Raw genomic sequence first — 65,063 nt, forward strand, 5'->3', positions numbered from 1 at the left:
ACACATAGCACCTCCTTCTCCACACGGCTAAGCAGCAGCCTTAAGGGAACACATAGCACCTCCTTCTCCACACGGCTAAGCAGCACAGAACACTTAGGTGAACACATAGCACCTCCTTCTCCACACGGCTAAGCAGCACACTTAGGTGAACACAAAGCACCTCCTTCTCCACACGGCTAAGCAGCAGCCTTAAGGGAACACATAGCACCTCCTTCTTCACACGGCTAAGCAGCAGCCTTAAGGGAACACACAGCACCTCCTTCTCTACACGGCTAAGCGGCAGCCTTAAGGGAACACATAGCACCTCCTTCTCCACACGGCTAAGCGGCAGCCTTAAGGGAACACATAGCACCTCCTTCTCCACACGGCTAAGCAGCAGCCTTAAGGGAACACATAGCACCTCCCTCTCCACACGGCTAAGCAGCAGCCTTAAGGGAACACATAGCACCTCCCTCTCCACACGGCTAAGCAGCAGCCTTAAGGGAACACATAGCACCTCCCTCTCCACACGGCTAAGCAGCAGCCTTAAGGGAACACATAGCACCTCCTTCTCCACACGGCTAAGCAGCAGCCTTAAGGGAACACATAGCACCTCCTTCTCCACACGGCTAAGCAGCAGCCTTAAGGGAACACAAAGCACCTCCTTCTCCACACGGCTAAGCAGCAGCCTTAAGGGAACACTTAGCACCTCCTTCTCCACACGGCTAAGCAGCAGCCTTAAGGGAACACATAGCACCTCCTTCTCCACACGGCTAAGCAGCAGCCTTAAGGGAACACATAGCACCTCCTTCTCCACACGGCTAAGCTGCAGCCTTAAGGGAACACATAGCACCTCCTTCTCCACACGGCTAAGCAGCAGCCTTAAGGGAACACATAGCACCTCCTTCTCCACACGGCTAAGCAGCAGCCTTAAGGGAACACATAGCACCTCCTTCTCCACACGGCTAAGCAGCACAGAACACTTAGGTGAACACATAGCACCTCCTTCTCCACACGGCTAAGCAGCAGCCTTAAGGGAACACATAGCACCTCCTTCTCCACACGGCTAAGCGGCAGCCTTAAGGGAACACATAGCACCTCCTTCTCCACACGGCTAAGCGGCAGCCTTAAGGGAACACACAGCACCTCCTTCTCCACACGGCTAAGCGGCAGCCTTAAGGGAACACACAGCACCTCCTTCTCCACACGGCTAAGCGGCAGCCTTAAGGGAACACACAGCACCTCCTTCTCCACACGGCTAAGCGGCAGCCTTAAGGGAACACACAGCACCTCCTTCTCCACACGGCTAAGCGGCAGCCTTAAGGGAACACACAGCACCTCCTTCTCCACACGGCTAAGCGGCAGCCTTAAGGGAACACACAGCACCTCCTTCTCCACACGGCTAAGCGGCAGCCTTAAGGGAACACACAGCACCTCCTTCTCCACACGGCTAAGCGGCAGCCTTAAGGGAACACACAGCACCTCCTTCTCCACACGGCTAAGCGGCAGCCTTAAGGGAACACACAGCACCTCCTTCTCCACACGGCTAAGCGGCAGCCTTAAGGGAACACACAGCACCTCCTTCTCCACACGGCTAAGCGGCAGCCTTAAGGGAACACACAGCACCTCCTTCTCCACACGGCTAAGCGGCAGCCTTAAGGGAACACACAGCACCTCCTTCTCCACACGGCTAAGCGGCAGCCTTAAGGGAACACACAGCACCTCCTTCTCCACACGGCTAAGCGGCAGCCTTAAGGGAACACACAGCACCTCCTTCTCCACACGGCTAAGCGGCAGCCTTAAGGGAACACACAGCACCTCCTTCTCCACACGGCTAAGCGGCAGCCTTAAGGGAACACACAGCACCTCCTTCTCCACACGGCTAAGCGGCAGCCTTAAGGGAACACACAGCACCTCCTTCTCCACACGGCTAAGCGGCAGCCTTAAGGGAACACACAGCACCTCCTTCTCCACACGGCTAAGCGGCAGCCTTAAGGGAACACACAGCACCTCCTTCTCCACACGGCTAAGCGGCAGCCTTAAGGGAACACACAGCACCTCCTTCTCCACACGGCTAAGCGGCAGCCTTAAGGGAACACACAGCACCTCCCTCTCCACACGGCTAAGCAGCAGCCTTAAGGGAACACATAGCACCTCCTTCTCCACACGGCTAAGCAGCAGCCTTAAGGGAACACATAGCACCTCCTTCTCCACACGGCTAAGCAGCAGCCTTAAGGGAACACAAAGCACCTCCTTCTCCACACGGCTAAGCAGCAGCCTTAAGGGAACACTTAGCACCTCCTTCTCCACACGGCTAAGCAGCAGCCTTAAGGGAACACATAGCACCTCCTTCTCCACACGGCTAAGCAGCAGCCTTAAGGGAACACATAGCACCTCCTTCTCCACACGGCTAAGCTGCAGCCTTAAGGGAACACATAGCACCTCCTTCTCCACACGGCTAAGCAGCAGCCTTAAGGGAACACATAGCACCTCCTTCTCCACACGGCTAAGCAGCAGCCTTAAGGGAACACATAGCACCTCCTTCTCCACACGGCTAAGCAGCACAGAACACTTAGGTGAACACATAGCACCTCCTTCTCCACACGGCTAAGCAGCAGCCTTAAGGGAACACATAGCACCTCCTTCTCCACACGGCTAAGCGGCAGCCTTAAGGGAACACATAGCACCTCCTTCTCCACACGGCTAAGCGGCAGCCTTAAGGGAACACACAGCACCTCCTTCTCCACACGGCTAAGCGGCAGCCTTAAGGGAACACACAGCACCTCCTTCTCCACACGGCTAAGCAGCAGCCTTAAGGGAACACACAGCACCTCCTTCTCCACACGGCTAAGCGGCAGCCTTAAGGGAACACACAGCACCTCCTTCTCCACACGGCTAAGCGGCAGTCTTAAGGGAACACACAGCACCTCCTTCTCCACACGGCTAAGCGGCAGACTTAAGGGAACACACAGCACCTCCTTCTCCACACGGCTAAGCGGCAGCCTTAAGGGAACACACAGCACCTCCTTCTCCACACGGCTAAGCGGCAGCCTTAAGGGAACACACAGCACCTCCTTCTCCACACGGCTAAGCGGCAGCCTTAAGGGAACACATAGCACCTCCTTCTCCACACGGCTAAGCGGCAGCCTTAAGGGAACACACAGCACCTCCTTCTCCACACGGCTAAGCGGCAGCCTTAAGGGAACACACAGCACCTCCTTCTCCACACGGCTAAGCGGCAGCCTTAAGGGAACACACAGCACCTCCTTCTCCACACGGCTAAGCGGCAGCCTTAAGGGAACACACAGCACCTCCTTCTCCACACGGCTAAGCGGCAGCCTTAAGGGAACACACAGCACCTCCTTCTCCACACGGCTAAGCGGCAGCCTTAAGGGAACACACAGCACCTCCTTCTCCACACGGCTAAGCGGCAGCCTTAAGGGAACACACAGCACCTCCTTCTCCACACGGCTAAGCGGCAGCCTTAAGGGAACACACAGCACCTCCTTCTCCACACGGCTAAGCGGCAGCCTTAAGGGAACACACAGCACCTCCTTCTCCACACGGCTAAGCGGCAGCCTTAAGGGAACACACAGCACCTCCTTCTCCACACGGCTAAGCGGCAGCCTTAAGGGAACACACAGCACCTCCTTCTCCACACGGCTAAGCGGCAGCCTTAAGGGAACACACAGCACCTCCTTCTCCACACGGCTAAGCGGCAGCCTTAAGGGAACACACAGCACCTCCTTCTCCACACGGCTAAGCGGCAGCCTTAAGGGAACACACAGCACCTCCTTCTCCACACGGCTAAGCGGCAGCCTTAAGGGAACACACAGCACCTCCTTCTCCACACGGCTAAGCGGCAGCCTTAAGGGAACACACAGCACCTCCTTCTCCACACGGCTAAGCGGCAGCCTTAAGGGAACACACAGCACCTCCTTCTCCACACGGCTAAGCGGCAGCCTTAAGGGAACACACAGCACCTCCTTCTCCACACTGCTAAGCGGCAGCCTTAAGGGAACACACAGCACCTCCTTCTCCACACGGCTAAGCGGCAGCCTTAAGGGAACACACAGCACCTCCTTCTCCACACGGCTAAGCAGCAGCCTTAAGGGAACACACAGCACCTCCTTCTCCACACGGCTAAGCAGCAGCCTTAAGGGAACACACAGCACCTCCTTCTCCACACGGCTAAGCAGCAGCCTTAAGGGAACACACAGCACCTCCTTCTCCACATGGCTAAGCAGCAGCCTTAAGGGAACACATCCTCAGAGCAGTCACGGTGCATTTATATCCATGGCCAAGACTTCCGAATACAAGTATGCTGTCTCTACACGTGTACCCAGAGCTGGTTCTCACATGGAGCAGTGGTTGGTATGTGAGGTCCTGGTCCTGGAAGGCCTGGTCCATGCACTGGTCAAAGGCACAGCCTGCTTCTAAGACCAGCGCCTCCCTGTGGGGTCAGCAGAAACCACACCAGGTGTATTTGGATGTGAGCAGAGACATCATTTGTAAAACCAAACCGTGCTGGTAGCACTCTAGCGGGCTTGCACATTGCTGCGCTGGATGGTAAGATGTGTCGTACCACATCAGACACGATGTCCACACTACGGGCATGACGGCGATGTGCAGGCGTCTGCATGCATCACATCCATGTGCTGTGTGTGCAGTGGATTCTAGGCGTTGTTGTGAATCCTGATGTTTAAACAGGATGTGGATGCGAGGGTCCCAGGTGGATGCGAGGGTCCCAGGTGGACAGGCTGTACTCGGTGGGTAACACCTGCAGTCTGGCTTTGATGGTAGATGTCAGAACATCCTCTCCAACAGCGCGTTCTTAAACACTGAGCGAGACTGAGGGGTCAGCAGACCCCAAACAGGCGTCCCTGCAGTCTGAGACCAGCGCTGCCTGGTCTCAGACTGCTCATGCTGAGCAGAACCCTCCCTGCAGAGTCTCTGTGCAGCTCCACAGTCTCTTCCTGAGGTGAAGAACACACCCCCACACACACACACACACACAGGCACACACACCCCCCCCCACACACACACACACAGGCACACACACCCCCCCACACACACACAGGCACACACACCCCCCCCCACACACACAGGCACACACACACCCCCCCACACACACAGGCACCACACACACACACACACACACACACACACACACACACACACACACACACACACACACACACACACACACACACACACACACACACACACAGGCACACACACCCCCCCCACACACACAGACACACACACAGACACACACACACACACACACACACACACACACACACACACACACACAGTCACACACACCCCCCCACACACACACAGTCACACACACACACACACACACACACACACACACACACACACACACACACACACACACACACACACACACACACACACACACACACACCCTCCCATAGACAGAAACACATACCTCCGCTCAGCCAGATGTCCTATAAATGTCACAGTCCATGATGTTGACAGAAATGGACTTAGACCTCTCCTCCCAGTACTAAGACCAGAGGCCAGTTCATATCGTGTCTCACACACGAGCTCTCAGTCCAGAACCCTTGAAAGAAGTGGTTCTCTTGCTGCATGTTGCTTCTTGGAACGTGCAGAGGACGTGGAAGGGGCTCAAATGCATGAAAGGGCACATTTGCGATCTTTGTTAATAATTTAATAAAAATATGCCTGGACTTTTTTCTCCCTGTCTGTATCTCTCACGCAGATTCATGACAGTTAGTTAGTTAATTCTCCTCACATGACTTCTCAACGTTTACCCAACCCTCAGGCCCGGTTCTACGGGGGTGCATAAGGGTGCATTGCACCCTCCGTTGAGTTGTTATGCACCCTCATTTGAAAAATTTAAAGTGAAAAATAAATAAATAAAAGTGATTTTTTTTTTTTTAATTAAAAGTGAAAAATATTACTTATAATAACAATAACAATAATAATAATAGTCAGAGTCAGCTGAGCCGTATCTGGCCGTGCAACACTCACTGTGTCACAGACTGTATGCAGAAGTATTATTTTAAGCAACACATAAGTTGACGAAACACTCGAGACAAATGTAATGAAAGTCAGATCGTGTGTTAGACGGGCAGTGATATCATGAACCTGTTAATGTACGCATTCCAACACTCGTTCTGTCCCAGCTGTATTCACCTGCAGGTGCAGCTCTGAGGCTTTGATCCTGATCAAGTGTTTGAGTCATGGATGTTTAAAGTTTAACGTCTTCATATGTCTAATATTAGAGTTCACTTTTCATTCAGGAAGTATGACGCTGCGCTGTCAGTACGCTTCTCCATGTTTGTGATTGGTCACAGAGGTTGACTGACTTGAATTTGGACAAAATAACGTGCATAACATGGAAGCACTTGGAGTTTTTGGGCAGTGTGTATTTACCTTATTGTATGCAATGAAAAAACGTTTAACATTATTATAAGCAGACATTATCCACTAGCTAGCAAGTTAACCTCTGGGGTAAGCAATTTAAAATTTGAGCTGACAAATAGGGTATCTGCAAACCAAGAGTCGATAGTCAACAACACATTTAGAAAATATCTTTTTTGCAATAAAGAATTCATGAAAATCAAATCATGCATGGTTTGGTCTGAAAACAGACTGATGTACTTTGCTGTGTTCTACTGACTATAATCATTATCTGAAATAAAAAGCGAACCCTCTCTCCTATCCTCATTGCATTTCCTTCACATTGAGCTGGAAGTTATTTCAAATCATCCTCTGCCTGACATGTACACAACTCTTTTCCAATACTGCCCTTGTTCCCCTCCCACAGGGTAATGGTGCTTGATGCCAGAAAGATTGTGGAATTTGATTGTCCGAGAAACCTGCTTGAAAAACAGGGCAATTTCTATGCCATGGTGAAGGATGCTGGAATAACGCAAGAAGACGTCAAGTCTTTGATTTTGAAATTGGACTTTTAATGTAACTCCATAAATTGCTTATGTTGTTTGATTTTTTTTTCAAAAGCTGGATTGTGCTTTGATATGAAGAAATATTTTATATTTGTATTTAAAGGAAACATCCACTAAAAAACATCAGTTTATCCTTGGTTTAAATTGTGTGCAATGCTTTTGTGTTTTTAACCTTCGATTCGGAGAAACAAATAGTTTTTTCAGAATGTAGACACTACAGAGTTTCCGAAGACACTACCCTACCCAGAATCCCCAGCTATCGTTTGGGACTACAACATCCGCCTTGCTTTACAAACCCCGTGATTAGTCCTCAAGCTCTGTGATTGGATATTGGAGTGGCAGTGCGACAAGGTTACGCCGAGTGTCAACAGCTCTTTGAAATGGAATGGAACCACGCCAGACTATCCAAAACTGGACTTGGACGGGTCCAGCCCGCCCCCCCCCCCCCCCCCCCCCCAGAACTACACATGCTGGCTATTGTGTGTTTCGCAACATGTTCTCTATGGCACGTCTCGACTGGGGATTGTAGTTTTAAAAGACGTTTTCGTATTTCCCACAATTAGAAGTTGCCAGTACTAAACTGTGTACATCCCTGGAGGTTTAGGGGATAGGAAACACTCACATTTAAAACATATAATTAATACAGGGGTGAAAATTGCTTGTGTCCATAATGGGCAGCATTAATACCACATGCCAGCTAAGGTCAGAAGAGCTTTATTTAACAGCTGGTCTTATGTCTGTGACCCCTCCTGTTGTTCATTGATGAGCCTGAAACATGCACTTGTCAAGGTTCAGAGGCACATTGTGCAAATATGGCAGCAGCCATCGATCATCTTAAGTTAAGATACTTTGTTGATCCCAAGTTGGGAAATGTTTTTGTTACAGCAGCATGTACTACTTTGTTCTACTCCACTACAATTCAGAGGTTAACCTGGTATTTTTACTCTACTACATTTATGTTGTTACTTTGCAGATTCTGATTAATGTGAAATATAAACAACCCTTAAATCAGACTTTAGTTACACCTGAGTCAGATTCAGGGAAGGTGATTGTCAAGTGCCAAAATAAACTATGCAATATATTGGACGTTAAGTACTTTTTCAGACTTCATATTTATCTGTGGATAACCCCAACGTTTAATTCTTATTCAAAAGAAGACCTTAACTTAAAGTATTCTTTAATGTTTAAATAAAGCCTTATCAGTTTGTCTGTTTTGCACATCCTCCTGTTAATATCTTTGGACGTCCTGCACTAAACTGTTTTATTGTAGGGATCACTACAGTATCCTCTTGATCTTGTATATTCTATATTTCTATCATGCCTTCTACTTTCCCCCACTTTTGTATGTAGGCTACTCTTAATATTTAAATGTTTTCATCAAATATAACATTCAACAACAACATCATTCAATAACGTGCTTCAACCACTAGGCAGTGCGGGTTAAAAAAACAGTGGTCTAGTTAATAAAACATAATATCAGCTATTGAAATTGTGATTCCATAGATGTGTCTCCCATCACCCAAAACCCCTGACTATTCTCTCAACTCAGTATTTACATTCTGATATTCAAAGAAAATCAGTAATATCTTTAAAAAGTCCTTTTCTATCAGCTGTGCACCGTTATGGTGTAAATACAGCCTATCTACCAATTGGATCAAATATAAAAGTCAGCTGAATTACTATTGATACTATAGGAGACGTATTGTGTGAAGAGAAATGTAAGATGTTGTTTAATTGCTGATATATTTATGGTCCACGTCACGTATTCAGTTTCGGCGGCATCTCTTCCAGTTTGTCAAAAGGTCTTCTGATCAGGGCTCTATAAATAAAGAACTACGGCAGATCTGTAATATTTAATGCATCCGAACCGTGTATTACAATGCCGTTATGTGATGACTTTCAAAGAGAAAAGCAAGAACACTCGGAATAAAGTATTTTATTTTTTAAAAATGTTTTCCGATTTCATATCGCATAAACACCAAATCCCGACGTGCATTGCGGCTAAAACATCCAGGATTATGGGTAATTAATGTTTTAGCCTATCAAAAAGAAATGTGTCTCTCAGAATCGAAAGGGAAAATCCTATGGGAAAAACACAAAAGCATTGTACACAATTTAAACCAATTAATGTTGTATAATTAACTAGGATAAACTGATGTTTTTTAGTTGGTGAGTACTGCAGATATCACTGTTAAATCATTTGATCATTGGTTTTATTATGAAAACGTAGAGACCGGAATCACCGTTTTCACCCCGTGAGGGTTGACGCTAACTTTACATGGAAGCTGCCGCATAGCCGATTCACGTTCTCCTGGCGAGACCTCAAATCATCTCCGTAATATCTATCAAACTATAGATCCTACACATCCACTGGACGTGGATTCTAAAAGTACAATATACACTTCTCGCTAGAAATCTAATCAAAAAGCGTTTTAATGCCAAACTATCCTACAATATAGGATTTTACAGAGAGGGTTATTTGTGAATAAACGACCCTCTGTAACGTTTGCATTCAATGGGAGCACTAGAGGGCGAACACTTTAAAACGTGATTATAGGTCGTATTAAGCGCTTGAACAAACGACCCATTTGGTCGTATGAGTTGGAGGACTTGTTGGTATCAGGATGCCTTTACACACCAGACACTCGGTGTCATGAAGGGAGGAGGAGGACGAGTCAGGAAGACTGACGGACATGTTCTTCCAGCTCTCGTACAAAGATGAGCTTTGAATTGAAAGACCAGATGTTTACAGATATACAATTAATGATTGTTTTTTGAAATTTCCAATTTCCAGACATGTGTTAAATAGTGGTGATTAATATATTTTTGTCAGATCAGATTACACTTTCGCAATAAACAAAATAAATAAATATTTTCAGATGATAAGGTATTGAATAATAAGGTATTTGTTCTATTATCACAGATAATGTTAATATCCTTAATCCTCCAGCAATCAGGCTTAACAACACAACTCTTTAATGCAGGGGTTTTCAAAGTGTGGGAAGGTGAGCCTCCCCTCAGAGAACATAAGAACAGCCGCCCCCCCTCCCAATTATTATTGCTGTTATTATTAGGGTCTGAGACCTAGGTCGGCAAAGACCCTATTGAAATCTAAAAAATCGGTCGCGCGGCGACCGATAAACCTGCCAAAAACACCCAAAGACATGGAAAACGACCGACAAAAGCACAGAAAATGTTCGTAAATAATGACGGCTGATAGGCCGCGTGAGCCCAGTCACGTAGGGGCAAAAGCCCATTAAAGGTGGTCCAGTAGGTAGGCCGGACGGCTTACAGTGAGGTGGTCTCACCCACCTCACTGTTAAATCGAACATGATTGAAACTGGACGGATTATTTGTTATTATTAGGGTCTGAGACCTAGGTCGGCGAAGACCCTATTGAAATTGGAAAAATCGGTCCCCCTACTTTAACTTTCACGTAAACGAACGAAACTCGCCACGCATATCTAGGGTGCGGAGACGAACCAAAAAGCCTCTTGGAGGGGTATAAAATAACGTACAGGAAGTCGGCCATTTTGAATGTTGTGTCGGAAAACGCGATTTTTCGGCCTCCGTACGAAATCTATCTCCTCCTAGGGACTTTATTCGTACGCCTCGAAATTCGTCGGGTAGCTTCGCGAGACATGGGCAATCTTAAGTTATCACAGTTATCGCCAAAGTTCGCGTTCGCTCGATTTTAGGCGGTCCCTCGCCATGGAACACGATGATGTCATAACTCAAACTGACATTCTCAGAACGCCATCAAACTTCAAGTGATGGTTCACACCACAGCCCTGAACAGCTCTAGGTCAAATCTGATGTTACTTAATTTGGCGTTACCATGGCGACAGATCCTTCGCCATAAACAACGGTGTCGCTGTAAATCCAATGGACACGGTCCCATCGTCCCCCAATCTTCACTTTTATATCACTGGTCCATGCCTCAACAGCTCCAAGTGAAATCTGAAATCTCAAGGTATGCCGTTTCCATGGAAACGCATCCCTCGCCAACAAATCCGATGTTGTTGTAAGTCAATGGAAAATTGTCCAAACAGCACCAGACTTCATATGATGGCTAATGGTCCGGCCCTCAACAGCTCTACACCAATAATGGGATGTCATCATATACCGTTGCCATGGTAACGCATCCCTCGCCAAAAAAACGATGTTGTCCTAATTCAATGGAAAATCATCCAAACACCACCAGACTTCAGACTATCATTAATGGTCCGGCCCTCAACAGCTTTACGTAAAATCTGAAATCTCAACGTATGCCGTTTCCATGGCAACGCATCCCCCGCCAAAAAATCCGATGTTGTTGTAAGTCAATGGAACATTGTCCAAACAGCACCAGACTTCAGACTATCAGGCGGGCTCTATAAGGAAGTAGCAGCCTCTAGCAGATTATCTCCGGTTGTGTATTTTCAAATTCTAGCGATCTCGAGCCGGTTTCTCTCAAATGTACCTACCCCACCTTTAATACGCCAAAAATAGAAAACATAATGATTGTTCACGAGTCCCAACACACGAGTCCAAGTCGAGTCTGAAGTATTTTGGTCACGAGTCCAAGTCATGTCTCAAGTCTCTGTGTGTGCGACTTAAGTCCGAGTCGCAGACTCGAGTCCCCATCTCTGCCATGATGACTGTTAGGAGTTAAGGGCAGAGGCTGAGCGTCACCATGATGATGACTGTTAGGAGTTAAGGGGAGAGGCTGAGCATCACCATGATGATGACTGTTAGGAGTTAAGGGGAGAGGCTGAGCGTCACCATGATGACTCTTAGGAGTTAAGGGGAGAGGCTGAGTGTCACCATGATGTGGGAGTTGAAGTTGAGACTAGAGTCCAGAGTGACGTCCAGGCTGCGAACCTCAGGGGAAGGGTGAATGGAGCCGCCATCGACGGTGAGGAGCAGATCTCCAACCTTCCGGAGCAGGGTTTTTTGGGCCACAACCATGAGCTCTGTTTTGTTATTGTTGAGTTTAAGTAGATTTGTTGACATCCAGGCTTGGATGTCGCGGAGGCAGTTGACAAGTGACAGTGGGGGTAGCTGGGATGATGGATTGGTACTGATGTAGAGTTGGGTGTCGTCGGCATAGGAGTGGAAGTTGAGACCATGTCGGCGGATGATTTCACCGAGGGGGAGCATGTAGATGTTGAATAGAAGGGGGCCGAGCACCGAACCTTGCGGCACACCTTGGTTGACAGGGGCTGGGGGAGAGCTGGATTTTCCGATGGTCACAAACTGTTGCCTGTTGGAGAGGTAGGAATGGAACCAGGAGAGGGCTGTACCAGAGAAGCCAAGGTAGACGGATAGGCGGTTGAGTAAGGCAAGGCAAGGCAAGGCAAGGCAAGGCAAGTTTATTTATATAGCCCCTTTCAGCACCAGGCAATTCAAGGTGCTTTGCAAAAATGAAAGACATTCAGACAAAGGCATTTAAAAACAGTAAAAGATAATAAAAGAAACATTAAAGAAAAACAAAAAATGAAAGACATTAAGAAAATGGCATTTAAAATCAGTCATTAAAAAGAAAAGCTAATAAAATAAACATTAAAAGATAAAAGTTACAGTGCAGTCTAAGATATGAATAGTTCAATTATTTCGGTTCCATCCATCCATCCATCTTCTCCCGCTTATCCGTGGTCGGGTCGCGGGGGTAGCAGTTCCAGCAGAGAGCCCCAAACTTTCTTTTCCCTGGCGACATCAACCAGCTCTGACTGGGGGATCCCAAGGCGCTCCCAGGCCAGCGAAGAGATATAATCCCTCCACCTGGTCCTAGGTCTACCCCTTGGTCTCTTCCCTGCTGGACGTGCCTGGAACACCTCCCTAGGGAGGCGCCCAGGTGGCATCCTAACTAGGTGCCCGAACCACCTCAACTGGCTTCTTTCGACGCGAAGGAGGAGCGGCTCAACTCCGAGTCCCTCCCTGATGACCGAACTTCTCACCTTATCTCTAAGGGAGACACCAGCCACCCGGCGGAGGAAACCCATCTCGGCCGCTTGTATCCGCGATCTCGTTCTTTCGGTCATGACCCATCCTTCATGACCATAGGTGAGGGTAGGAACGAAAATGGCCCGGTAGACAGAGAGCTTTGCCTTCTGGCTCAGCTCCCTTTTCGTCCCAACAGTGCGGTAAAGCGACTGCAATACCGCTCCCGCTGCTCCGATTCTCCGGCCCATCTCACGCTCCATTGTTCCCTCACTCGAGAACAAGACCCCGAGATACTTGAACTCCTTCACTTGGGGTAAGGACTCATTCCCTACTTGGAGTGGACAGTCCATCGGTTTCCTGCTGAGAACCATGGCCTCAGATTTGGAGGTGCTGATCCTCATCCCAGCCGCTTCACACTCGGTGGTGAACCGATCCAGTGAGTGCTGAAGGTCGCAGACCGATGAAGCCATCAGAACCACATCATCTGCAAAAAGCAGTGGTGCAATCCTTAGTCCACCGAACTGCAGACCCCCCCCCCCACGACTACGCCTCGAAATCCGATCCATGTATATTACAAACAGGATTGGTGACAAAGCGCAGCCCTGGCGGAGGCCAACCCTCACCGGAAATGGGTCCGACTTACTGCCGAGGACCCGGACACAGCTCTCGCTTTGGGAGTACAGAGATTGGATGGCCCTGAGTAGAGACCCCCTCACCCCATACTCCCGCAGCACCTCCCACAGTAACTCCCTGGGAACCCGGTCATACGCCTTCTCCAAGTCTACAAAACACATGTAGACCGGATAAGCGTACTCCCAGGCCCCCTCCAGGATCCTTGCGAGAGTAAAAAGCTGATCCGTCGTTCCACGACCAGGACGGAATCCGCATTGTTCCTCCTCAATCTGAGGTTCGACAATCGGCCTGACCCTCCTTTCGAGTACCTTGGAGTAAACTTTCCCGGGGAGGCTGAGTAGTGTGATGCCTCTGTAATTGGCACACACCCTCTGATCCCCCTTTTTGAAAAGGGGGACCACCACCCCGGTCTGCCACTCCTTCGGTACTGTTTCCGACTTCCACGCAACGTTGATGAGACGTGTCAACCATGACAGTCCCTCAACACCCAGAGCCTTCAGCACTTCCGGGCGGATCTCATCCACCCCCGGGGCTTTGCCACTGTGGAGTTGTTTGACGACCTCAGTGACCTCCCCCCGGGAGATTGGTGTCGATCCCCCGTCATACTCCAGCTCTGCCTCTAACATAGAGGGCAGAGTTGTCGGGTTCAGGAGTTCCTCAAAGTGTTCCTTCCAACGTCCCAACACTCCATCAGTTGAGGTCAACAACGTCCCATCCTTACTGTACACAGCTTGGATGGTTCCCTGCTTCCCCCTCCTGAGGTGTCGGACAGTTTTCCAGAACAACTTTGGTGCCGCCCGAAAGTCCTTCTCCATGTCTTCTCCGAACTTCTCCCACACCCGCTGCTTTGCCTCGGCCACGGATGAGGCTGCTGCCCTTCGGGCCTGTCGGTACCTTGCAACTGCCTCGGGAGTCCCCTGGGATAACAAATCCCTGAAGGCCTCCTTCTTCAGTCAGTCGGACGGCTTCCCTGACCACCGGTGTCCACCACGAGGTTCGAGGGTTACCGCCCCTTGAGGCACCTAAGACCTTGAGACCACAGCTCCCCACCGCGGCTTCGGCAATAGAGGCTTTGAACACCGACCACTCTGGTTCAATGTCCCCAACCTCCACAGGAATGCCCGAAAAGCTCCGCCGGAGGTGTGAGTTGAAGGCCTCCTGAACTTGGGCCTCCTCCAGACGTTCCCAGTTCACCCGAACTACACGTTTGGGCTTATCAGGTCTATCCAGAGGCTTCCCCCGCCACTCGACCCAACTCACCACCAGATGGTGATCAGTTGACAACTCCGCCCCTCTCTTTACCCGAGTGTCCAAAACATACGGCCTCAGGTCCGATGATACGATAACGAAATCGATCATGGACCTTCTGCCTAGGGTGCTCTGGTACCACGTACACTTATGAGCATCCTTATGTTCGAACATGGTGTTTGTTATGGCCAATCCATGACTAGCACAGAAGTCCAGTAACAAACCACCACTCCGGTTCAGATCAGGGGGGCCGTTCCTCCCAATCACGCCCCTCCAAGTGTCTCCATCATTGCCCACATGTGCGTTGAAGTCTCCCAGCAAGACTAAGGAGTCCCCTTCAGGAGCCCCATACAGGACTCTTTCCAGGGTCTCCAAGAAGGCCGAATACTCTGAACTGCTGTTGGGTGCATAAGCACACACAACAGTCAGAGTTTTCCCCCCCATAACCCGCAGGCGTAGGGAGGCGACCCCGTGGTTCTTGATTTTTAATTTATTCACAGAACCTCCCTTTGGAAATCCGAACATTTCCGTCCCGATTGTTAATTTAGACTGATTGTTTTCACCATGTTATGCTCGCATGACATCCACAATCGGACCCTCAGGAGGGTGTACTAGCCCCCTACTCTGATTTGCGTTCCATAACAAAGTCTTTAAGTGTTACCTGAACACCCCGTGTTACCAAAACACTATTTTTCACCCGTCGGTGCTGTGATACTTGTTCCTCAGTACAACTCACCTAAAAACTGATCGTAAACCCTGGCTATGATGGATATCCCAAATATCCTACTTTCGAGCAGTCCCTCTCTTAAATGTCATGGAGAAATTAATTACGTTTAAATTTAAAACAGTAGAAGGAAAAATACATGGATAAAAGTTACAGTGCAGTTTAAGATGTGAATAGTTCAATTAAAAGCAGCGTCAAAAAGAAAAGTCTTCTTGCTGGATTTAAAAGTAGTCCTGCAGGTTTCTGGGAGTTTGTTCCAGATGTTTGGAGCATAATAACTGAACGCTGCTTCTCCATGTTTAGTTCTGACTCTGGGGACAGAAAGCTGACCAGTCCCTGAAGACCTGAGAGATCTGTCTCTGGGGACAGGAAGCTGACCAGTCCCTGAAGACCTGAGAGATCTGTCTCTGGGGACAGAAAGCTGACCAGTCCCTGAAGACCTGAGAGATCTGTCTCTGGGGACAGGAAGCTGACCAGTCCCTGAAGACCTGAGAGATCTGTCTCTGGGGACAGGAAGCTGACCAGTCCCTGAAGACCTGAGAGATCTGTCTCTGGGGACAGGAAGCTGACCAGTCCCTGAAGACCTGAGAGATCTGTCTCTGGGGACAGGAAGCTGACCAGTCCCTGAAGACCTGAGAGATCTGTCTCTGGGGACAGAAAGCTGACCAGTCCCTGAAGACCTGAGAGATCTGGATGGTTCATCATTTAGCAGGAGGTCAGAAATGTATTTTGGGCCTAAACCATTCAGTGCTTTATAAACCAGCAGCAGTATTTAGAAATCTATTCTTTGACACACAGGAAGCCAGTGTGAAGACTTCAGAGCAGGAGTGATGTGGTCCACTTTCTTAGTGTTAGTGAGGACTCGAGCAGCGGCGTTCTGAATCAGCTGCAGCTTCCTAATGGATGTTTAGTGAGACCTGTGAAGACACCTTTGCAGTAGTCCAGTCTACTGAAGATAAAAGCATGGACAAGTTTTTCCAAATCCTGCTGTGACATTAGTCTTTTAATCCTAGATATGTTCTTTAGGTGATAGTAGGCTGATTTAGTAACTGTTTTAATGTGACTGTTGAAACTCAGGTCAGAGTCCATGACTACACCTAGATTTCTGGCTGTATCTGTTGGTTTGAACATTGCAGACTGAAGCTCAGCGCTTTATACGTTCTGCCTTGGCTCCAAAAACCATGACCTCAGTTTTATCTTTGTTTAATTGGAGAAAGTTCTGACACATCCAGTCATTGATTTGTTCAATGCACTTACTCAGTGTTTGAATTGGAGCATAGTCTCCTGGTGAAATTGTTACGTAAGTGTGTGTGTCATCTGCATCGCTATGGTAACTGATTTTGTTGTTCTTCATTATCTGAGCCAGTGGTAGCATGTAGACGTTAAAGAGAAGAGGCCCCAAGATGGAGCCTTGAGGTTCCCCACATGTCATATTTGTCAACTCAGATGTGTATTTACCTATAGAAACTAAGTTGTTTCTGTCTTGTAGGTAGGATTCAAACCAATTTAGAGCTGTTTCCGAAAGTCCCACCCAGTGTTCCAGTCGGTCTAGTAATATGCTGTGGTCAACAGTGTCAAACGCAGCACTGAGATCTAATAATACTAACACTGAAGTTCTGCCACTGTCTGTGTTTAAGTGGATGTCGTTAAAGACCTTTACAAGAGCAGTCTCAGTGCTGTGGTTTGGACGAAAGCCTGACTGGAACACATCGAAACAGTTATTTAAATGCAAGAAATTACTCAACTGTTGAAAAACAACTTTTTCAATGATCTTACCTAGAAATGGGAGGTTTGATATGGGCCTGTAATTGTTCATTACTGAAGCATCTAGATTATTCTTTTTTAAGAGCGGTTTAATGACTGCAGTTTTCAGGGCCTGTGGAAAAATACCTGAGTGAAGAGATTTGTTTACTATGTGAAGTAGATCTGTCACAATTCACATGTTAGGTCACGTTTGTAGTTTTGTCTGTGTTGGTGTTGTTCTTGTCTTTGGGTTTCCTGTCTTATTGTGTTAAGTGTTCACCCCGTTTCCTGCCTGCCTGCTTTCTGTCTGTTTCCCTCCCTGATTACCCGATTGTGTTCACCTGTTGTCCTTGTGTTTCTCCTCCCCTGCCCGGCTGTTTCTCGTTGTCATGATTACCCCTTCTTGTATTTAGTCTTGTCTCTGTCTGTGTTCAGTGTTGGGTCATTGTTTGTTGGTGACGGAGTTCACCGGAGAGTGTTCTGTTCTTTATTTGTCATTTATCCTTTATCCTTGGAATAAAGGGTTTCTCAAAGGTTATCTGCATTTGGGTCCTGCTTCCTTCACTCATCCGTGACAGAATGACCCAACCCGAAATGGACCCAGCAGACGATCCTTTTGAGGTGGAGCTGCAACATTTCTCTTTTCCTTTGGAATGTTGCCACGATTGGTGGAAGGAAGCGTCCAGTGTTCGGCTGAAGGAGGCCGCCCTGGTAGAGGCGCACCGGTTGGCGATAGAGAAGCCCGACTTGGTGGAATTCTTACCTGACTGGATGTTGGACTTCCTCTGGAGGTGTGATTTCCAGCCTGCTGACTACAGACGTCTCGGAGTGGTCCGTCCATGCTTCTGTCCCAGTTCCTGCTCCTGTTCTGGAGTCATGTGCTGGAAGTCGTCAGGCTTATGGAGGCCCACGGAGTATTCAGGCGGTTGCTAAGAGGAGTCGTCGCAAGGCCAGACAAGGAGCACGGGCCCCAGCAGCCATGGTTCCAGTCCCAGTACGGGCCAGAGTCCTGCACGGGTCTGATTTTCAAGACCCGCTCCCGCCCCGCACCCGCGACGTGCAATACCAAACCCGCCCCGCTACCCGCACATATTGCCAATTAATTCCGCAACCCGACCCGACCCGTCGGCACAAGATCCGCAACCCGACCCGAACCCGCATATATATATGAGCAGTGAAATAATTTACAGAATTCACAGAGCACGATTAAAGGGGAATGGAGCTCCCGAGAGCGCTGCGCTGCCTTAAATACAAGCTGTACAGTAACACTTACTGAACATAAACTATTCATTTGTTGCGTTTCACATAAATGTTCAGCTGGACGATGTATTCGAGCTGCTAATTTATGATGCAGAGAATCATGTAATTATGAATACACGCAGTTGCGTATTTGGCTCAAAAAGCGTTGGATGTTAATAATTACATAATAATAATAATCAAGTAGCCTAACCTACAACGTTTAAAGTGATAATTGTTGTCCATTTCATATGTGAAATTTGGATAGTATATTTTAAAACGAAGGTAGCCTAATCCAGGAAATACAATGCCTAAATGATGCCGTTCACTCCATGTAATTATATTCATGTAGACACATTAGATGGTCCTCCGCCCCTCCCAAAAAACGTGACTTATTAAAAACGGAACGTTATCATATTGTTATGCAACAATCACGTGCATTTATTTCATTTCATAATGTTAGTCATTATGGCTGACGATACAAAACAAATTGAAGCCAACTGAAATCAGTGCAATTGCAACAAGGCGGCCGCGGCAGTCTGACACTTTTAAACTGTTTAGAACAGTCAAGCTGGCTAATGCCAAAACAACAGACGTTTTTTAACAGACGTATAACCTTTTACACAGTCTGTAAAAGGTTATACGGATTATATAATATACGAAATATATACGTACATATAAAACATATAAAACGTACATATATTCCGTATAACACACTTTCTTTAACGCCATGTTCATCTCACAATTCAGTGTTTCTTTAGATTGCTATGCAGAAAAAGAATGTCATCAACTGTCGCTGGTTTCAATTGGCTTCTCCTTTCTGAGACCACAAATCCAGCCGTGGAAAAATCGCGCTCACTCGCGGCGCTTGAAGCTGGAATGGAAAGAATCGAACGAGCAATGTGTGCCACATTCGGAAACCTGGTTGCATGCTCCTTCCACCAGCTGAGAACATCGAAATTCTCCTCCCTCGGTGACTTGAAGTCGATGTATGCGCTCACTTCATCCTCAGTGCACTCATCGCTGGAAGAGGAATCCTCGACGTCGGATAATCCCTCCGATTGTCTAGCTCTCTTCTCGGGCGGTGGCCGCGGTGCTGAACTGACAGTGGCAACACGTTGTGTGGGCGATGCACGCCTCTCTTTTATGTCTAGAGGTGCGAATAGAGGGTACAAGATTAAGCATATGCAATTTTATAAACTTTACATATAGATTTCCTAATATTTTACATTTCATATTTGAAATGATGAAAACAGACAAGCAGGCCAATAAGCATATACAATACAGTAACAGTGGGCTATACTGTAACGTTAGGATAGTAACTTTTTTCCCAATTCTACCTCAATTTAATTTGAACACAGTATGAAATAAACTATGAGATCACTTGTATTTTCCTTCGGCCTTACCGTTCACAAGACGCCGCACTTCGTTGTGCACTGTTTCCATTGAATGTTCCTCCACAAGCAGCTTCAGACTTTTCAGCTTTGGGTGCAAAAACATGGCCAGTTTGTGCAAGAGGTGGATCTCCTACTTTTCAACCAGAATTATGAGACATGTTGCCTTTAGAGAGGAGAATGTCAGGTTGTCAGTGGAGGATGGTTGCAGGTGGCGTTTGAGACGATCGAGCCACACAGCGGTGAGGTGAAGGGTTGGAGTTTTGGATGCCTTAGTAGCCTCCTTGAATCTCTGAAGAAACATCACCATTGCCTTCAAAGTGTCTTCGCTCAAGTCGTTCAGACGACCCTCTTCTCCCTCTCTTTCCAACAGCAGTGCACGAACGTCCTCATATTGACAGCTGATCGACTCGAGCATTGTGTGGACTGAGTTCCAGCGCGTTTCCACTGATGCTTTTAACGTCTTTTTAAGACGATTCTGGAGACTCGTTTGCTTAAAGTAAGTTACGAGTGACTTTGCCCCTGTGACAAGCGTAGTCACTTCCTCTCCGAACGCATCTTCTTGGCTTGGTTTCCCGATCGTAGTGTACAGCACGGTGTTAAGGATGTGTGCAGCACAGCTCAGTCTTGTGACGGAGCGAAGGGCTGCCACTATGTTTGAACCCCTGTCTGTCACATACACCAGTTTGGTGAAGAAATCCTCAATGCTGTATCTCCGCAGGGCTTGGATTATTGCTGGTTTGATATTATCAGACGTTTTACGCAAGGTACTATCCCATTCCGACGTAGAAAGCACCCTTTCGACTAGCTCCCACTTGCTATTGATGTAATGTATCGTGTGACAAAGGTAGCTTATTTTCCGATAATCATCGGTCCACATGTCTAAAGTGACTGCTCCATTGTACTCACTCATCTGTTCTCTCAGCTCAGGAATTATGCTTTGGCGTAGTCTTCTGCATATTTTGTCACTCTGCGAGATATTGTTGTCGGATCTGGTAACAGCTGCATTGCATCGACACGGCCAGCCCGCGCACCAATGTCAATCAATCCCTGTGCTAATCCAGTGAAACCATCGCCACACACCGTTTCGAATGATCTAACATCACTGCAGACAAATTGTACTGCTAATTTGGACACAGTCTCCTTGTCTTCCCTTTTGGGTGCTTTTAAGATCACGGTTATTAGTGAAGTATTGAGTGATTGGTCTTGTACCTGTGGCATTGGCAGCGCAGCTCGACTCCATATGTTTTTTCAATGATGAAGTACCTAGCTTGCGGCTATCATAGGCCAACACTTTTTTGCACTTCTTGCAAGCAGCGAACCCAGCGACCTGGTTATGTTCTCCATCTAGGATGAGTCCAAAAGTCTCCCAGACAATGGATTTGGCTCTTGATGAAGAGTTTTCGGCAATACTGTATTCTCCGCTGGAGAGCTTCGCCTTTACCGGCTCAGTCATTTTGAATGTGGCGCGCTCAGTAGCAGATTGGCGCCGGTGCAGATGTTATGATTGTGCGCGGGGGAGAGTGGTCAGAGGTTATGCGCCGGCCCGCGGGGGAGAGGTCATAGGATTTAAACATTACATTAAATTATCATTTTTATATATTTATTATGCAACACCCGCGATCCGACCCGCATCTTCTTTGTTTTACCCGAACCCGAACCCGCATTTTTTTTTGTTGAAAAAATACCACCTGCGAATCACTGTTTTCGCGGGTCACCCGTCGGGTACCCGCGAGTACCCGACCCGATGCAGGACTCTGGTACGGGCCCCAGCAGCCATGGTTCCAGTCCCAGTACGGGCCCCAGCAGCCATGGTCCCAGTCCCAGTACGGGCCCCAGCAGCCATGGTCCCAGTCCCAGTACGGACCCCAGCAGCCATGGTCCCAGTCCCAGTACGGGCCCCAGCAGCCATGGTCCCAGTCCCAGTACAGGCCCCAGCAGCCATGTTTTCGGCTCCAAGACCGCCCCACACAGTCATTATCCAGGCTCCAGAACTGTATCATACAGCCATGTTTCCAGCTCCAGGGCCGGCCCCAGCGGCCATGGTCCCGGCTCCAAGAGCGCCCTATACAGTCATGTTTCCGACTTCAGAGCTGGATCTTATAGACAGGATTCTGGCTTCAATTCCAGTCCCTGCAGCCATGGTTTCAGCCCCAGTTCTGGCCCCAGCAGCCATGGTCCCGATCCCAGCTGCCACAGTCCCATCTCGGGTTCCCTCCTCTGGTTCCTCCTCGAGTCCCCTCTTTGGTTTCCCTCTCGAGTCCCCTTCTCTGGTTGCTCCTCTAGTCTCTCCTCTAGTCCCCTCTTTAGTCTCTGTTCGAGTCCCCTCTCTGTTTCCATCTCAAGTTCCCTCTTCAGTTCCCCCTCGAGTTCCCTCCTTTAGGCCCTCCTCTAGTCCCTCCTCGAGTCCCCTCTCTAGTTCCCCTCTCGAGTTCCCTTCTCTAGTTACTCCTCTAGTCCCTCCTCTAGTCTCTCCTCTAGTCCCCTCTGTAGTCCCTTCTCGAGTCCCCTCTCTGTTTCCATCTCCAGTTCCCTCTCGAATTCCCTCCTTTAGGCCCTCCTCTAGTCCCTCCTCGAGTCCCCTCTCTAGTTCCCCTCTCGAGTTCCCTTCTCTAGTTACTCCTCTAGTCCCTCCTCTAGTCTCTCCTCTAGTCCCCTCTGTAGTCCCTTCTCGAGTCCCCTCTCTGTTTCCATCTCCAGTTCCCTCTCGAATTCCCTCCTTTAGTCCCTCCTCTAGTCCCTCCTCGAGTCCCCTCTCTAGTTTCCCTCTCGAGTTCCCTTCTCTAGTTACTCCTCTAGTCCCTCCTCTCTCCTCTAGTCCCCTCTTTAGTCTCTGTTCGAGTCCCCTCTCTGTTTCCATCTCCAGTTCCCTCTCGAATTCCCTCCTTTAGTCCCTCCTCTAGTCCCTCCTCGAGTCCCCTCTCTAGTTTCCCTCTCGAGTTCCCTCTCGAGTTCCCTTCTCTAGTTACTCATCTAGTCCCTCCTCTCTCCTCTAGTCCCCTCTTTATTCTCTGTTCGAGTCCCCTCTCTGTTTCCATCTCAAGTTCCCTCTCCAGTTCCCCCTCGAGTCCCCTCTCGAGTTCCCTCCTTTAGGCCCTCCTCTAGTCCCTCCTCGAGTCCCCTCTCTAGTTCCCCTCTCGAGTTCCCTTCCCTAGTTACTCCTCTAGTCCCCTCTGTAGTCCCTTCTCGAGTTCCCTCGCTGTTTCCATCTCGAGTCCCCTCTCCAGTTCCCCCTCGAGTCCCCTCTCGAGTTCCCTCTCGAGTTCCCTCCTCTGGTCCCTCCTCTGGTCCCTCCTCGAGTCCCCTCTCTAGTTCCCCTCTCAAATCCCCTCTCGTGTTCCCTTCTCTAGTCCCCTCTGGAGTCCCCTCTCCAGTCTCCTCTCGAGTCCCCTCTCAAGTCTCCGCTCGAGTTCCCTCTCCATTCCCTATTCAAGCCCCTACGCAAGTGTCGTTGGAGGTCCCGCCGTCTGCTCCCCTGCCGGGGGTCCTGCCAACCCTGTGTCCTGTGCCGTTGGGGGTCCCGCCGTCTGCTCCCCTGCCGGGGGTCCTGCCAGCTCTGTGTCCTTTGCCGTTGGAGGTCCCGCCGTCTACTCCCCTGCCGGGGGTCCTGCCAACCCTGTGTCCTGTGCCGTTGGGGGTCCCGCCGTCTGCTCCCCTGCCGGGGGTCCTGCCAGCTCTGTGTCCTGTGCCGTTGGAGGTCCCGCCGTCTACTCCCCTGCCGGGGGTCCTGCCAGCTCTGTGTCCTGTGCCGTTGGAGGTCCCGCCGTCTGCTCCCCTGCCGGGGGTCCTGCCAACCCTGTGTCCTGTGCCGTTGGAGGTCCCGCCGTCTACTCCCCTGCCGGGGGTCCTGCCAGCTCTGTGTCCTGTGCCGTTGGAGGTCCCGCCGTCTGCTCCCCTGCCGGGGATCCTGCCAGCTCTGTGTCCTGTGCCGTTGGAGGTCCCGCAGAATACTCCCCTGCCGGGGGTCCTGCCAACCCTGTGTCCTGTGCCGTTGGAGGTCCCGCCGTCTACTCCCCTGCCGGGGGTCCTGCCAACCCTGTGTCCTGTGTCGTTGGAGGTCCCGCCGTCTATTCCCCTGCCGGGGGTCCTGCCAACCTTTTCTCCTGTCCCGTTGGAGGTCCCGCAGAAGACTCTTCTGCCGGGGGTCCTGCCAACCCTATATCCCGTGCCGTTGGAGGTGCTACCGGGGGCCCTGCCAGCCCCATGTCCATCACCGGTCTCGCCGGGGTTCCTGCCAACTCCTGGTCCTTTTCCGTGGGGGATCCTGCCGAAGCTTGTCCGACCGGCTCCGGTTTCTGTCCGGCCGACACCGGGTCCTGCCCGATCTCCGGAACTGGCCCATCAGTGCTTTCCTGCCCGGCCTCCTGATCCTGTCCGGTCGACACCGGCTCGAGCCCGGCCCCCTGAGAGCCGCGGTCTTCGCCCTCGAGCTCGGCCCCCTGAGAGCCGCGGTCTTCGCCCTCGAGCCCGGCCCCCTGAGAGCCGCGGTCTTCGCCCTCGATCCCGGCCCCCTGAGAGCCGCGGTCTTCGCCCTCGTGCCCGGCCCCCTGAGAGCTGCGGTCTTCGCCCTCGGGCCCGGCCCCCTGACTCTTCCTGCCGCTGCCTTCGGTCCTCCATGGTCCCCACCTTGGACTCTGTTTTGACCCCGGGTCGTCCGCCCGAGACCCCTTCCTGGTCCTCCGCTGTGTTCCTGGGCTGTCAGCCCAAGACCCGTCCTCCGGACCCCCTCCGCCCACCCTGCTTGGGGTTTTGGACTTTTTTGTTTAGTTTTTTTTTAGGGACGTCTGGAATCCGCCCCTTGAGGGGGGGGTTCTGTCACAATTCACATGTTATGTCACGTTTGTAGTTTTGTCTGTGTTGGTGTTGTTCTTGTCTTTGGGTTTCCTGTCTTATTGTGTTAAGTGTTCACCCCCGTTTCCTGCCTGCTTTCTGTCTGTTTCCCTCCCTGATTACCCGATTGTGTTCACCTGTTGTCCTTGTGTTTCTCCTCCCCTGCCCGGCTGTTTCTCGTTGTCATGATTACCCCTTCTTGTATTTAGTCTTGTCTCTGTCTGTGTTCAGTGTTGGGTCATTGTTTGTTGGTGACGGAGTTCACCGGAGAGTGTTCTGTTCTGTATTTGTCATTTATCCTTCAAATAAAGGGTTTCTCAAAGGTTATCTGCATTTGGGTCCTGCTTCCTTCACTCATCCGTGACAAGTTCTGAGGCCATGCAAGGCAAAACATCTTTGAAAAATCCTGTTGGAATAATATCAAGGCAGCAGGAGGAGGACTTCAGAAGTTGAATAATGTCTTCTAGGTTTTTATCATTAATCTGATGGAACTGTGTCATGGTGTCTGAATTGATGTTAGGTGGACACGGAGACAACACATCTGCTGTTCCTGATGCAGAGGCACTGACTGCTGGTCTGATGTTCTGAATGTTGTCAGTGAAGAAGGCAAAGTCATTGCACGCCCTGGTGGTTAGAAATGCAGAGGCTACTGACACTGGGGGGTTAGTCAGTCTGTCGACGGTAGCAAACAAGGCACGTGCGTTGTTTGTGTTTTTGGTAATGATGTCAGAGAAAAACGATTGTCGTGCGTTTTTCAATTCCAAATTATAAAGGCCAAGTCTCTCTTTATAGATTTCAAAGTGAACCTGGAGATTTGTTTTTCGCCACCTGCGTTCAGCTTTTCGACATTCTCTTTTTTCTGTTCTCACGGTCATGGCCTTTCTCCATGGAGACATGTTCTTCCCAGTCACTTCCTTTACCTTAGTTGGAGCAATGGCATCTATAACATTTTTAATTCTTGAATTAAAATGATCTACCAGCTCATTTACTGAGATGTTAGCAGGGGCAAGTGTGGAAGAAAAATTCTGAGTAAACATTTCCCTAGTGTTTTCAGTTAAATATCGCTTTGTGGTTACCTCTTTCTGAACACTTGTGTGAACAGAAATAGAGCTCTCAAAGAAAACACAGGAATGATCAGAGAGTGCAACATCAGTCACCACGACCTCAGAGATATTCAGACCCTTTGAGATAATGAAGTCCAGAGTGTGCCCCTTATTGTGCGTGGGCTCCGTCACATGCTGAGTCAGTCCATAGCTATCAAGAACACAAAACAGTTCTTTAGCCCCTCTGTCCTGGGGGTTGTCAACATGGATGTTAAAATCACCAACAATGACTAGACGGTCAAAGTCAATACACACTATAGACAGCAGTTCAGTAAAGTCATCACAAAGCTTGCTCAGTATTTGGATGGTCTATAGATATTTAGGAACAGAGCTCGAGAGGAGCGTTTCAGCTGAAGGGCCACATATTCAAAAGAAGCAAAGTTTCCATACGATGTCTTCCTGCATTGAAGGGAATCATTGAACAGAATAGCAGCTCCACCCCCTTTCTTATGCATTCTTTCCTGACTCATAAAACTAAAGTTGGGAGGGGTTGATTGGATAAGAACAGCTGCACTGTTATTTTTGTTCAATCCAAGTTTCTGTTAAAAACATAAAATCCAGATTGTGCTCAGTGATAAAATCATTGATTAAAAATGTTTTTCCTGCCAAAGACCTGACATTTAATAAAGCTAGTTTAAGTTTGTTAAACACACTATCAGTCATGTTTTTTGTAACAAGCTGTGGCTGACATGGAATCACTGCTACATTAGATAAACTCACACAAACGTTTGAGCGCTTCCTGTTTCTAAGATGATTCACCGCTCTCAATCTGTTACCTATCAACACAGATATCGGCAAAGCTCCAGGCAGGCAGGGCCCGGGCATGTCCTGGAAAGAGTTGAGAGTGCCATACGCCCTTGAGCCTGGACCCAGCACATATCAGTAAGAGTTTGTTGCGTTTTGTACACACACATCCCTATCAGGAGACGGGGGAGACGGTGCGGGGGTAGAGGACATGCTGCCAGGGGGGGGAGGTGGTTGACGTAGGCACGGTGATGGAGACGGGGGAGATGGTGCGCGTCTCTGCAGTGATTTTGGTGGGCGTCGTTGAGGAGCGGGGGTAAAGGACATGCTGCCAGCCCTGCGTATCGCCTTAGTTTGGTCTTTGAAATCCAGGAAGGAATCGGTGCCAGCCCTCTGTATCTCCTTTGTGTGTTCAACGATCTCCAGGATGGTGGGCGAGGGTGAAAGGGTGAGCGGAGTATCCTCAAAGGCGTTGACAGGGGGGGGGGGTGACGGGCGGTGGGGGCTCCTCCGTGTGTTTCATAGGTCTCCCATAATCAGAACATTCCTCAGGCGGTGCAGTGATACTTCTTCAGGGTGTTCTGAGCGATGTGTTGTGTCTATCTGCTGTTTTGATTCCTCTTGCCGCTTGTCCTTGGCAGAGGGAACAGATTGATGACGCAGGCAGTTGAATATGTTAGAGATAAACAATTTCACTCCTGACTTGTTCAGCTAAACTCCATTTGCCTTGAAAAGATGTCTGCGGTCCCAAAAAAAGTTAAAGTTGTCAACAAAATGCACAGAATGGTCAGAACAGACAGTTGAAAGCCAGCTGTTCAGTGCAGACAGTCTGCTGAATCTCTCCACTCCTCTTCTGACTGGCGGCAGAGGGCCACTGATGAACACCTCTGCATTTAGAGAGCTGGCCGTTTCCAACAGACATTTAAAGTCTTCTTTCAGCACTTCTGACTGTTGTTTCACAACATCATCTGTTCCAATGTGCAGAACCACATTCTTCACAGTCGGATGTTCAGCCCCAATATGCAGGATCTTCTCAGCCAAGTCAGAGACCGTATCCTTGGGAAAACAGAGTACTTTGATGTTGTTCTTATTACACAGACCTTTTACATCTCTTACAGCAGAGTCACCCACAATCAGAGTTTCAGGCCCAGTCGTTAGCTTTCCCTCTAGCCTTTTACTTTTGGAGTAGCTATTGGTCCTTACCCTGCTGTGTGAAGAGGACGGGTTATCCAGGTCATCAGAAAGAGATCTCCGGCTCTCGGTCAGCGGAGCGTATCTGTTCTGGATTGGCACACTTGGTGGTTTAGGAGGATTTTCTGTAGTTCTCCCTTTAGCAGCTGTCCACGGCTGTTTCCTAGTATGAATAGGGGTTGAAGAGGCGCTCTTCCTGGGTGATAACAATGCAGGCCAGCCGGTCGCATCACAGATTTCTGAGCACTGGGCTCTGCCTGTTATCCGTCCTCCCAAATCCCATGGAAATGATTTACTCTTCAGCTTTGCACCCAGAGAGTTCCAGGGAGGACTACCACTTGTAGATGTATTACCCGGTACACACCCCTCCTGTTCCTTGGAATCCTTGTAGCTGCTAACTAGCTGTGAGTTAGCATACCCTTTTCCACTATTTTGCAACACTGGTAAAGTGGTGTCATTCCCACGACATAGTCCATTCACTTCCACGTTAACTTCCAACCGTTGCATTTTCAATTCCAACACAGCCATCTTCTGTATAAGTTTGTGGAAGTCATCTGTAGAGAACGGAGGCATTTTGCTGCTAACTAGCTTAAGCTAAATAGCATGCAGTAGCCTACCAGGCTTTAGCTGTTGCTAGGCCACGCTACTGTAAGACTGAGGTCGTCGTAAAACTGTTGAAATATGGCTGAAAACCTCCGTCTATTTACGAAGATGAACTGTCCCAGTGATAAGTTAATGTCCAGGAGCCGCTGCTCGAAGTTTTCAGAGAATAAGAGTAGGAAAATCAGCATAAAAAGTAAGCAGAGGCAGGAGCAAGCAGAAACGCGTCTGCACTGTAAGAAAGATAAGGCAAGAGGGAGTAGGATAGTGTGGGAGACTGTGTCGAATGCGGCGGAGATGTCCAGGAGGATGAGGATGCTGACGAGGCCTGAATCGGCGGCTATGAGGAGGTCATTGGTTATTTTAATAAGGGCCGTCTCTGTGCTGTGGTTGGATCTGAAGCCTGGTTGGAAGGGTTCGTAGAGCTCATGGTCGGACATATGATGGTGGAGTTGGGCAGCAACTGCTCTTTCCATGATCTTGCTAAGAAAAGGAAGGTTGGAGATCGGCCGAAAGTTGCTGGGGTCCTCGGGGTCGAGACCAGGTTTTTTGACGATGGGGGTGACAGCTGCTATCTTGAGGACGGCGGGAACCTTGCCTGATTCCAGGGAGGAGTTGATAATTTTAACAATGGTGGAGCAGAGGATGGGTAGGCAAGTTTTGACCAGGGCAGAGGGCATGGGGTCGAGGGAGCAGGTTGTAGCCTTAGATTTTGAGACAAGTTTGGTAACCTGTGTGGCATCCACTGGTGCAAAGGAGGAGAGACAACATTGAGGCAGGTGTTGAGTTGAGCTAACAGTGAGAGGTGGTGTGGCGTGTGGATGGGATGGGGCAGAGGCCTGGAGTTCCTGGTGGATGGAGTTGACTTTGTCCTCAAAGAAGTCAAGGAACCTGGTGCAAAGCTCGGGGGCGTCTGCTGGGTTGGGGGGGTCAATTGGGCGGAGTAGGCGGTTTATGGTGGAGAAGAGCATACGGGGGTGGTGTTGCTGGTCACCGATGAGTGAGGAGTAGTAGTGTGCCTTAGCTTTTGAGAGGGCGTCCTTGTAAGATTTGACATGCTCTCTATACGCCTCCAGATGGACGGTGAGGCCAGATTTTTTGTGGAGCCGCTCCAGTTGGCGGCCAGAGGCTTTCATGGCACGGAGACTGGTGGTGAACCAGGGGGCTGAGTGGGTGAAGGAGACAGTGCGAGTAATGAGGGGGGCAAGTGAGTCGAGACTCAGGGAAAGAGCAGTGTTGTACTGGGCTACCAGTCCGTCAACCGAGGTGTCAGGGGGATCGGAGGCCAGGTGGCTAGCTATGAGGCTGGTTATGGCTGGTGCGCTCACTGATTTTAGGCTCCTGGAGGTGATTGTCCGCAGTACAAGCTCTCTGGGGAGGGCACAGTGAACAGGATGGCATGATGGTCGGAGACAGCCAGGTTGAGGCACTGCAGGTGGGATGCAGTTGTGCCAGAGCTACATACCAAATCCAGGGTGTGGCCTTTGGCATGGGTGGGATCATGGACATACTGTTCAAAATTGAAGCAGTCCAGAAGTGCCAGGAAGTCAGAGGCAAATGTGCAACTGGGTGAGTCCACATGAATGTTAAAGTCTCCAAGAAGGAGCGTAGATGGGGACATGGAGCAGATTGAGGTGAGTAGCTCAGATAGTTCCGACAGGAAGATGGCAGAGGCTTTGGGGGGCGATATATAAGAACAGCCTGGAGCTCCAGATAGAGTGAAGGCAAGACATTCAAGTGAGGTGGTGTTGGGTACAGGAAGCTCTTTGATCGAGATGTCTGCCCTGTATATTACAGCCAGCCCACCGCCCGACCAGTGGAGCGGGGCTTTTGGAGGTAGACATAGCCAGGAGGTGTGGCTTGGGTGAGTAATAGGAAGTCCTGTCCAGTTTGCCATGTTTCGGTTAAGCAGAGGAAGTGAAGTTTATGATCAGTGATAATGTCATTAATTAGAGGTGCTTGTTTGTTCAGTGATCGAACATTCTGCAGCATGAATGTTGCATTGTTGTTTGCAGTTGTTGAGGCAGAGGGGGTGAATGGGCTGATGACGTCGATATAGCTGAGAGGTCTCAGATTACAGCTATGCACGTAGGGTGTGCTCTGATGACGTCGGCGAAGTGCGACGGACCGCCTGTCTGTCTATGTGGTGGGGATGTCATGGTCAGAGTTGACAAACTTGCGACGTGCAGCCCAATGCACATAGCGGGGACGGCGAAGGAGTCCAACTGATTGTATTGTGGTGAGGCAGTTAGGAGTGTTGTGGCAGACAAGATTCCACATTTGCAGAGCGGAGTATTTCCAGAGAGCCATGTCAGCAGCACAGAGGAGCAGCGGCTAGCTACGAGCTGCTAAGCAGGGGCTAGGCGGCAGCTACATTGAGAAGCCAGCAGTGGCTAGCAATGAAATGCTAACAAGAAACTGGGTAGCAGCTGAGTTGAGGGGCAGTGGCGGCCGGCCCATAGGGGCGCTAGGGGCGCCGCCCCACCTCTTCCCACATACAAAAAAACATATTAAAAAAAATATTACATTTAAAAAAAAATATTTAAAAAGAAAATATTTAAAAAATATATATATTTTATACTTTTATTTTTAATGAACAAGGTAAATATCATACAATTGGTATCAGTAAAATGTATAATCTACAATAAAATCCCGTTAAAAAAATTGTGTTACGATGTCTAAAGTTACTGATAAGTCACCTGTTTCCTGCCTGGCCTTGCCCGTGGCATTAGTTTATCATTACGGGGCAGAGCCCCCGAGCGAAACAGCAGCAACCAGCACGTTGCAAAAGTCTCAATAGTAAACTGTGCCGCCGAAACATAATTTCAGCCAATCAGCGCCGTCAAATATGTTGGTCACGTGGGCGCTCACGTTGGCGCCCATGTTGCTTACGTGCGTTGACCTGAGTTGTTTTTTAGACTCGTGAGTAACCAAGGTGACGCAGTATTTGGATGAGAATGGTGTGCAGGTGGAGTCGCCGGAGCCTCGGTCCGCCCAAGAGCTACTCTCCAATCCTTTGAAAGGAGAAGTTTGGGAGATAAATTGATACTTAAAGACCTTGGACCGGACCAACCCGATTTGTATATATCACAGCAAGCTCGTGAAAAAGACAAAACGTATCAACAAGGCTTCTCACATGGCTAGCTGGATGCAAACAGGTAAATGCTATCTTTTGTTTCACATGCTTGCTCTTCAAACAGCCGGGGACAGATACGATCTGTTCAGAAACTAGACAGAAGTGAAACAAGTACAAACCACAGACTGCCTGTGTCATGGAGAATACAGTCGCTGGTTTATTTATGTCTGGAGGCCGTTGTTGTGAGTGTGGACGGTCGGAGCATATATAGCGTTAGCTTAGCCAATCTCCATTTAAAAAAACGCATTCTAAAAGGTGTTTTTCTGTCGTCTGTCTGCAGACTCAAAGCATTAATTCATGGTTTTTACTAACCGGTATCAGTGTGTTGTTACTTCGGCATCATTTTGAAACGTGTATTACAATTAAATCACGGTAAAATATGTTCATCTTGTTGTAGTTGTAGCCCCCTTGCCAGCGATTCTCTCTCTAGTTTAGCATGCTCAGCCCGACTCAGCCTGGTTGTTCCTGGCCCTGGAACCACGATTTTATGGGGCCAGAAAAACTGTGAATTAGGACCCGCTAGCCGGTACTAGGCCAAGTGGAAACGCAACCAAAAACGGGCCCCGCACGGCTCGGCATTGTCTGTGTCATGGCGAATACAGTCGCTGGTTTATTTATGTCTGTAGGCCGTTGTTGTGAGTGTGGAGTGAGCATATACAACATTAGCTTAGCCTGGTCGACCCAATCTCCATTCAGAAAAAAAGCATTCTAAAAGGTGTTTCTCTGCCGTCTGTCTGCAGACTTGTCAAAGCATTAATTCATGGTTTTTACTAACCGGTATCAGTATGTTGTTACTTCGGCATCATTTAGAAACGTGTATTACAATTTAATCACGGTAAAATATGTTCATGTTGTTGTAGTTGTAGCTCCCGAGCGCGTCTTGTTTGAATGATGCGAGTAAACACAGCTGGCAGCCGCGGTGAAACTCGAGCGACTAGAGCGATGCGATAGGAGCGTTTAGAGCGAAGCGAATATTCGCATCGCGTCCGGTCTGAACGCAGCATTAAAGCAAGCTCCACGCTGCACTGGAAACGCGCCATTACATCACCAGAAGTCCTAATTTAAGGGGTCATTTCTCCCAAAAAAAAATGTTTTACTCACTATATCAACAGCCCCACCAAAAATATTTTCCACCAGCCGCCACTGGAGGGGACAGACTGGGGATGTGGAGAAGGAAATGGAGCTCCAGAGATCCCAGGTTGAAGAGGATGGCTGGTAGCTACGCAGGAGCTAGCGGTTGAACGGCGGCTAGCAGTGACAGCCGATCGTCAGCTGGCAGTGACAGCTGATCGTCTGAGAATGTGTATGTGTAATAGGTACACAGTCGATAGATCCAGACAGTTATGGTAGCTTTAACAGACTATTTGCAGTGGATTTGTGGTTGTTAGAACACAAAAACACGGGGAAATAACAGCACAGAAAACACGATTTTTCTTTTGGCTACGAAGTGAAGCGGCGACAAACACGCCAGCGTCCTCACTCACGCAACTCCATTTCATTTCTACATGGCAGTTTGTGTCCCTTGTTTTACTTTGGCCAAATGTGTCTTCCTCTGTGTCAATTTGTCTGTTCAAATTCCCCAACAGCAGCCCACTCCAAAGGGGAAACATCCCTAGATAGTTGTCAAAAAGGACACCAACAATACCAGGGCAAAAGTATGGATTTGCATCCTGTGGGGTTTCGACCTCCTCTTTTTCAAGCTCTCCCTGTACCTCCTCCATGACCTTCCTAAACTCATATGTCAAGGGAGATCTGCCAACAATTGTGTGGGCATTTCTTCTTTCTTCATCATCTTCCTCCTGAGTTAAGGGGCTGTCTCCTAACTTGTCCCCCTCTTCCATGTCGGGAATCCTGCATTCTTGAAGATTTTACATTATAAATCTTCACCAAAATTATTCAAACACCATATTCTTCCAAACTCTCTGCTGTATTATGACCACCAGGAGACTATTGATGTGTGTAGTGAGTTCGGTAGAAATATACTGTATAATAGTGAAGTGATTGAATATTATTGTATTCTCTTTTTTCGGAGTTGCACTTTGCAGACGGTCCCTGAGCCAGGGGCGGTTCTAGGAGGGCCAGGGGGGGCCAGTGCCCCCTAACACTGACTTTGGACCCCCCTGTGGCCCCCCTGAAAATGAAAAAAAAACTAGGCGTAACTAACGCTATTTGTCTTTCTAGTCGGACCCATTAGAGCAGGGGTCTCCAACACGTCGATCGCGAGCTACCGGTAGCTTGCAAGCCTTCAATAAGTAGCTCGGCCAAGCAAATCCAAAATGTAAAAAATACACACAAAAAAAAGGAAATGTAATTTAAAGAATCGACCCTTTGCATAAACGAAACCTCAATCTTAGCGAACTCTATCTACTTACTACAACTCTATATCTATCCAACACCCCTCCTCCCCCTCACCCCCTACAATGAATATCGACCAATCACGTTCTTGTAACAGTTTAAAACGGGAGTGATTAGTAAAATATGCATAAATAAAAAGAAAGAATGCTAACTAGGTAACATAAGATAAGAATACACAAGTTTAAATGATTTGTTATTGGTTGTGATCATATTCTAAAGATGTTTGGATTATTGAAAATACAGCTCCCTTTCATCTGAGTGTTGAGAGCTGTGTCCATGAATTCATGTTGTGCTCAAAGTGCACCAGATTGATACTTTTTACTTCAACATTTAAAAATAAATCTTCCATGTATGCCCCCGGACCCCCTTAGAGGAGGTGAGATCCACCCCAAATAAAGCAGGTTACATTAATTAAATTGCAAACATTTTCTTTTAGTAAACACTGCAAACGGGTCCCACAGACCCAAACAGCACACAAAGGTTAAAGGTCAGAATATAATAATGTTAAAATGTGCTAAATATATACACTGCAAAAAACAATAAAAGAGGAGTAAAAGTAGCCCTCGACTTGTTTTATTTTTTGAAAGTAGCCCTCACCCTAAAAAAGGTTGGTGACCCTGCTGTAAGGAGTGATAGTGACTTGTAGAAAAACCGGAAGCTGCGCTAACCTCTGGTGCCTACCATTAGCAGCTAATTTTTCTACTCCGATTTTTGCATAAAAATGGAATTATGGATTATCAATACTTTTTTCAAAGTGACAGACACATTGCTCTAACCCAGTGGTTCCCAAACCACGTGAGGTGGTGTGCCGTGAGGCAAGTCCGGGTGTGCCGTGGGATTTTGTGACAACCATACGTTATTATTGCAATATACAACTACACAAAAATAATACTTTTTTAATTTACTATATCATTACATCACATTGCATTTAGCTGACGCTTTTATCCAAAGCGACTTACAATAAGTACATTCGACCAGGAAGACACAACCTTGAAGAAAACAGAATCATATAAGAACATCAGGTTTCATAGCATTTCAAAGAGCCAATCGTTTCAAGTGCTGCTCAACTGGCTTTAGATAAGCCAGTCCTTTATTAGTATATAAGTGCTCTGTTAGCAGTTCTTTGTTAGTCATTCTATCGCTCGAGGTGGAGTCGAAAGAGATGAGTTTCAGTCTGCGCCGGAAGGTGTGTAAGCTTTCTGCGGTCCTGATGTCAATGGGGAGCTCATTCCACCATTTTGGAGCCAGATTAGCAAACCGATGTGAGGGTCTAAGGACAGAGGGTGTCGTATTGTCATACTGATATTCTGTACACACTGTGAAGTCCACTGAGACAAATGTAACATTTGTGATATTGGGCTATAAATAAACATTGATTGATTGATATTATAAATAACAAGTCCCGGACCAGGGCGGGCCCTTGGCATAGGCAGTATAGGCGAATTCTAAGGGCGCATCAATCTATGGGGGACGCCGAAAATAAAAATAAATAAATAAAAAAGTTAGAAATTAAAAAGATATTATATATTTTTTACATTTCATAACAACACAATTTCCCGATTTTGGATCAACAAAGTACATCTTATTATCTTATACTAACAGAACCACGCCTATATTGCGTACAGCGCTCATAAACTATGGCGCACCCCCCCCCAAAATCAAGTTGAACCGCCCCTGTAAAAACCAGAGGTTTATGTGAAATAGTTATTTTTTTGAAATAATGGTTTTAGTGTGCAATTATAGGTTTTAATTTTATATTTGTGTTCATTTAAAATAAATCAAACTCCCAAAAAACGTATACAGCTTTTATTAACATTGTAATTGACTGTGTAAGCGGCCGCAGGGGGGAAAGCTTTAGAGAGCTCTCCCCTGAAAGACTGAGCGGCTCTGATAACCTCAGCTCAGTGAGGTAAAGGCACACCTTTATATGATCATTATAGTTATACAAAAATAAGAGAAGTATAAAATACTATATGACAGTTAAAAAAAGTTGTTATTAATAAACAAGAATAAAGTTTAAAAAGGGGAGTGATTTGTAAAATATCCATAAAGAAAAATCTGTTTACAGTTCTGTTTCATAGAGAGATGGGTGTTGAGCAGAGATGGGGTCGTTACTAAAAAAAAGTAATATATTACATATTACTTTAAAAAAAAGTAATATATTACACTACTTCGTTACTCTCTACATAAAGTAATTTGTTACTTTACCCGTTACTTTACTCGTTACTTTACTCGTTACTTTAGTCGCAGGGCCGGCCCGCCCCTCCCTACAGGCAGATCACGCAGACTGCTAAAGTTTCAAATGTTCTCTTTAGTTCAGTTTCCATTGTCGCATAAGACTGATCCAGATCCTGAATGTTTTCCTATCTGACCATGGCTGTCCTCTGTCTCCTGCTATCTGACCGTGGCTGTCCTCTGTCTCCTGCTATCTGACCGTGGCTGTCCTCTGTCTCCTGCTATCTGACCGTGGCTGTCCTCTGTCTCCTGCTATCTGACCGTGGCTGTCCTCTGTCTCCTGCTATCTGACCGTGGCTGTCCTCTGTCTCCTGCTATCTGACCGTGGCTGTCCTCTGTCTCCTGCTATCTGACCGTGGCTGTCCTCTGTCTCCTGCTATCTGACCGTGGCTGTCCTCTGTCTCCTGCTATCTGACCGTGGCTGTCCTCTGTCTCCTGCTATCTGTATATTTTGCGCAGTCTATCTCTGCTCACGCTGTTGCGTCGGCGTGTTCTCCTGCGTGTTGGCCATGTGTTGCACTGGAGCCAGACTGGAGCACACCGCAAAGACTTCAGCCGAGCACGTACGAACTGCGCATGCGTAAGTGGCAATAACTCTCCTTACCAGCAGGCGGCGGTAGTGTGTATTCGTCATTGAAAACAGGCAACAACCGGAAAACAGAGAAGAAGAACAGACTACGTGTGTGTGATATAAATAAACAGCTATGTGCGTTAGCTTCACCTTAGCATGTGTTCTTTGCAGATGTTTGTTGAGGTTTGATTATGACTGATTTTAGTAAGTAACGAAGTAACGCGTGTCGGGGCAATGTTAGTAACTGTAGTGTGATTACTGAATTATAAAAGTAACGCGTTACACTACTCCGTTACCGACAAAGTAATATTATTACAGTAACGCGTTACACCCAACTCTGGTGTTGAGAGATGTATCCATAGTAGGGATGTTAAGATTCACCGATTCACATCGGTGCATCGGCATAAAGGTTCAAGATGCGAGTGCACCGGTTGAAAGAGTGCACATCGGCTACAGTTTGGGTTGAACTCGCGATGCATCGATTGTAGCGTCTTTGCATCGGTAAAAAAACGATTCATTCATATACAATCCTCTCATCCAATCAGCACTCAGCAGAGACGACCTGTGAGCTCTGCTTCGCACTACGGAGGCCGAGAGTCTCAGTTATCAGCACTCAGGAGTCGAGGAGAAAGAGAAACACTACGGAGGCCGAGAGTCTCAGTTATCAGCACTCAGGAGTCGAGGAGAAAGAGAAACACTACGGAGGCCGAGAGTCTCAGTTATCAGCACTCAGGAGTCGAGGAGAAAGAGAAACACTACGGAGGCCGAGAGTCTCAGTTATCAGCACTCAGGAGTCGAGGAGAAAGAGAAACACTACGGAGGCCGAGAGTCTCAGTTATCAGCACTCAGGAGTCGAGGAGAAAGAGAAACACTACGGAGGCCGAGAGTCTCAGTTATCAGCACTCAGGAGTCGAGGAGAAAGAGAAACACAGCGCACCGAACAATACCTAGGAATCAAACGTTTGGCAACACTTCGGATTTTACAAGAAAGACGGACAACTTGAAAAATCGCTCTCGAACTGTAAACGATGCCATGTCGCTTTAAAGTACACGAGTACGAGGAACTTAGCGATGCCCATAAAGAGGCGACATGGGGTCTGCGGCTGCAAAGAGAAACCTGGAAGTTAGACAGCGTGAAATCACTCAGTGAGGGTTCTGTCAGAGAGAGGGGTTTGGTTTACAGCAGCCTGTGACCAATCACAGCTCAATGTCTTCCTCACTGTAAGCAGTTATGAAAGAGCTGTTTGTGAAAGAGGTTATTTTCCTTTTTTTGTTCCCATAGAAACCAGTGCTTTCTGCTCGCTGGATGAGTGTTCAGCACATCAGGCTGGCAGCTATTTGGGCATTAATTGTTATCATGAGCAATGCATCCTTACATAGTTTAGCTGTGAGGTGTTATCACATTGAACTCTGGAGAGTTTCAGGTAAAAAATAAACAGCATGATGGGATGTGCAGCACGAGCAGAGAGAACCACATATGGAAAGCACTTTTTTGTTAATTTATCAATCAATCAATCAATCAATGTTTATTTATAGCCCAATATCACAAATGTTACATCTGTCTCAGTGGTCTTCATAGTTTGTACAGAATATCAGTATGACAATACGACACCCTCTGTCCTTAGACCCTCTGTCCTTAGACCCTCTGTCCTCAGACCCTCTGTCCTCAGACCCTCTGTCCTCAGACCCTCTGTCCTTAGACCCTCTGTCCTTAGACCCTCTGTCCTCAGACCCTCTGTCCTTAGACCCTCACATCGTACAAGGAAAAACTTCCGGAGAAACCCCACAGTTTAAAGGGAACATGGAGAAACCTCAGGAGGAGCAACAGAGGAGGGATCCCTCTCCCAGGACGGACAGACGTGCAATAGATGCCGTGTGTAAATTGAAGAGATAATACATTTGCAACATAGGTAGTCCAGATGTTTGGAAATGCATGTGTGTATAATAGGAAGATGAATCCACGAGGATATCCATCCAGGACCGATGATCCAGGACCACAGCTAAAATCTTGCCTAGGGCAGCAAATTCGTCAGGGCCGGCCCTGTCCCGGACAATCGGACGTGTGCTTTTTCGCACACTGCAAGTTAGCTGAAATTAACCAGCTAGATTTCACTGTTTTTCGTTATTTTGTTCTCATAATAATAATAATAATAATAATAATAATAATAATAATGGGTTCCATTTATAAAGCACTTCATATTTGAATTCAAATCCCGAAGTGCTACAAGTAGTGAGCATGAACAGTATAAATACACATTACACAACACGGTAGAATTAATAAAAAAGCAATAAAAAAAATAAAATAAAAAATAAATGCCCAAGCCTCACATTTTGGGGAAACAAGTCGTTCTCTGGAATATCTTGGTGACTAATAAAAAAAAATTCTACACAAGCTATCAGACTGTCTGCCTGTTTAAGCAGCAACTTTGAATTATTTAGGAATTTTAATTATCAACCAACCTTTTGGCTGTATCGATTGTGGAGAGAGAGGGAATTGGATGGAGCGAGGGAGAGAAGCTGAGGGAATGAGAGTTACAGAGAGAAAGTGGGGGTTGCGAGGAGGGAGTGAGGTGAACACAGCAAGGGGTTATTTGTATGAGAAGAGCTGACGGGCTTCATCCTGCAATATTGACGGTACGTAAGTCTTGATTTTTATTTATCCAATACACCTTTGAATGGTTAATTAAACTTTACAACAACGCCTCTTGAAAAGCAATCAGTTGTATGTGCAACTGGTTATGTGTGCAGCGCGACAGGTGGGACGGTGTGCTCAGAAGTGAACCAGACTGCTGTTGTATGAAACCTTGAGGCATGAATATAATATACCATGCACACCTTGATATTAACTTTCCCTCTAGATCCATTCACCGCAGGTGGCATCACTTGGTCTGAAGATGCCCATTTGATTTGATTAATGTCTTATGTCGATCTCTTTCACTTAATATGTATTTGGCTTTTATTATTTAACTAAGATTGATTTGCTTTGTGTCAATTACCTTTTTTTAGATTTAGATGTGCTTACTTTAGGATTTGGGTCAATCTACACTACATTATTTTGTAACCAAGGCTTAAAATCCCTGCATGTGTATTGTATAGCAGTGTGTAATGTGTACTTTATCAAGCTTTTTATTATTATTATTATACATTTACAATTTTATTTGCATTTTAGAAACATAATACACCAAAAAGGGGTGAATTAGAATTGTTAATTCTTAATGTGTCCCTTCTTCTTCTCTTCTCTCAAAGCTTACCCTCGATAAGAGCCCTCTTAAATTGAGAGAGCAACCGGAAAATCAGCCGGTTGAATATTTAAAAAGCAGATATAGCCTACTCTTTAAAAACAGCAGAAAGCTCACACACCTTTCGCAGACTGAAAACTCGTCTCTTTCCACTCCACTGCGAGCGATAGAACTATTACAGAGCACTTATATACTAACAAAGGACTGGCTCCTCTAAAGCCAGCTGAGCAGCACTTGGAATGCTTGGCTCTATGAAACCTGATGTACTTTATGATTCTGTTTTCTTCAAGGTTGTATTTTGTTGGTTGAACGGACTTATTGTGAGTCGCTTTGGATAAAAGCCTCAGCTAAATGCAATGTGATGTGATGTAACGACCTCCATCCGGAATAATGCCTGCTTATTGAAGCACTATTGTCACTTTCATTAATAATTATGATCTATTTCTCTTTAACATCTTTCTCTAGCAGCTCCATGAACCTCTCAGATCACATCTCGTCCCTCTTCAGCTGCAATGTCAGCCACGGCGAGCAGCCACAGCTCGATGTTCGTGTCGCCCAAAGGGAGCCGCTGATATGTGCTGTCGCCATGACCATCTTCTACAGCTTTGTCTTCTTCTGTGGAGTAAGAACCGTCAATACACTCGGCCTACTTCACACACCATCAAATGCTGCCTCCTGAATAACATCAGGCTGGTGATAAAATACAGCACTAAGCTAAGCTGCCGTTCATGGCTTGATTATCGCCTCTCTTACCCTGCTGAGAGAGCTGAGGGGGGGGCGAGGTTCTTCTGCAGGAACACGTCCTGCTCCTCGCTGGAGGCCAGGAGACGGCTCTGTGACCTTTGACCTGGACTCTGGGGATCTGGTGTATATGAATGCACTGCCCACAGCGCGCTGAGGTTCGATGCTAACTGTAAAGCACTTATCACAGCACCCTGCAGGCCACGGCCGGTCTGCCTTCACTGACTGAGGCTCAGCATGTTCGTATACAAAGCCATGTTGGTAAACCACCACCTTATATCTGCTCTCTGGTCTCACGGAGAGTCGTAGGTGGCTCCTGCCTGAGATGGCATGCGGTGCTTCTGTTACATGTGCCAGGTGCGAGGACTGACTGGGGACGGAAGCTTTTAGCTGCGCAGCTCCTCCGTCTGGGAGCAGGCTGCGGAAAGGACTGACTGGGGACGGAAGCTTCTAGGTGCAGCTCCTCCGTCTGGGAGCAGGCTGCGGAAAGGACTGACTTGGGGACGGAAGCTTCTAGGTGCAGCTCCTCCGTCTGGGAGCAGGCTGCGGAAAGGACTGACTTGGGGACGGAAGCTTCTAGGTGCAGCTCCTCCGTCTGGGAGCAGGCTGCGGAAAGGACTGACTTGGGGACGGAAGCTTCTAGGTGCAGCTCCTCCGTCTGGGAGCAGGCTGCGGAAAGGACTGACTTGGGGACGGAAGCTTCTAGGTGCAGCTCCTCCGTCTGGGAGCAGGCTGCGGAAAGGACTGACTTGGGGACGGAAGCTTCTAGGTGCAGCTCCTCCGTCTGGGAGCAGGCTGCGGAAAGGACTGACTTGGGGACGGAAGCTTCTAGGTGCAGCTCCTCCGTCTGGGAGCAGGCTGCGGAAAGGACTGACTTGGGGACGGAAGCTTCTAGGTGCAGCTCCTCCGTCTGGGAGCAGGCTGCGGAGAGAATGGAAACGGAGCGATCTGGTTCCACTGCGTGTTCTTAAAGCTCGGACAGATGCTATGCAGCCTGATGCTGTTGGTACCTGTACATGTTGGCATGCACATCGTAACCTGTAACTGTGTTGTCCTTCTTGTTGTTCTGTTGTATGTTTGTATGTTTCATGTGGAACCTACGTGCAGCAGGTTCCATGATCTCTTTGGGATTCACCTGCATACATAAAGGTTTGAAATGAAATGAAACACGACTTGTTTGTTCCTCGCTGGAGACCACTAAATGCTGTCCCCCTGCCTCTGTACAGCTGGCATTCAATGGTGTGAGCATCCTGACCCTCCTGGTGGACCCTCACATGAGAGTCAGTCCCATTCGGCTCTACCTGCTCAGCCTCGTGGTATCAGGTATGCTGCCGTCACACGCCTCATGGCGACTGCTTCAGCACAATATTCAACTGATATCTCAAACACAGCTTTCATCTGCATCCATAGCCTTTGCACAAATTATAACTTAATTAAACAATTTGAAATGTCACGTTTGAATACACTCATTCTAAATGTTTTAAAGTTGCGACCAACACTTACAGAATATGTTAATGATGAAATTAAATGTATTGTATTAGAAATGTCATTTTCTTTGATTTAATTGCCAAATGAAATTTGAAATTAAATGATGTGAATATAACATGAAAATGAAATTGAAATGCCTTTTCCATTTATTTATACATCGCATGTTTTAGCCATGTTAATGGTCCTGTCATGAGGGGGACGTTGAATGAGACAATCAAGTAAAGTGCTTCTAGGTTTTATTATAATTATGGCAAGGTTGTAGACTGAATATAACTTAGCCATCAATGTCATTTGGGCATGGACTAATGTGTGTTTCAAACCTAAAACGGATTAATATCATCCATGAAGCGCTCACATTTAGGACTAACAACATTAGTTTCTTTCAACATCACAGCTTTGGTTTATCGCCGCCTTCAAGAAACCATCATCGATGTGAAAACCTTAACTGACTTTCTTTTCACATTGGAGCCATTCTTCAGCTGCTGACCATCCCCGTCACTCTGTACCGGTCCTACTGGCAGCCCTACCCGTGGACCCTGGGCTCGACAGCATGCAAAGTCTACTTCACGATCCGCCAAGTGTGCTGTGCCACCTCGAGCTGGGTCATCACGATCTTCACCTTCGAACGCTACGCAGCCATTTGCCACACCATGTGGTCCGTCTCTCACAAGAAGGTTGATCGCTTTTCTCTTTTCACACGTTACACAAAAGCATCACTAGGATGAAGTCTCTTTGAACCAACATGGTTTCAACACATTTGATTTTCTCGCTTCTCTTTCCTTTCCAACAGAAGTCTCGGCTGCCATGCCTTCTTTTAGTATGGACCATCTCTCTGGTCTCAGCCATCCCCTTTGCCCTGGTCCACGACCAGGCTCGTGCCTGCATCCTGGACCGCACTGCCGCCACGCCAGAAGAGACCCTCCATGTTGCCACTCTGTGTGAGATGATCGAGCCTGACCCTGCACACATCTACGGAGGAGCTTTGCTTCTGAGAGCAGTCGCCTTCTTTCTGGTGAGTACATGCTGTTCAGTATGCTCATCTGTCTCCTGACCACACTGGCCCTCATCATGCAAACCTCCAACTGCAGATGCCACTGGTCTCCATCTGCACTCTGTACCTGCTCATCCTGCGCTCCCTGAGGCGGAACGCCCGTCAGAGGAGAACCGTGGGTCTCCCTCGGCCTGGTCCAGAAGCAACTCGAGCCATCCCGAGCCATCACGACGGAAAGCTGCTTCTGGATGAGAAGAAGGCTCTAAAGCTCATGGGTGAGCCATTAACACGATTACTTCTAGTTATCTGTCTCCCTAGTGCTTCATTTGAGTGCGTGGCCCTTAACGGCTGCTCGTGCTCTTGGTTAGTAACCGGACAATAGATGGACTGAACATAACTCTGCATTGGTTTCAGTTGACTTGTGCTCACTTGTCTAGACAAAAACAACACTTTTTCATTTAAGATGAGATAAAAACTACCGTCCTGCAGTTTGTAGCCCGTACCTGTGCAACATACAGCGTGACTAGCAGGGTGGGAATTTCACGACGGCCATGGCCGTCGTTGCCCCGCACTTTGGCCGTGATGCCCTGTTAAAAAAAATGCAATTCACGGCCAAAGTGGCCTTTGTGCCCCTGTCAAAAGTTAAACAAAATGTCCTGTGGTTTTGGTATTTTGACTAGCAATTTAGTTAAATTGTTTCGTTTATCAACGCTACAACATAGCGTTTCGTGAGTCGGTTGTCGTTGTTGTTGGGTGAAAAGCAAACAGCTGTTTGCTGCGGAGCGCAGCGCGAGCAGGCTCAGGGAGGGCCCTGCTTCACTACAGACTATCGCGCCACCTAACCATTCGCCAACATGTTTTTAATACCAGCGGTAACCGGCCAAGCGCCGGGCAAAAAACAATCTTCAAATAAAAGAAAGTCACCGGAGGAGCTAGAGGAGAGTGACGGGAGCATGAGAAGAAGAGGGAGAGAACGTTTCAGCTTGATCGATGGAGTTGGCTGCAGTGACGCGTCCTAAAACCCTTTCGAACATTATAAAAGTAGGGCAGACATGTGGAGATTATCCGGCTGAACAAAACGTGCATCTATCAAACAGGTTTGTTTTCCACAGACCTTATTTCCAGCTATTTTCCAAAACCCTGTGGAGAAATGCCACTGCTTCCTGTGGAGGGAACCAGCAGATTACTTCCTGGTGTCAGGACGCGTCACTGCACCTCTCAATATGATGCCAGTATAAACAAGGTCTTCTGTCGGCTCTGTACATCAATGCCGACCGATGCTGACAGTAAGTGAAGAGTAGACCATATAAAGGTATTGGCGAAATGTCCCAGCAGTTTAGGATAATGAAGGTTCTAATCAAATCAATTACATAGCCATTACATGTCTAACTCCTGATGACAGGAAGGCAGAAAGTGCATTATACAAATAATAATACTCATAATAATAGCAGACATTTTTTAACAATGACCACAATATCATTATTTTAATAAACCAAATATGAACAATTGAGGAAAATGAGGAAGAACTGATGATTAAAATGTTGTAGTACAAGTAGTAATGTAGTTAGTGCATAAATTATTGCAACAAATGTGTTAATTTTCTTCATTATTAGTCGATTTTTTTTTGGTGGACGAATGCTCCGGGCCAGAGGTTACAATGGTGGGGCCAGTGACAATACCATGTTACCCTTACTGTCTACCCCTGACCAGTGGCGGTTCTAGAACATTTTACATGGGGTGGCAAAGGGGGGGCAAGAGGTCATGCCAGGGTGGCATGGGAGGGCGGACAGTACGTGGTATTTTACACTGTATACAACCTATTTATTGTTACTTCATGCCCTAACACAAGTGTTCTTAATGCACAAGAGAAACAAGGTGTTCAGACAAACAATCGGGTGCCCTTTGAGTCCCCCAAGCTTACCTCAACCATTTTAAATGAAAGGAAACTACAACATGTATTTTAAAGCAACTCATTAATGGAACAGGTTGTTTTGCATTACAATCTTAGTATTAGACAGACATATTTGCATGTGCTCACTAAGCATTATTACATATTAATTTAATATTAAACAAATCAAAATGGCCAATTATCCAAAATGTTGCTGCTAATATAATCATATGCTTGTCAACTTTAACTGATCAAAAATAAATTCTGAAAAAATACTTGAATTATCTATGAAATTGCAATATTGTCCCGCAGTTTGTTTCAACCCCATCACGCCATACCATTTACCCTCCTATCAAAAATAATGGATCAGTCCATGTGTGATCTGCAGGGAGGGTCAGTCCATGTGTGATCTGCAGGGAGGGTCAGTCCATGTGTGATCTGCAGGGAGGGTCAGTCCATGTGTGATCTGCAGGGAGGGTCAGTCCATGTGTGATCTGCAGGGAGGGTCAGTCCATGTGTGATCTGCAGGGAGGGTCAGTCCATGTGTGATCTGCAGGGAGGGTCAGTCCATGTGTGATCTGCAGGGAGGGTCAGTCCGTGTGTGATCTGCAGGGAGGGTCAGTCCATGTGTGATCTGCAGGGAGGGTCAGTCCGTGTGTGATCTGCATTGAGGGTCAGTCTGTGTGTGATCTGCAGGGAGGGCATTACATCACAGAAGTGTCAGTTTCTTCTCTTACCTATATTTCAGTTTTTGTATTTTCATATTAAGATTGACAAGCTCAACATTTCAACTCTGTTGTATGAATTAATAATAGTAAATAATTGTTTATTACAAAATAAACAATAGTTTTGCAAAATATTACAATTTTGTAATGTCCTTGATTTCCATGTGGTGCATATCCATATCTTAGCTAAACAAGGTCTCAGGCCTACTTTTTGTCAAAAACTTCAACCCTGTTAAATGTTTTCAAGTAAATTCCTAGTAATTATTTATATGTTGTGCCTGGGGTGGGAACATGTAAGTAGTCCACTACCAGATGTTATGACCAAACATTTTGGTTTCATTTTTCAAAGATATAAAGACCCAAAAGGCACCCGATTCAGAGAATACTCTAATTCTGCATACTGTAAGTACTTAGTTATAATTAAGTACACAAATGCAATCACCCATCTCTTCAGAGAGCTACAGGTGACCTGTGCAGCAAGACATTTCAATCAATATGTGTTGTTAGTGAATTATATAGCCCTGAAGGCAGGAGAGACTGAAAAGAGTCAAGGGAAGCTTATAAAAGTTAACAGCATTTAATTACACAAAAGATGCGGTGGTGTACAACATGAAATGTGGAGTGGAGGCGGCTCTCCCCATGCGTCCGGTCAGTCCGGGTCAGCCGGAGCAAGAGGTCAATCCTTGGCTTGCTCTTCCTGTTGTCATCTGCGGTCTTCTCCTATTGGCCGACGTCGTCGGGGGCGGGTCCAATGCAATTCCTGCCTTGTTGTATTGTTAAATTACATCATTCTGGTGTCTGTGGTTATTTAAACATTCCCTAATAAACGTTATTCAGCGGCAATAGATGAGTGCTAACCCCAGTGTGCTCAATGTACAACACCACATGTCATTTCACCTTCGATTCATGGTTTGAACATGCAGCATTTCGCCACATGCTAATGCTAACCGGAAGTGAAGCATTTTCAGAATAAAATTATTAAGTTAATAGTTAGTGAACTTCAGGTTTTTCAGAATAAAACTGATTTAAATTAAATAGTGTATTTAATTCAAATTACGCCATATCAACATTGATTTTAATTTCTAACAGTGTCAATACTAAGAGCTGCTAGATTGTGCTGCTGTAATGGAACATGTCAGGAGAATAAGAACATGTGGTCCAGCTGGAGTCTCATCTGCCTCCTGAACCCTGCCTCTGGCCCTCTTTCTGATACTTCATCTTTATTCCTCACATACATTTCTTCTTCTTCACTAATGTCTTCATCTCCTCCTGGCTTCCTCCTGCTCTGACCCTCCTGGTCTCTTCAGTGAACTCTCTTTTCCCCTGCTCTGACCCTCCTCGTCTCTTCATCTCTCTTTTCCTTTTCCTCTTTCTGTTCGTCCTGATCACTTCTCATATGTCTACTTGTGAAAAGCACTGGTACAAATGATTGTATAACCTTACACGTTAGGGCCATGTAGCTAATAAGTATCATATCATCAGAAAGTATTGATCAAGCGCACACGGGCAGCTGTGTTTAGATCCAGTTTTTACGGTAAAGGATGTATCCTGGTTTCATTGATCTGGCCTCATAGTTGTGATGTGTAGTTTACGTGGATTTAACAGTAGGCTACCTCATAGTTTAGCAAAGTGATCGATCTCCCAGCGAACGCTGTCTGCGTAGTATTTTGTAATGTAACGCCCCAAACAGCGCCCGTCTGTTAAACGCTATTGATTCAAACGGCAGCGTTTTATTAATATTTAGTTTCAAGCTCTCGTCCGTAGTAAAAACAAAACTAGTGGAAGGGGAAATGCTCCCAGGGGAAGCTGATCCATAGGTGCTGGGACAGCTCGCTCGCTCTCTGCAGCGGTGTGAGCCGCGGTCTGTGTGAACGCCGCTCCGCAGTTTAATGCAGGGCCGTAGCTGCGTTTTTAACGGGCCTAAAATGATATTTAAAATGATTCACTTTTAACTAATGTAATGCTTGTTTCGTTGCTTGAGAAGCTTGTGGAAATAGTGTAGGTTTGTTTTAGTACAGTTTTAGGGAAACAAAAGTTAGGGGGGCAGCTGGGGGGGCAAGGCTCTACAGTGGGGGGGCAGCTGCCCCCCCTTGCCCCCCCCGTAGATCCGCCCCTGCCCCTGACTGACTTATGTGGTTTATGGCTGAACTTAACGTATACGTTTAAGAAACACTATTGCTATTCAGCCGTTTGTAAAACGACTGGTGTTGACGTTAGTGCTACACTTTTCAGTCATGTTGATTGACCAGCGTAATTTAACCAAACAGCCTTTGTGCCCTGTCATGTGGCCTTTGTGCCCTGTCATGTGGCCTTTGTGCCCTGTCATGTGGCCTTTGTGCCCTTAAAAAAAATGTGAACAGGAAGGCCAAATGGCCTTGCCCCTAAAATGACGAAATTCCAAGCCTGGTGAGCGTGACCCTGTGACCCCAGAGACATGTACACGCTGTCTGCTTCTCCTAGACAGTCAGATAGCACCAGAGATGCTGGACTAGATGTGCAGTGTTGTTGATATCAGCTTGAAGTTACCTAAAGATAAAGATATATATACATATCATGAACTGTCTACGGTATGTTTTTGATATTCTGCATTTAGCCAAAATATTATATTAAATAGTAATGAATTGCAATATTATTTGAATGTCCTTCAAGCTGAGCAATTGTGCCCTCTTTTTTCTTCCAGGTGCGGTTGTGGTGGCCTTTTTTGTTTGCAACTTTCCGGACGTTGCCTCGTCGCTGCTGTTCTACGTAGTCGTGTCGACGGAAACGGTTGATTCTGTCAACAGAATCTTGAGAACGTACTTGTCGCTTCCACTGTGGTATATAAACGGTGCTCTGGACCCGCTGCTGTTCTGTATGTTCTCCCTCACATTTCGCAGGGCCTGCTGGAGAACATTGGGTAGGCTCGGCCTCGCTGCTACTTCAAGTATGGAAGGTTTGTTCGGGCGGCGGCAAAGAAGTTCTAGTGAAGAGGCAAGCACTACAGCCAGAGAGGATAGATGCTAAGAGCCATCGAGAGAAGACGGACGAAGAGACGGTTACAGTCGCTAATCAGTTCAGAGGAACGGCCCCATGCAACCAGAGCTGCAACAAGCACTCTGAACCATTGTGTTTTTCACGCTATGGAAAATAAATGAATCATTTTAGAATACTAAAGATAAATATGTAAGTTGTTACAGGTCCCAACAGCTTGGGTACCACAGCAACAATAAAGACATCTGTAGAGAACAGAAGAGTGCAGCAGCATGACATAGACACAGAATCCGGTTGGCCGTCTGAAGTGCTTCTTATTCAAAATTCAAAGTACACACAGTTACATACAAATAGCTGTACTTAACAAACATATCACATTTCTCCGTCTATGTCACAGTCAATTACTGTATCTCAAGTGCAACATCGTTCCCAACTTAAACATGTATCTCACTCACTAGTATGTGACAAACAACACGTTCTATACCTCACATGTGCAGTAGCGAAGCAGGGCTATATAAGATGTAGTGCAGTTAGCAGTAAAACTCACTGTGTAAAGGGCAAAGGGCAAATCTGCACTCTGGGACTACACTTCATTTATACCAAGCTGTTGCTCAAGGACAAATTCAACAGTCAATATAAACACAAAAAGCTATCAAATAATACTTTCTATCAATACCTTTAACAAATATAACATATTATTTTACAATTCACAAAGACATCTGTAAGTTGAACCGTTTAGTTTATAAAGCATTCAATGAAAAGCCAAATGAGTATAGGTAAAGGAGTTCCAGGGTTCATACACTTTATCACCAATGATTTTTAATGACCTTTACCTAATTTCCCATGACCAAAAACATGACTCTTTCTCAGCGGTACCACTGAAACATTATTATTTGAACATGGAACAGGAAAGTAAGGTCTACATATGAAACATGTCGTGCCGATCTAAAACAAATCAAATAGTAGGCTTACTGGCTTCTCCAGGCCAAAGCAACTACATCTCTCACCAGCAAAATACCACAACAGTTAAATGCCATTTTACGTTTCATTACTATACAGCGTGTATTATCATTATAGTATTACTATTTCGGCGATTAGATCAAATATAAATTATATTTTATGCAACTTTAGTTACATTTCCATGACCTTTCCAAAACTTTGGGAAAAATATTGTTTTCCACAACTTTTAGCATTTTGAATTTCCATGACTTGTCCAGGTTTGTAATGACCGGAAGAACCCTGGAGCTCACACATACACTGGCAGTGTTCATCAACTGAAAAGACAAGGCGATGTGCCTGCAAGACTCCACTCAGGTAAACAAAACATATCACCCGTGCGCAGCAGCTAACTTGCCTGCGAGTCTTTGCTCACGTCACATTTACACACGGCGCGATGCGGCTGAAGCCCGCGAAAACGGCATCTATAGCTGCCACAGTTTAATATTTTTAAAGTACCGCTACTATGTCAAACATGCTCAAAACGTGCTGACACTGTGAGGGCTACAAGCCTCAGAAACGAACACACATCCTAACGGTTATGCTTTTGTTTGCATCAGACATACACACAGACACATTGATTTGAAACAGCTTTATTTTTGCTATATTGAGTGCACGCAATCTTATTTAAAATATCTATTGTGATTTGTGATTTGTGTTGTGTGTAATCCTATTGTCAGTGTCTTGCAGCTCACCTTGCTGATGGAAACACCTGCCTTTATAGACGTGTCAGCTAATTGGACTACGCCTGAGGGGTGTTTAAAGAGGCCACTCCATTTAAGCCACCCCTTTTTAGAGCCTCTTCCCCTGCACGCAACAATGGACTGGCCAGTAGTGCTATACATTCCCGGGGTATGTGAGGGGGGGGGGTGGTGGTATGTGAGTTGCTCTTGGGCAGAAGAGCACACAGGATGCCACTCATTTTTGTGACGTTTTGTTTATGCGTTAAATGCTAGATTGTGTCTGTTTATATGTAATTGATTTTATTACCCATCTTAAAACTGTACATATATTGGGTAAATAAAATCCTTATTTTTGAACCTCAACCTGCATTCCTGATTTGTGCGTACCCTGGCCCTTCACAGACACACTCTCTTAAACATCTCTAACATGATCTCATTCACACAAGTTAACATCGATCACTTCCATCATGCATGACCTGTAGAAAACAGAGAAGTGCAGCAGCAGGAAGTAGACACAGGATCCGGTTGATCGTCTGGATTGCTTCTGAGGAGGGGGCGGAAGTGTCCCCCCTAAAATAACCCAGGTGTCACCGCTCACCTGCCAAAGGTTCCACCTTGGCGCTACTTACTCTCAGGCCCAATCCCAAACCACTCCCTCCACCCTACCCTCCGTGACGGAGTGAACTCCGTCTGCAGCCACACTCGCAGCTCAACGAGGCTCCTCCTGTCAGAGGGAGGGAGTAAACACAGCAGCAAGCTTTGGGACGGCCCCCCCCCCCTCTCTCCGGCACAAACAGGAAGTGCTGTAACTGTAACAACGGTTTCAAATCAGCATCTCTTTGACAAAAAGTTTAAATGAATAACTCAAATAAAACTCCAAACATCTTTCCTTGTGTTTCAAAGCTCTTTTAGTTTTACACCTGATGTTTATAAGCTTCTTAGTTTTTGCAGCGGTCTGTAAATATACACAACTTTATAAATGTAGGGGTAGGGTGTAGGGGTAGGGGTAGGGGTAGGGTGTAGGGGTAGGGTGTAGGGGGCGGTTTGGGAATGGGCCTTACTGTTTCGCAAACACAGATAAACCATCAAATGATATGATTGTCACCAAAATAAATAGAGATAATGTTGAGCTTTTCAAAGCAATAAATTCACGGTTAACAACAATAAATAAAAGTAAATACACAAATAATTGTACCATTTTGTTTACACAAAAATTATGTTTAATTTTTTGGAAATATTTCAGTATAATTTGTGGGATATACATTTAGATGCAATCATGTGTTTATTGCTTTAAATATTGTATTCATGTTACTGATGTAAAGACATCAAGTGTGATCACACTACGATAACACGTAGTGTGAGTTACTATGTTGAGTTTGAAATATATGTTGTTGAAGAGTTTTTTCTGTGTATTGCTCAAGTCTTAACTGTAAATATGACCAGCAGAATGTAACTAACTAATAGGTTAATTTCTTCGACGAAGAATCCGTGTATCTACCGTCCAATTGTTTTTCTTTATTAAACACGTAAACGGAAGAGCGTCTGAGAGGCCTTTTTGCTTTTTGCCTTACTCAGGCCCGTTCCCAAACCGCCCCCTACCCCTACACCCTACCCCTACACCCGCCCCCTACACCCTACCCCAGGGGTCTGCAACCTTTTTGACCAAAAGAGCCATTTTGCTCCTTTTTCCAAAACATTTTTTTCTGGAGCCGCAAAACATATTTCATAGTTTTTTATTGTTGTATCAAACAAAAACTACAGGTTTTTTTGCATTTATTAGGCTATTTATTACATGATATAAAACTGTTAACCTCTAATAAGAAACAAAGAACTCTTATAAGGAGAATTACAAATAATACACAGGACTACTTTAAAACAAATTAAACACAGCACTTGGGGAGTCCTCTACACATTTGAAGGAAACAAATATATTATTTAAATGGGCCTACTTTGAAATAAATAAAACATATAGCTGCACCCTAAAAAGAGTTAAAAAAAAGAGACCGGTCTCCAGTCAGCACCGCTGCAGACTCGCTGTTTGAGGGCTTGATAGCCCCCTCCCCCTCCACTCCCCCTCCCCTCCCCCTCCCCTCCACACTCGTTGCTTTGGAACAGCCCTCAATATGGCGGACCCTCCGCGTGAACGCGCAAACGGAGGGGTAGGGGCTAGGGGTAGGGGGTAGGGGGCGGTTTGGGAATGGGCCTGAGTAAGGTAAAAAGCAAAAAGGCCTCTCAGATGCTCTTCCGTTTACGTGTTTAATAAAGAAAAACAATTGGACGGTAGATACACGGATTGTAGTAACGTGTGTTGTTTATTGTTCTCTTTTATCTTCTCTTATCGTTTCGCCTGTAGCCTATCTACTTGTCTTTCATCCTTTTTATTTTATTTTATATTTTTGTATAACTAACGCTGTTGATATATTGTGATTTTAATGGTGTCTATTACCATCTGGCAGGGACGGACAACAGATGGAAATTAGCCATGTGACAGTTCATCGATGGAGACTGTCCACGACACTATACATAAATAAACTAAAAAGCAGCCTAAATATAAACCAAACAGAAAATAACACATTTAATATCTTTATATCTGGGCGGTTGGGAAATTAAGATTTTCAGAATGACCTTTTCAGTTTTATTGTGAAAACCTGAAACACCCTCATGTTTCCGGTGTGGATCTTCCCGGTGGAGAGTCTGACGCACAGCCGCAAACAGAGGCTCTAAACCCGGCAGAGGATCACCGGAGACACCGCGGAGGCTTTGTGTTTCTCCCTGCCGCAAACAGAGGCTCTGAACCCGGGTAAATGCGAGGACCCTCCCCGCTGTCAGAGTCCGGAGACCCGTCTGTTTCCACCGGGAATCCGAGGGGTTGTTGTTGATGTGATCTCTGGAAGAAAGTAAACCGCTTTAAAACCCCACCGTCCGCGAGACTCCGGTAAGGTTCACCTGGAGATAATGTTAGCTGTGTTTATGTGTTGCTCACCTGATCATCACACACCTGCTGCAGGGCTGCACACACACACCAAACTACACACACATTATGACACCACAACACTGTGGGCCGGGGTGTTGTGGTGTGAATGGGAACTGCTGTGGCCTGCAGGTGAATCCGGATCATAGATAACACAGATACACGCGGGGTGTTGTGATTTATCAAGGTTAATTAAAGAGTCCTCTCCTGCTGGTGTTCAGGTGTATATCAGTATGTAGTGTCTCTACTTTAAAGAGTCCTCTCCTGCTGATGTTCAGGTGTATATCAGTATGTAGTGTCTCTACTTTAAAGAGTCATCTCCTGCTGATGTTCAGGTGTATATCAGCATGTAGTGTCTCTACTTTAAAGAGTCCTCTCCTGCTGATGTTCAGGTGTATATCAGCATGTAGTGTCTCTACTTTAAAGAGTCCTCTCCTGCTGATGTTCAGGTGTATATCAGTGTGTAGTGTCTCTACTTTAAAGAGTCCTCTCCTGCTGATGTTCAGGTGTATATCAGTATGTAGTGTCTCTACTTTAAAGAGTCCTCTCCTGCTGATGTTCAGGTATATCAGTATGTAGTGTCTCTACTTTAAAGAGTCCTCTCCTGCTGATGTTCAGGTGTATATCAGTATGTAGTGTCTCTACTTTAAAGAGTCCTCTCCTGCTGATGTTCAGGTGTATATCAGTATGTAGTGTCTCTACTTTAAAGAGTCCTCTCCTGCTGATGTTCAGGTGTATATCAGTGTGTAGTGTCTCTACTTTAAAGAGTCCTCTCCTCTGATGTTCAGGTGTATATCAGTGTGTAGTGTCTCTCCTTTAAAGAGTCCTCTCCTCTGATGTTCAGGTGTATATCAGTATGTAGTGTCTCTACTTTAAAGAGTCCTCTCCAGGTGATGTTCAGGTTTATATCAGTACGTAGCATCTCTACTTTATAGAGTCCTCTCCTGCTGATGTTCAGGTGTATATCAGTATGTAGCATCTCTACTTTAAAGAGTCCTCTCCTGCTGATGTTCAGGTGTATATCAGTATGTAGCATCTCTACTTTAAAGAGTCCTCTCCTGCTGATGTTCATGTGTATATCAGTATGTAGCATCTCTACTTTAAAGAGTCCTCTCCTGCTGATGTTCAGGTGTATATCAGTATGTAGCATCTCTACTTTAAAGAGTCCTCTCCTGCTGATGTACAGGTGTATATCAGTATGTAGTGTCTCTACTTTAAAGAGTCCTCTCCTGCTGAAGTTCAGGTGTATATCAGTATGTAGTGTCTCTACTTTAAAGAGTCCTCTCCTCTGATGTTCAGGTGTATATCAGTATATAGTGTCTCTACTTTAAAGAGTCCTCTCCTGCTGATGTTCAGGTGTATATCAATATGTAGTGTCTCTACTTTAAAGAGTCCTCTCCTGCTGATATTCAGGTGTATATCAGTGTGTGGTGTCTCTACTTTAAAGAGTCCTCTCCTGCTGATGTTCAGGTGTATATCAGTATGTAGTGTCTCTACTTTAAAGAGTCCTCTCCTGCTGATGTTCAGGTGTATATCAGTATGTAGTGTCTCTACTTTAAAGAGTCCTCTCCTGCTGATGTTCAGCTGTATATCAGTATGTAGTGTCTGTACTTTAAAGAGTCCTCTCCTGCTGATGTTCAGGTGTATATCAGTATGTAGTGTCTGTACTTTAAAGAGTCCTCTCCTGCTGATGTTCAGGTGTATATCAGTATGTAGTGTCTCTACTTTAAAGAGTCCTCTCCTGCTGAAGTTCAGGTGTATATCAGTATGTAGTGTCTCTACTTTAAAGAGTCCTCTCCTCTGATGTTCAGGTGTATATCAGTATATAGTGTCTCTACTTTAAAGAGTCCTCTCCTGCTGATGTTCAGGTGTATATCAGTGTGTGGTGTCTCTACTTTAAAGAGTCCTCTCCTGCTGATGTTCAGGTGTATATCAGTATGTAGTGTCTCTACTTTAAAGAGTCCTCTCCTGCTGATGTTCAGGTGTATATCAGTATGTAGTGTCTCTACTTTAAAGAGTCCTCTCCAGGTGATGTTCAGGTTTATATCAGTGTGTATATATATATACGCGGGACGAAAGTAACGCGGGACCAAAGTAACACGGGACCAAAGTAACGCGGGACCAAAGTAACGCGGGACCAAAGTAACGCGGGACCAAAGTAACGCGGGACCAAAGTAACGCGGGACCAAAGTAACGCGGGACCAAAGTAACGCGGGACCAAAGTAACGCGGGACCAAAGTAACGCGGGACCAAAGTAACGCGGGACCAAAGTAACGCGGGACCAAAGTAACACGGGACCAAAGTAACACGGGACCAAAGTAACGCGGGACCAAAGTAACGCGGGACCAAAGTAACGCGGGACCAAAGTAACACGGGACCAAAGTAACACGGGACCAAAGTAACACGGGACCAAAGTAACGCGGGACGAAAGTAACGCGGGACGAAAGTAACGCGGGACCAAAGTAACGCGGGACCAAAGTAACGCGGGACGAAAGTAACGCGGGACCAAAGTAACGCGGGACCAAAGTAACACGGGACCAAAGTAACGCGGGACCAAAGTAACGCGGGGCCAAAGTAACGCGGGGCCAAAGTAACGCGGGGCCAAAGTAACGCGGGGCCAAAGTAACGCGGGACCAAAGTAACGCGGGGCCAAAGTAACGCGGGACCAAAGTAACGCGGGACCAAAGTAACGCGGGGCCAAAGTAACGCGGGGCCAAAGTAACGCGGGACCAAAGTAACGCGGGACCAAAGTAACGCGGGGCCAAAGTAACGCGGGACCAAAGTAACGCGGGGCCAAAGTAACACGGGACCAAAGTAACGCGGAACCAAAGTAACACGGGACCAAAGTAACGCGGGACCAAAGTAACGCGGGGCCAAAGTAACGCGGGGCCAAAGTAACGCGGGGCCAAAGTAACGCGGGGCCAAAGTAACGCGGGACTAAAGTAACGCGGGACTAAAGTAACGCGGGACCAAAGTAACGCGGGACCAAAGTAACGCGGGGCCAAAGTAACGCGGGACCAAAGTAACGCGGGACCAAAGTAACGCGGGACCAAAGTAACGCGGGACCAAAGTAACGCGGGGCCAAAGTAACACGGGACCAAAGTAACGCGGGACCAAAGTAACGCGGGGCCAAAGTAACGCGGGACCAAAGTAACGCGGGACCAAAGTAACGCGGGGCCAAAGTAACGCGGGGCCAAAGTAACGCGGGACCAAAGTAACGCGGGGCCAAAGTAACGCGGGACCAAAGTAACGCGGGGCCAAAGTAACACGGGACCAAAGTAACGCGGAACCAAAGTAACACGGGACCAAAGTAACGGAGCGATTTTATCCGAGCCCAAACAACTTTGACCGGCCAAATGACGTCAGAATGATCAGCACTCGGTACTGAACAGACCTACTAAATATCAGGGTTAACTGTCAGGAGTAGTGTTGTCACGGTACCAACATTTTGGTTTCGATACCAAGTCAATAATTGCGATTCCGATTCTTTTTCGATACTTTAAAAAAAAAAAAGGTAAACAGTCTTAAATGTAATGATTGTGCTTTACTTCACACCAGAACCAGAACACACACTTTTAAACAATGAGAACAATAAATAAAATAAACGACAAGAATTCGTATTAAATCAAATTAATACATGTCTCACAGACGGGCCTCGTGGTGTCCGGAGGCTGGCCCTCACTGTCAGAGATATCGCTCAAATACTTCCACATTTAGCTTCTGGCGTCTTTTTAGTCAACAAGCCGAGGCGCAGCGGCAGTTGCACTCCCACTTGCAGCCATGCTTCTCGTTGTCTCACATGCTCTGGCAGCTAGCGCGTGCACGAGAGAGGGGAGGCACTTAGCGCGTGCACGAGAGAGGGGAGGCACTTAGAGCGTGCACGAGAGAGGGGAGGCACTTGAGCGTGCTTGAGAGGGAGGGACTGCAGACACTTCTCACCGGAGTACTTACCCCCGTCATTCTTAAAGTACCGATACTAAAGAAACGGAGGAATCGTAACGTTTTTAACGGCAGAGTATCACGGTATACCTTTCAAGTATCGGTACACCGTGCAACACTGGTCAGGAGTCAGTGTCTCTCCCCCAAACTCACACATATACAATTCGATATGAACTGAAGAGCCGCATGAAACTAGGCAAAGAGCCGCATGCGGCTCGAGAGCCGCGGGTTGGCCACCCCTGAGCTAACCAATCGGAGCCGACTGGGCTCTGGTTTCAGACAGAGGGTGATGTCATCGACCTGGTGCATCCCTCTGATCGCTAGCCCAGCCCATCAGACAGCATCGCTCTGCAGCAACACGCTCCATCTCAGCGGACACTTAACCAGAGACGCAGAAGCTTCTGTTTCCTGTAAGGAGTATTCTGTAGCGCAAAGCCCCTCTGGCCGGAAGAGAGTTCTATCTTCACGGCCTGCTGTATATTTCCTACTTTTTAATGCTGCTCTAATTCTATTTTGAGATGTTTTAATTCTAAAATTGTTTATTTCTACTCTTTAATTTCTACTTATGTTCAATGCCTTGTTTTGTTGTGTTGTTTACGCTGCTGCAATGCAAACATTTCCTAATTTGGGATCAATAAGTACCTCTTATCTTATTTAGCATATTTCCTAGCGGACATGTTGGCCCCGCGCTCCTATAGGGAACGGCGTAAGAGTTATTTAGTGATCTGACACAGGGATGTTGTATCTGTGGGACGCTCCTGGCTGGAAAGAGGATAGCATTAATAAGACATGTATTAGATATGGGTCTGGCTGCTCCCAGATCTCTCAGGAGCAACAAGTTCTCCAACTCACACGACCAAATGGGCCGATTGTTCAAGCGCTTAATACGACCTGTAATCACGTTTTAAAGTGTTCGCCCTCGAGTGCTCCCGTTCAATGCAAACGTTACAGAGGGTTGTTTATTCACAAATAACCCTCTCTGTAAAATTATAAATTGTGGAACAGTTTGGCATTAAAACGCTTTTTGATTAGAATTCTAGCGAGAAGTGTATTTTGTACTTTTAGAATCCACGTCCAGTCGATATGTAGGATCTATAGTTTGATAGATATTACGAAGATGATTTGAGGTACGCGGCAGCCTCCACGTAAAGTTACGCGTTGAAAACAGTATTTCCGGTCTCTACGTTTTCATAATGAAACCAATGATCAAAGGATTTAACTGTGATATCTGCAGTACTCACCAACTAAAAAACATCAGTTTATCCTAGTTAATTATACGACATTAATTGGTTTAAATTCTGTTCAATGCTTTCGTGTTTTTCTCTTTCGATTCTGAGAGACACCTTTCTGTTTTCAGAGGTTTTGATAGGCTAAAATCACGCAGCAATGCACGTCGGGATTTGGTGTTTATGCAATATGAAATCGGAAAACATAAAAAAAAAATCAAATAATACTTTATTCCGAGTGCTCTTGCTTTTCTCTTTGAAAGTCATCACATAACGGCATTGTAATACACGGTTCGGCTGCATTACATATTACATACCTGCCCTAGATATGTATTTATAGAGCCCTGATCAGACGACCTTTTGACAAACTGGAAGAGATGCCGCCAAAACTGAATACGTGACGTGGACCATAAATATATCAACAATTAAACAACATCTTCCATTTCTTTTCACACAATACGTCTCCTTGCAGTATCAACACTAATTCGGCTGACTTTTATACTTGATCCAATTAGTAGATAGTCTGTATTTACACCATAACGGTGCACAGCTGATAGAAAGGGACTTACTTAAGGGAACTACCTTTCCAACTCCTCATGCAGTTGACTGTTACAGGTTCTGTTTTAATTTCACAATAAAGTGAATAGTCATATTACGTTTGATATTATTATATTTTATTAACTACACCACTGGTTTTTAAACCGCACCTCCTAGTGATTAAAGCACGTTATTGAATTTAGTTGTTGAATAAGTTATATTTGATGAAAACATTTAAATATTAAGAGTAGCCTACATACACAATAGGGGTCAATGATAGAAATATAGAATGGAAAATATCTAGAAGATACTGTAGTGATCTCTACAATAAAACAGTTTAGTGCAGGACGTCCAAAGAACAGGAGGATGTGCAAAACAGACAAACTGATAAGGCTGAATTTTACTCAGGTGTAACTAAAGTCTGATTTAAGGGTTGTTTATATTTCACATTAATCAGAATCTGCAAAGTAACAACAATAAATGTAGTGGAGTAAAAATACCAGGTTAACCTCTGAATTGTAGTGGAGTAGAACAAAGTAGTACATGCTGCTGTAACAAAAACATTTCCCAACTTGGGATCAATAAAATATCTTAACTTAAGATGATCGATGGCTGCTGCCATATTTGCACAATGTGCCTCTGAACCTTGACAAGTGCATGTTTCAGGCTCATCAATGAACAACAGGAGGGGTCACAGACATAAGACCAGCTGTTAAATAAAGCTCTTCTGACCTTAGCTGGCATGTGGTATTAATGCTGCCCATTATGGACACAAGCAATTTTCACCCATATATTAATTATATGTTTTAAATGTGAGTGTTTCCTATCCCCTAAACCTTCAGGGATGTACACAGTTTAGTACTGGCAACTTCTAATTGTGGGAAATACGAAAACGTCTTTTAAAACTACAATCCCCAGTCGAGACGTGCCATAGAGAACATGTTGCGAAACACACAATAGCCAGCATGTGTAGTTCTGGGCTGGACCCATCCAAGTCCAGTTTTGGATAGTCTGCCGTGGTTCCATTCCATTTCAAAGAGCTTTGACGCTCAGCGTAACCTTGTCGCACTGCCACTCCAACATCCAATCACAGAGCTTGAGGGCTAATCACGGGGTTTGTAAAGCAAGGCGGATGTTGTAGTCCCAAACGATAGCTGGGGATTCTGGGTAGTGTAATGTCTTCGGAAACTCTGTAGTGTCTAAACTCCGAAAAAACAATTAGTTTCTCCGAATCGAAGGTTAAAAACACAAAAGCATTGCACACAATTTAAACCAATCAGTGTTGTGTAATTAACAAGGATAAACTGATGTTTGTTAGTGGATGAGTAATGGAGATATCACTGCGTAATCATTTGACAGTGTGGGGAATACTTCCGGTTTTATTATGAAAACTTCGAGACCGGAAAAACGGTTTTCACCCACGCTAAATTTACATGGAAGCTGCCCCATAGACACGTTCTCCTGGCGAGACCTCAGATCATCTTCGCATATCTATCAAACTGGAGATCCTACACATCCACTGGACGTGGATTATAAAAGTACAATATACACTTCTCGCTAGAAATCTAATCAAAAAGCATTTTAATGCCAAACTATTCCACAATTTAGGATTTTCCAGAGAGGGTTATTTGTGAATAAACGACCCTCCGGAGCGTTTGCAATCGACAGGAGCATGTTGTTTCTTACACGACCACTAGAGGTGCTACACTTTAAAACGTGTCTCTGGGTCGTATTTAGCTGCTGAACAATCGACCTATATGGTCGTGTTTTGCAGGAGGACAGGCTGCTAAGGAAGCAGCGATGTGTTTGTTTTTATTAAAGAGGAAGACAGAGACTGAATTTAGTGTAAATTGAAAAACAGGCGTTGCATAATAAATATATTTCTGTCATCTATAACCCGCTCGTACCGCTTCCTTCCTGCTCATTGTGTCTGGGTTCCTTCCCCCTGCGCACTCGCCTGCAGGCCTGCTTCAGACATCAGTCACACATGAAGTCTGGATATCAAATCACTTTAATGTAGTGTAAGTATTTACTGACGTCGACGTAGAACAAAACATAAACATCTCTTCAGCTTGTGTTTACCACAGACCTGATTTCAGGATAACAACCAAAAACACATCCAGAAACCCATTGACCTCCAGACCAGGGGACAGGAAGACTAAAGGCTGAGTCATGTTAGGTTTTAGGACTCATTCCTGCGCCACTCTGTAGTAGGGCTGTTCGATTACGGCAAACATCATAATCTCGATTATTTGGGTCAATAATTGTAATTGCGATTATTCATTGACTTTGAAAACATCCATTTATTGGAACAGTATGTTTTTAACAGTTGGTTACCCTGAACTTTAAGTAAAATTCAACTGGGAAAAAAATACAAAAAAAGTAAAAAAAAATAAAAAAGATAATCGTTTTATTTCGACTACGTTGTTTTCGTAATCGTTGCAAGCCATAATCCTAATCGCGATTAAAATACGATTAATTGAGCAGCCCTACTCTATTGTCACTTTAGTTCCATAAAATGATCCACTTGCAGTTTCCAAAGCCGTTCACAAACGTCTCTCGTTGTGAAGGAAGTGCTGAGTCAGGGTTTAGGACTGTTTCTGTTTTCCACATAATAAAACAGTGTTTGTGTCCCCTGCAGCTCCATGTGTGCCCCCCCCTCCCAGTAGCTCCACCATGTCTGCGGCCCCCCCCCCCTGACGGGGGCCTGACGGGCCTGGAGGCTCTGGGCCTCAGCCCGAAGGAGCTGGTTCTGGCCGAGGCTCTTCAGATGGAGTACGACGCTCTTTCCAGACTCAAGCAGGACCAGAGTGGCTCCGAGACCCCAGCCCCGCCGCGGCCCCCCCCAGGAGGAGGCCTGCTGAGGGGCCTCTCTGGATCCGACCCCTCCCTCACCCAGCCCGGAGGCTCCCAGACCCCCCAGGGAGCCCCTCTGTACATCCTGGACCGCCCGGGGGTTCCCAAGCTGAGGGACGGCCCCCGCACGGAGCCTCTTCCTAAAGATGACGTCCCCCCTGCGCTCCCACCAAGAAACCCCCTCCCCCCTCTCCCCCTCCTGCCCCCCCGAGGCCCCCCCAGGCCCCGAGACGTCAACCTGTTCACCCCCGAAGTGGACCCTCCCAAAGTGGGCCCTTCCAAAGTGGACCCTCCCAAATTGGGGCTGAACTACGACAACATCAACGACTCGCTGTCCCGACTCAACGGAGGCCGGCAGGGGTCGCGGGGCCGCAAGACCAATGGGGACCAATCAGGGAAGCCCGTGGCCCGGAGTAAGACCCTCCCCCCTCAAGTCCCGCCCCGGACCTACGTCCCCGTCGCCCCGAGCAACAGGGGGCAGCGCCGGGTGTCTGCAGACCCGGTACACATTTATGACTTTATTATTATTAATATTTGTATTAAACGTATTCTTATTTTTATTATTATGAATAATAATGTTATTTACATTTCATTCATCCAGCTTCCGTCCTGATCTTACTGCCAGTTAGTTTACATCAAGCTCCACACGATGTTCACGATGTTCATTATGAGAGGCTGGTCCCTCTACGCCGAACTGATGTGGTCTAGTGTCTGTGCTGGTTCTCTGAGGAAGGGTTTGATGTTTGAATTCATTGTTGGTGTATTTGTAAAGTAAACATTCAGACCAGTTGGACAGTAAACAGTCAGACCAGTTGGACAGTAAACAGTCAGACCAGTTGGACAGTAAACAGTCAGACCAGTTGGACAGTAAACAGTCAGACCAGTTGGACAGTAAACAGTCAGACCAGTTGGACAGTAAACAGTCAGACCAGTTGGACAGTAAACAGTCAGACCAGTTGGACAGTAAACAGTCAGACCAGTTGGACAGTAAACAGCCAGACCAGTTGGACAGTAAACAGTCAGACCAGTTGGACAGTAAACAGTCAGACCAGTTGGACAGTAAACAGTCAGACCAGTTGGACAGTAAACAGTCAGACCAGTTGGACAGTAAACAGTCCAGACCAGTTGGACAGTAAACAGTCAGACCAGTTGGACAGTAAACAGCCAGACCAGTTGGACAGTAAACAGTCAGACCAGTTGGACAGTAAACAGTCAGACCAGTTGGACAGTAAACAGTCAGACCAGTTGGACAGTAAACAGTCAGACCAGTTGGACAGTAAACAGTCAGACCAGTTGGACAGTAAACAGTCAGACCAGTTGGACAGTAAACAGTCAGACCAGTTGGACAGTAAACAGCCAGACCAGTTGGACAGTAAACAGTCAGACCAGTTGGACAGTAAACAGTCAGACCAGTTGGACAGTAAACAGTCAGACCAGTTGGACAGTAAACAGCCAGACCAGTTGGACAGTAAACAGTCAGACCAGTTGGACAGTAAACAGCCAGACCAGTTGGACAGTAAACAGTCAGACCAGTTGGACAGTAAACAGTCAGACCAGTTGGACAGTAAACAGTCAGACCAGTTGGACAGTAAACAGTCAGACCAGTTGGACAGTAAACAGTCAGACCAGTTGGACAGTAAACAGTCAGACCAGTTGGACAGTAAACAGCCAGACCAGTTGGACAGTAAACAGTCAGACCAGTTGGACAGTAAACAGTCAGACCAGTTGGACAGTAAACAGTCAGACCAGTTGGACAGTAAACAGTCAGACCAGTTGGACAGTAAACAGTCAGACCAGTTGGACAGTAAACAGCCAGACCAGTTGGACAGTAAACAGTCAGACCAGTTGGACAGTAAACAGCCAGACCAGTTGGACAGTAAACAGCCAGACCAGTTGGACAGTAAACAGTCAGACCAGTTGGACAGTAAACAGCCAGACCAGTTGGACAGTAAACAGTCAGACCAGTTGGACAGTAAACAGCCAGACCAGTTGGACAGTAAACAGTCAGACCAGTTGGACAGTAAACAGCCAGACCAGTTGGACAGTAAACAGTCAGACCAGTTGGACAGTAAACAGCCAGACCAGTTGGACAGTAAACATTCAGACCAGTTGGACAGTAAACATTCAGACCAGTTGGACAGTAAACATTCAGACCAGTTGGACAGTAAACAGCCAGACCAGTTGGACAGTAAACAGCCAGACCAGTTGGACAGTAAACATTCAGACCAGTTGGACAGTAAACAGTCAGACCAGTTGGACAGTAAACATTCAGACCAGTTGGACAGTAAACAGTCAGACCAGTTGGACAGTAAACAGCCAGACCAGTTGGACAGTAAACAGTCAGACCAGTTGGACAGTAAACAGTCAGACCAGTTGGACAGTAAACAGCCAGACCAGTTGGACAGTAAACAGTCAGACCAGTTGGACAGTAAACAGTCAGACCAGTTGGACAGTAAACAGTCAGACCAGTTGGACAGTAAACAGTCAGACCAGTTGGACAGTAAACAGTCAGACCAGTTGGACAGTAAACAGCCAGACCAGTTGGACAGTAAACAGCCAGACCAGTTGGACAGTAAACAGCCAGACCAGTTGGACAGTAAACAGTCAGACCAGTTGGACAGTAAACAGTCAGACCAGTTGGACAGTAAACAGTCAGACCAGTTGGACAGTAAACAGTCAGACCAGTTGGACAGTAAACAGTCAGACCAGTTGGACAGTAAACAGCCAGACCAGTTGGACAGTAAACAGTCAGACCAGTTGGACAGTAAACATTCAGACCAGTTGGACAGTAAACAGCCAGACCAGTTGGACAGTAAACAGCCAGACCAGTTGGACAGTAAACAGCCAGACCAGTTGGACAGTAAACAGTCAGACCAGTTGGACAGTAAACAGTCAGACCAGTTGGACAGTAAACAGTCAGACCAGTTGGACAGTAAACAGCCAGACCAGTTGGACAGTAAACATTCAGACCAGTTGGACAGTAAACAGTCAGACCAGTTGGACAGTAAACAGTCAGACCAGTTGGACAGTAAACAGTCAGACCAGTTGGACAGTAAACAGTCAGACCAGTTGGACAGTAAACAGCCAGACCAGTTGGACAGTAAACAGTCAGACCAGTTGGACAGTAAACAGCCAGACCAGTTGGACAGTAAACAGTCAGACCAGTTGGACAGTAAACAGCCAGACCAGTTGGACAGTAAACAG

At 46.6% G+C, this 65,063-nt stretch overlaps 1 protein-coding gene and 1 pseudogene across 1 annotated transcript in view; both read left to right on the top strand.

Moving 5' to 3' along the window:
• The first annotated feature begins 40,320 nt into the window (after positions 1–40,320).
• On the top strand, positions 40,321–48,684 carry LOC117443816 (neuromedin-U receptor 1-like; annotated as a pseudogene).
• A 13,555-nt stretch (positions 48,685–62,239) lies between these two features.
• The window catches only part of LOC139433588 (uncharacterized protein DDB_G0290301-like), a gene marked incomplete at its 3' end in the record, with an annotated part of 6,377 nt that continues 3,553 nt past the window's right edge, over positions 62,240–65,063 (top strand). The window contains exons 1-3 of the mRNA XM_071202656.1: positions 62,240–62,361; positions 62,632–62,925; positions 62,975–65,063. The exon at positions 62,975–65,063 is cut by the window's right edge and continues 800 nt beyond it. Of these exons, the coding sequence (XP_071058757.1) occupies positions 62,240–62,361; positions 62,632–62,925; positions 62,975–65,063 (2,505 nt within the window). The remainder of the gene's footprint in view (positions 62,362–62,631; positions 62,926–62,974) is intronic.

This window comes from Pseudochaenichthys georgianus, unplaced genomic scaffold, assembly GCF_902827115.2.
Source record: "Pseudochaenichthys georgianus unplaced genomic scaffold, fPseGeo1.2 scaffold_679_arrow_ctg1, whole genome shotgun sequence".
NCBI classification, from domain to species: Eukaryota; Metazoa; Chordata; class Actinopteri; order Perciformes; family Channichthyidae; genus Pseudochaenichthys; species Pseudochaenichthys georgianus.